The sequence below is a fragment of the Pristiophorus japonicus genome, unplaced genomic scaffold (genome assembly GCF_044704955.1).
Source record: "Pristiophorus japonicus isolate sPriJap1 unplaced genomic scaffold, sPriJap1.hap1 HAP1_SCAFFOLD_29, whole genome shotgun sequence".
NCBI lineage: Eukaryota > Metazoa > Chordata > Chondrichthyes > Pristiophoridae > Pristiophorus > Pristiophorus japonicus.
In genome coordinates, this window is record NW_027252668.1 from 8798172 (window position 1) to 8870260 (window position 72089).

Sequence of the window (72089 nt, forward strand, 5' to 3'; positions counted from 1 at the left end):
TCCTCTGCTTAAGTAGGAGCAAAGATATTGAGGGCCAGTAGTAATTACTTAAAAGTCTTATTTTTTTGGAACCCTTCTTGATGCTTCACAATTATTGTTGGCCAAATTCATCTCCTTTCAAGTTCACTTCCTGTCCACATCGGACATCAAAGCTCACGTGTAACCTCTCCCTCTCCGTTACAAACAGCATTGCATCGAAACAGTAACTGCTGTTTAAATGAGACAGGGTCTGCAGCTCAAAACTATTTAGAGGGAGACCTGATGTAAATTGTTGCTAATATTGGTTTTAGGTAATTGAACCATGCTGGAAATATGGGACAGTGCAGGATCACACGCCGAGTGGAATAAGAGAACATTCGGCACCACCATTCCGTTCCGCCAATCACTTGGCAGAGCGCTGTGCTCTCTGGCGCAGGCGCAGTGCCGCATGTGCTGTGAATCTGGGGATTTACAGTGGGCGGGGTTTCCGTGTTGTGCCTCGCGGGTGGGCGGGGCGGGGCTGTGTGTGAGAAGCGGGCAGACAAAAGATGGTTTCCGGGTTAAAGGGGCAGGGTCGGTGTGAGTGACGGTGAGGAACAGGAGGGTTGCTCGGTTTACCGGGGCGGGGCCGGTGTGTGAGTGAGGGTGGGGAACAGGAGGGTTGCCTGGGTTTCCGGGGCGGGGCCGGTGTGTGAGTGAGGGTGAGGAACAGGAGGGTTGCCTGGGTTACCTGGGCGGGGCCGGTGTGTGAGTGAGGGTGAGGAACAGGAGGGTTGCCCGAGTTACCGGGGCGGGGCCGGTGTGTGAGTGAGGGTGAGGAACAGTTGGGTTGCCCGGGTTACCGGGCCCTGCTCTCTCACTGCGGGAACGGGGCTGTGTTGAGCTCACGGGCTGACAGCAGACGGCTCACCCCAGACTGTGTGTCGCACGCGGAGGGCCCACCCGGGAATGGGACAGTGACAGGCTGGAACAGCGGGCACACTGGCGCATTTCCGCCCACACCACTCAAAAGGCGGAATCTCAGCCGGCCGGAATTGTATTGTGAGGGGAAACACAGAACTTAACAGAGCCCCGGAGCTGAGGGTTTGGGACATGTGGGAGTTAGAGTGAAACTAGCAGTGGGCCCAGACAGTGGGTAACCTGGGGGCGCAGTGGGATCAGACAGTTTGTAACCCGCGGGCCCAGTGAGATCAAACAGTGTGTAACCCGGGGGCCCAGTGAGATCAGGCAGTGTGTAACCGGTAGGGCCCAGTGAGATCAGAGAGTGTGTAACCCGGGGGCCCAGTGAGATCAGACAGTGTGTAACCCGGGGGCCCAGTGAGATCAGACAGTGTGTAACCCGGGGGCCCAGTGAGATCAGACAGTGTGTAACCGGTAGGGCCCAGTGAGATCAGAGAGTGTGTAACCCGGGGGCCCAGTGAGATCAGACAGTGTGTAACCCGTGGGCCCAGTGAGATCAGACAGTGTGTAACCCGGGGCCCAGTGAGATCAGACAATGTGTAACCCTTAGAGCCCAGTGAGATCAGACAGTGTGGAACCCGGGGGCCCAGTGAGATCAGACAGTGTGTAACCCGGGGGCCCAGTGAGATCAGACAGTGTGTAATTCGTAGGTTCCAGTGAGATCAGACAGTGTGTAACCCGGGGGTGGACCCAGTGAGATCAGACAGTGTGTAACCCGGGGGCCCAGTGAGATCAGACAGTGTGTAACCTGGGGGCCCAGTGAGATCAGACAGTGTGTAACTCGTAGGGTCCAGTGAGATCAGACAGTGTGTAATCCGGGGGCCCAGTGAGATCAGACATTGTGTAACCTGGGCGCCCAGTGAGATCAGATAGTGTGTAACCAGGAGGTGGGCCCAGTGAGATCAGATAGTGTGTAACCCAGGGGTGGGCCCAGTGAGAACAGACAGTGTTTAACCGGGGGAGGATGGGCCCAGTGAGATCAGGCAGTGTGTAACCCGGAGTCCAGTGAGAACAGACAGCGTGTAACCCAGGGGCCTAGTGAGATCAGACAGTGTGTAAACCGAGGAGGATGGGCCCAGTGAGATCAGACAGTGTGTAACCTGTGGTCCAGTGAGATTAGACAGTGTGTAAACCGGGGCGGATGGGCCCAAGGAGATCAGACAGTGTTTAACCCGAGAGGATGGGCGCAGTGAGATCAGACAGTGTGTAACCCGGGGCGGATGAGCCCAAGGAGATCAGACAGTGTTTAACCCGAGAGGATGGGCCAAGTGAGATCAGACAGTGTGTAACGTGAAGAGGAGGGCTCCAGTGAAATCAGACAGTGTGAAATGCGACGGCCCAGTGAGGTCAGACAGTGTGTAACCCGTGAGCAGAGTGGGATCAGACGATGTGTAACCCGGGGAGGATGGGTCCAGTAAGATCAGACAGTATGTAACCCGGGGAGGATGAGCCCAGTGAGATCAGACAGTGTGTAACCTGATAAGGAGGGTCCCAGTGAGATCAGACAGTGTGTAATGTGGCGGCCCAGTGAGATCAGACAGTGTATAACTCGCGGGGCTCAGTGAGACGAGACAATGTTTAACGCGGGTCCCAGTGGGATCAGATGGTGTGTAACCTGGGGAGGATGGTCCGAGTGAGCTCAGACAGTGTTTAATCCGGGGAGGATGGGCCTAGTGAGATCAGATGATCTGTAACCCGGGGAGGATGGGCCTAGTGAGATCAGACAGTGTGTAACCCGGGGAGGATGTGACCAGTGAGATCAGACAGTGTTTAACCCGGGGAAGATGGACCCAGTGAGATCAAATGGTGTGTAACCCGGGGAGGATGGGCCCAGTGAGATCAGACAGTGTGTAACCCGGGGGCCCAGTGAGTTCAGACAGTATGTAACCCGCGGGGCCCAGTGAGACGAGACAGTGTTTCACGCGGGTCCCAGTGGGATCAGACAGTGTATAACCCGGGGATGATGGTCACAGTGAGATCAGATGGTGTGTAACCTGGGGAGGATGCGCCGAGTGAGATCAGACAGTGTATAACCCGGGGAGGATGGGCCGAGTGAGATCAGACAGTGTTTAACCCGGGGAGGATGTGCCTAGTGAGATCAGACAGTGTTTAACCCGGGGAAGATGGACCCAGTGAGATCAGATGGTGTGTAACCCGGGGAGGATGGGCCCAGTGAGATCAGACAGTGTGTAACCTGTGGTCCAGTGAGATTAGACGTGTGTAAACCGGGGCGGATGGGCCCAAGGAGATCAGACAGTGTTTAACCCGAGAGGATGGGCGCAGTGAGATCAGACAGTGTGTAACCCGGGGCGGATGGGCCCAAGGAGATCAGACAGTGTTTAACCCGAGAGGATGGGCCAAGTGAGATCAGACAGTGTGTAACCTGAAGAGGAGGGCTCCAGTGAGATCAGACAGTGTGAAATACGACAGCCCAGTGAGATCAGACAGTGTGTAACCCGTGAGCCCAGTGGGATCAGACGATGTGTAACCCGGGGAGGATGGGTCCAGTAAGATCAGACAGTATGTAACCCGGGGAGGATGAGCCCAGTGAGATCAGACAGTGTGTAACCTGATAAGGAGGGTCCCAGTGAGATCAGACAGTGTGTAATGCGGCGGCCCAGTGAGATCAGACAGTGTGTAACTCGCAGGGCTCAGTGAGACGAGACAATGTTTAACGCGGGTCCCAGTGGGATCAGATGGTGTGTAACCTGGGGAGGATGGGCCGAGTGAGATCAGACAGTGTTTAACCCGGGGAGGATGGGCCTAGTGAGATCAGATAATCTGTAACCCGGGGAGGATGGGCCTAGTGAGATCAGACAGTGTGTAACCCGGGGAGGATGTGACCAGTGAGATCAGACAGTGTTTAACCCGGGGAAGATGGACCCAGTGAGACCAAATGGTGTGTAACCCGGGGAGGATGGGCCCAGTGAGATCAGACAGTGTGTAACCCGGGGGCCCAGTGAGTTCAGACAGTATGTAACCCGCGGGGCCCAGTGAGACGAGACAGTGTTTCACGCGGGTCCCAGTGGGATCAGACAGTGTATAACCCGGGGATGATGGTCACAGTGAGATCAGATGGTGTGTAACCTGGGGAGGATGCGCCGAGTGAGATCAGACAGTGTATAAACCGGGGAGGATGGGCCGAGTGAGATCAGACAGTGTTTAACCCGGGGAGGATAGGCCTAATGAGTTCAGACAGTGTTTAACCCGGGGAAGATGGACCCAGTGAGATCAGATGGTGTGTAACCCGGGGAGGATGGGCCCAGTGAGATCAGACAATGAGTAACTCGGGGAGGATGTACCCAGTGAGATCAGACAGTGTTTAACCCGGGGAAGATGGACCCAGTGAGATCAGATGGTGTCTAACCCGGGGAGGATGGGCCCAGTGAGATCAGACAGTGTGTAACCCGGGGGCCCAGTGAGGTCAGACAGTATGTAACGCGCGGGGCCCAGTGAGACGAGACAGTGTTTAACGCGGGGGCCCAGTGGGATCAGGCAATGTCCAACCCGGGGATGATGGTCACAGTGAGATCAGATGGTGTGTAACCTGGGGAGGATGGGCCCACTGAGATCAGACAGTGTGTAACCCGGGGAGGATGGGCCTAGTGAGATCAGACAATATGTAACCCGGGGAGGATGGGTCCAGTGAGATCAGATGGTGTTTAACCCGGGGAGGATGGACCTGGTAAGATCAGACAGTGTATAGCCCGGGGAGGATGGGCCCAGTGAGATCAGACTGTGTTTAACCCGGGGAAGATGGACCCAGTGAGATCAGATGGTGTCTAACCCGGGGAGGATGGGCCCAGTGAGATCAGACAGTGTGTAACCCGGGGGCCCAGTGAGGTCAGACAGTATGTAACGCGCGGGGCCCAGTGAGACGAGACAGTGTTTAACGCGGGGGCCCAGTGGGATCAGGCAATGTCTAACCCGGGGATGATGGTTACAGTGAGATCAGATGGTGTGTAACCTGGGGAGGATGGGCCCACTGAGATCAGACAGTGTGTAACCCGGGGAGGATGGGCCTAGTGAGATCAGACAGTATGTAACCCGGGGAGGATGGGTCCAGTGAGATCAGATGGTGTTTAACCCGGGGAGGATGGACCTGGTAAGATCAGACAGTGTATAGCCCGGGGAGGATGGGCCCAGTGAGATCAGACTGTGTGTAACCCGGGGAGGATGGGCCCATGAGATCAGGCTGTGTGTAACCTTGCAAGGATGGACCCAGTGATCTGCCTTTCTGCCTTGATACCTTCTTTTCGATACTAGAATACAGAGGACGCCAGCTATGGCCATGTCACTGCAATTGAATTAATATTTGTTCCTTGGCTGTGTGTGATGCTGGAAAAGCGGTTTTAGTGTCCATTTGTGGGTGCTCTGAGAAGATGCTGTGTCCACTCATTGAACTTCTGCACTTCTTGTGATGAAAGTGCTCCACAATAGTGTTATGTAGGTAATCCTAGCACAATAAGCAGTGATAGTAAGGAACAGGCAAACACGTCCAAATACGATTAGTGTGTGACTTGGCGATGACAGTGTTCCCAAGAGCTTTCTTCGCACTGGTAAATTCACGGGAGAGGGAAATGCTGATGAAGGAAGCTGTGCGCACAGAGCTGGGAATATCTGCTAAATGGGGTGGTTTGCAACAGTGTGGCAAAAGGAATGTGTTGAGAGGGGGGATTGAGTGCACAAAGGGAAGGAGATACTAAATGCTTTCAACCAAAGGGCAACAATAAATATTTCATCAGAGTAATTAATTGGATCTGAAGGAATAACTTAAGCAAAATGAGCGAAGAGCGGAAACCCATTGCCTGCAATTACTGTGCCATGTGGGAACTTCAGGCTGCTTCATGTGTCCTTTATAACCACCTGTGTCGGACGTGTCTCCATTTGTTCGAACTCAGGTCTTCAGAGTAGGGAGGCTCAGAATTTCCTGGAGCCCACGTTCCAGGAGGTTTTCACCGCGCAGCTTCAGAGGGTTCGGTAGAATAGAGTGTGTGGCCATCTGGCAGGGGAGGAAGAGGCAAGCACTGCAGGATTCTGCTTTCTGTGCTGAATATCAGTGAGGGTCAGAACATCCTGGGGGAGTGTAGTCTGGAGCACATCCACAGCACTGTGGGGCAAATGATTTCACAGGGCGGCGGGGCGCACAGCAACGTGTAGAAATGCAGTGGTCATAGTGGATTCGATATTCCGGGGGATGGACAGGTGTTTCTGCAACTGCTGACCTGAGTCCCACAAGGTGTGTTACCTCTCTGGTCACAGGGTGAAGGACATCACTGAGAGGGTGCAGCACATATTGAGGAGGGAAAGCGGAACAGCCAGAAGTCGTGGTTCCAACATGGACCAATGACACAGGAAGGAAAAGATTTGAGGTCCTGCAGTCAGTTTCAGGAGCTAGGGAAAAGGTTAAACAATAGGCAGTAATATCTGTATTACTCCCAGTGTCATGTGCTGGTGAGTATAAGAATAGCAGGATAAAACATGAACAGGTTAGGCCATTTAGCCTCTCGAGCTTATTCCGCCATTCAATGTTAATCTGTGACCTAACTCCCTATATCCGCCTTTGCACCATATCCCTTAACCCCTTTAGTGAACGGAATTTAATCAATCTCATATTTAAAATGGACGAATGGCTAAGCATCAACTGGTGTTTGTCAAAGAGAATTCCAAACTTCTACCACCGTTTTGGTGCAGAGGTCTTTCCTAACTTTGTTCCTGAGAGGTCTGACTTCACGATTTAGGCCGTGTCCTCCAGTCTTAGATTCCCCAACCAGAAGAAATAATTTCTCTCTATCTATCTTTCAGTTCCCCTTAATATCTTAAACTCAAATCACCCCCCAATCTTCTAAACTCCAGGGAATACAAACCAAGTTTGTGTAACCTCGCCTCGTAAATTAACTTTGGAATCTATATTTCATGCTAATAACCTACTCTGTGCTCCCTCCAAGGCCACAATATCCTTCCAAAGGTGTGATGGCCAGAACTGAACAAAGTAGTCCAGGTTAATGCATGGCTGGAGACATAGTACAGGAGGGAGGGCTTCATATACCAGGCGTATTGGGACCAGTTCTGTGGCAGGAGGGACCTGTACAAGATGGACAAGTTGCACCTCAGCAGAGCCGGGACCAATGTCCTCTCTTAAAGGTTAACTCGTACTGCAGGTTGAAACTAATTTGGTAGATGGTTGGACACCAGCATGAAACATAACTAAGGGGAAACAAGGTGCACAGAGGACTTGGAGAGGCAACATGCACTAGTGTAAAGAATAGTTAGAAATAGGTGGGATCACACAGTGGGGGAAATCCGAAGTAGTCAAAATCGGTTTGGAGTGCATGTACATAAATGGTGAATAAGGTTGATCAGCTGCAGGCATAAGTCCCTGTATGGGACAGTTATATAACGGCAATAACAGAGATCTGGCTAAATAGAACGGGAGAATTGGGAACACAATATTCCTGGCTACAATTTATTCAGGAAAGATCAAATAAAGTGGGGTGGGACAGTGGCAGCATTGATCATTGAAGCTATTCTGGCACTCGAGGGATGATAGAGTTGAGGGGGAAAAGACAGAATGTAATTAATTAGAGTTAAGCAACACTAGAGTTCTACTGTGTCACTGTGTAAGCCACAACATAGTGGGCAGAAGATAGAGGAACACATGTGCAGGTCAGTTACAGACAGATGGAAGAACTACAGGATAATGAGAATGGGGAACTTCAATTATCCTAATATAGACTGGGACAGTAACAGTGTAAAGGACAGAGTGGGAGGAATTCCGGAAATGTGTACAGGAGAACCTTTTCATCACTGTTTCCAGCCGAACGAGGAAATAAGCAGTGCTGGTTTCTCTCCGATCTCCCCTCATGGCCTTTCTGAGCTCATCCTGTCCATGAGAATCACTTTGTGCTCCCTTCCCCCTATTCCCACAAAACTGCTGACCACCCAACTTCCTTTTCTGAGTCCCATGTTAGCTGACATTGTTTACGGTTCTCTCTCTCCTCAGGTACTGTCCCTCTCTCTATAAAATCTGCCGTCATCACCCCTCTCCTCAAAAAACAATCCTCGACCCCTCTGTCCTTGCAAACTACCACCCCTAACCTCCCTTTTCTCTCCAGAGTCCTTGAACTGTTGTCTCAAAATCTGTGCCCATCTTTCCCGAAATTCCATGTTTGTATCCCTCCAATCCGGTTTCCATGCCTGCCACAGTCTCGAAACGGCTCTCATCAAAGTCACAAATAACATCTTTTGTGACTGTGACAAATGCAAACTATCCCTCCTCGTTATTCTTGATTTGTCTGCAGCCTTTGGCACGGTTGACCACTCCATCCTCCTCCAACGCCTCTCCACCGTCGTCCAGCTGATTGGGACTACACTCGCCTACTTCCATTCTTATCTATCTAAACGTAGCCAGAGAATCACCTGCAAAAGTTTCAATTCACGCTCCCGCATCGTTGCCTCTGGTGTCCTCCAAGGATCTATCCTTGCCTTCCAACTATTTCACATCTACATGTTGCCCCTTGGCGACATCATCGGAAAACACAGCATCAGTTTCCAAATGTATGCTGATTACACCCAGCTCTACCTCACTACCACTTTTCTTGACCCCTCCACGGTCGCTAAGTTTTCAGACTGCTTGTCCAACATCCAGTTCTGGATGAACAGAAATTTTCTCCATTGAATATTGGGAACACCAACGCCATTGTTTTCAGTCCCCGCCACTGACTCCATCTCTATCCCCAACTTCAGTCTGATGCTGAACCAGACTCTTCGCAACCTTGTTATGTTTGACCCTAAAATCAGCTTTCGACCATATATCCACAGCATAACTAAGACTGCCTATTTTCACTTCTGTAACATTAACTGTCTCCATCCTTGCGCTGCTGAAGCCCCCATCCATGCCTTTGCTACCTGTAGACTTCACTATTCCAATGCATTCCTGGCTGGCCTCCTACATTCTACCCTTTGTAAACTAGAGGTGATCCAAAACTTGGCTGCCGATGTCCTAACTCGCACCAAGTCCCGCTCACCCATCTCTCCTCAGCTCGCTGACCGACATTTTCTCCCGGTTGAGCAATGCCACGATGTCAAAATTCTGATCCATGTTTTCAAATCCCTCTATGATTTCGCCCCGCCTATTTCTATTCTCCCCCCCTCCACCCTCCCCACTCCAACCCCCAGATGTCTGCGCTCTTCTAATTCTGCCCTCTTGAGCATCCCTGATTATAATGACACAACCATCAGTGGCCGTGCCTTCTGTTGCCTAGGCCTTAAAATCTGGAATTTCCTGCCGAAACAACTCTGCCTCTCTTTCCTCCTTCAAGATGCTGCTCAAAACCTACCTCTTTGACCAAGCTGTTTGTCCCCTGCCCTGATTTCTTCCTTTTTGGCTCAGTGTCAATTGTCTTGTATCTTAATACTCCTGTGGTGTATCTTGGGACAGTTCACTATGTGAAAGTTGCTATATAAATACAAGTTGTTGTTGGATATGTTTCTGAGGATTGAAGTACTCCAAGTGGAGCATGTTTCAGTGAGAGCATTCGTGGAACAGTGATCATAATATCAGGCACGGAAGAGTAATGGAAAAGGACATGGTACAATCAAGTGTAAAAATATTAAACTGGAGTAGGGCTAACCTCAGTAAGGGATCAGGCCCAGGTGGCTTGAAAGCATAAATTGGTCGGCAAAATTGAACAACTGAACAAGAGGAGATGGTTTGGGTACAGACTAGACACATTCCCATGAGGGCGAAAGGAAGGGCATCTGATGCGAGAGCTCCCTGGATGACTAAAGATCCAGAGGTTAAAATGAGACAAGAAATGGAGGCACAGACAATTGTAATGTTCATAATCCAATAGAGAACCAAGCTGAATATAGAAAGTACAGAGGAGATCTTTGAGGGAATAAGAGGGCCACAGAGAGAGTAAGAGAATAGATTTGCAGCGAACAAAAAGTGAACTCAAAATTCTGTTGTTAATACATAATAGTAAAAGGCTAGTCCTAGGAAGGGTGGAGCCGATTGGGGACTAAAATGGAGAACTTGTGGAGGTAGAGAGCATGGCTGAGCTACTAAATGAATACTTTGCATCTGTCTTCACTGGAAAAGAGGATGCTGCCAATGTAGCAGTAAAGGAGGAGACAGTAGCGAGATATAGGATAAAGAGGAGGTAGTTAAAAGGTTGGCAGTCCTCAAAAAAGAACAGTCACCCAGACCGGATGGGATGAATCCTAAGTTTATGGGGTAAGTGAGGGTGGAAATTGCGGAGGCTTTGGCTTCAATCTTCCAATCTGACTTGGATATGGGGTGGTGGCAGAGGACTGGAGGATTGTAAATGTTAAAAAGGGGAGAGTGACAAACCCGGCAAGTACAGGCCAGTTACCCTAATGCCAGTGCTGGGAAACTTTGGGACAAAATTAATTGGCATTTGGAAAAGTATGGGCTAATTAGTAAGTCAGTGGATTTGTGGAAGGCAAATCATGTTTGACTAACTTGAGTAAGTTCTTTGAAGTAATGTAGAGAGTAGATGAGGGTTGTGCGGTTGATGCTGTGTACATGGATTTTCAAAAGGCTTTAGACAATGCACCACATTATAGACTTGTGAGCAAAATTAAAGCCCTTGGATTAAAGGGACAGATGGATAGAACATTGGTTAAGGGACAGAAGGCAGAAAGTAATGGGGAACGGCTGTTTTTTCACACTAAAGGGAAGTATACATTGGTGTTCCCCAAAGGTCAGTATTGAGACCGCCCTTTTTGATGTATATTAATGACCTAGACTTGGGTATACTGGGCATAATTTGACAGTTTGCAGATGAAACAAAACAGTGAGGAATACGGTACCAGACTTGAGGAGGACATAGACAGACTGGTGAAATGGGCAGACGCAGAGAAGTGTGAAGTGATGCATTTTGGCAGGTAGAATGAGAACAGGCAATGTGCACTAAATGGCCCAATTTAAAGCGCGGATGCAGGAACTGAGATATCTGGGTGTGTATGTACGCACATCATTTACGGTGGCAGGAGAATTTGAGAAACCTCTTAAAAAATGTGTGTGGCGTCTTTGGCTTTATTAATAGAGTAAAAAATCAAGAAGGTTATTTCAAATCTTTACAAACACAGGTTAGGCCTCAGCTGGTGAGTTGTGTTCAATTCCGGGTACCACACTTTAGGAAGGATGTCCAGGCCTTGGAGAGGGTGCGGAAGATAATTACTGGAAATGTACCTGTGATGAGGGACTTCGCATTCTGCTATCACCTGGAATTAAATGTTTTGCAGATAAATTAATAGAGATGGAGAATCCATCAAACAAACAAAGTCAGATTCAAGAACCTGCTCCTAGGGAAGGTGATCAGGCGGCAGAAACCGGTAAGTGTGAAGCGGAGAGTTATTAAACATAACAAATAGGAGCAGGAGTATGCCCTGTTTTTGACAGAAATGTTAATGGGGCAGAGATTGCTTTGTGTGTAGAATGGGCACCGCCCTTTGGACACGTACAAAATCAGGTGGCCGCAAGCAAAGCCTCAATGCGCCGATCCTTTTAACTTAAATAAAATAAGCGGGTTGTCAGCACCACTTGTGCTGTGCGTTGCCCCCTCGCAGAATGATGGCTGTCAATGTCCCCATTGCTGGCGCCAAATCATGGCAACCTGCAGCTCAAAGTGGAGGAGCGCTTTGGCTGTAGGCAACTGTAAGTGAGGTTTGTGGCCAATGGTCAGCACAGCAGACCCTTCAAAGGCCGCCAGTTTCCAGACACTGATTCGTGGTTTTACAGGAGGTGGTCTCCAGGAATAGGGATGACTTCTGTCTTTCAGGTGGCGATAAATATACCCAGGCCACCCGTGAGTGGGGAGAGGTGGCAGAACGCGTCAGTGCCAGAAATATATATCCATAACATGACTACAATGCAGGAAGTTCAGTACCCTCACACAGAATATTAAAATAAACCGACTGACTCATTTATATAATTACTCTCACGCCTTGCATTACCTGTTGCCCCAGCACACTCAGCCCTTCCCTCAATTACCAGAACTCTCCCTCATTCACTGCAAATCCCTATCTGTATATCCAGACGTCCATTGGCAGCATCACCTTCTGGATACAGGGAATACATTTTATACAATTTCTGCTGAATCAGAAAATTAATATTATAACCCAGCTGGTTTTATGGAAACAAATAATTCAGCAGATTTCCTATTGTAATGGTTTAATAACATTCGTCTTATATCGATGACGCCTGTTTCATTTCATTTCTAATGGAGAATATTGTTCCGATTTTGTTTAGTATTCCAGCACTGGGAGTGTTGTAATGAACATTCGCCGATGTCTGCTTGCCATTCTCGCCTGTTTCATCAAACGCAGGGAGAATACTTTCCAGTCCACCTGTCAAAGGATCAACAAAACCATCAAGATTAATTTGTAATGAACTCACACTCTTATTGCTAAAGCTAATTTTCTGTAAGCGTCACACTTACTGCTGCCCTCGTCCCTTGTCGCACATCAAATTTCACACTGCAGATATTAAACTTGAGGTTGAGGTGTGGGGCTGGGTCAATAGGGTATCGGTGTGGGGCTGGGTCAGTGGCATATCAGTGTGGGGCTGGGTCAGTGGCCTATCAGTGTGGGGCTGGGTCAGTGGGGTATCAGTGTGGGGCCGGGTCAGTGGGGTGTTGGTGTGGAACTGGGTCAGTTGGGTTTCGGTGTGGGGGTGGGTCAATGTGGTATCGGTGTGGGACTGGGTCAGTGGCGTGCCGGTGTGGGGCTGGGTCAGTAAGGTATCGGTGTGGGGCCGGGTCATTGGGGTATTGGTGTGGGGCCGGGTCAGTGGGGTATCGGTGTGGGGCTGGGTCAGTGGGGTATTGGTGTGGGGCTGGGTCTGTGGGGCATCGGTGTGGGGCTGGGTCAGTGGCGCACCGGTGTGGGGCTGGGTCAGTGGTGTGCCAGTGTGGGGCTGGGTCAGTGGAGTATCGGTGTGGGGCTGGGTCAGTCGGGTATCGGTCTGGGCCTGGTCAATGGGGTGTGGGGCTGTGTCAGGGGGGAATCGGTGTGAGGCTGGGTCAATGGGGGTGTGGGGCTGGGTCAGTCGGGTATCGGTGTGGGGCTGGGTCAGTATCATATCGGTTTGGGGCTGGTCAGTGAGGTATCGGTGTGTGGCTGGGTCAGTGGGCTATCGCTGAGGGGCTGGGTCAGTGGGGTATCGGTTTGGGTTTGAATCAGTGGGGTATCGGTGTGGGGCTGGATCAGTGGGTTATGAGTGTGGGGCTGGGTCAGTGAGGTATCGGTGTGGGGCTGGGACAGTAGTGTATCGGTGTGGGGCTGGGTCAGTGGGGTATCGGTGTCGGGCCGGATCAGTGAGGTATCGGTGTGGGGCTGGGTCAGTGGGGTATCGGTGTGGGCCCGGGTCAGTGGGGTATCGGTGTGGGGACAGGTCAGTTGGGTATCGGTGTGGGGCTGGGTCAGTGGGGTATCAGTTTGGGGATGGGTCAGTGGGGTATCGGTGTGGGGCTGGGTCAGTGCAGTATCAGTGTGGGGACAGGTCAGTGGGTTATCGGTGTGGGGCTGGGTCAGTGGGGTATCGGTGTTGGGCTGGCTCAGTGGGGTTACACAGTGCGTAACCCGGGGGGGATGGGCAGAGTGAGATCAGAGAGTGTGTAACCGGGGGCTCAGCGAGATCAATGTGTAACCCGGGGGCCCAGTGCGATGAGACAATATGTAACCCAGGGGCCCAGTGAGATCAGACAGTGTGTATCCAGGGGGTGGGCCCAGTGAGATCAGACAGCATGTAACCCGAGTAGGATGGGCCGAGTGAAATCAGACAGTGTGTAACCCGGGGGCCCAGTGAGATCAGACATTGTGTAACCTGGGGGCCCAGTGAGATCAGACAGTGTGTAACCCGGGAACCCGGTGAGATCAGACAGTGTGTAGCGCAGGGGCCCAGTGAGATCAGACAGTGTGCAACCCGGGATCCTAGTGAGATCTGACAGTGAGTAACCCGGGTGCCCAGTGAGATCACACAATGTGTAACCCAGAGAGGATGGGCCCAGTGAGATCAGAGTGTGTTTAAACGGGGGTCCAGTAAGATCAGTGTGTAACTTGGGGGCCCAGTGAGATCAGACAGTGTGTAACCCGGGGGCCCAGTGAGATCAGACAGTGTGTAACCCGGCTGTGGGTTTGCCCTCAGTCCCAGTGACGAGTTGCTGTTGACACCAAATGCAGGGATGATTTACAATGAGACATCAAATCCAGGATAAATTACATTGTGACACCAAATTGAGGATTTACTAATATCGTGACATCAAATCCAGGGTCCACTTACACTGAGACTACAACATTACATAGAATATATGGCACAGAAATGGACCATTCCGGCTAACCAGTCCCTGCTGGCATTTGTGCTCTGCTCAGGAATTAGAGAGCCTCAGTATGAGGAGTGGTCATGCCGGAGAAAGCAGCTCTAGTTGGGGTGAAAGGTGGGTAATGAATGAAGATATGATGGAGGAATCACATGGAGACTTGTGGGGCCTGGTGACAGATTATTGTCAGAAGCCCTTTCAGGCAGGCTGATGATTAGATGTAACCAGCACAACAACTGTATCCATCTGTTACTGTCCCAAAATCCCCAAATCTAATCTCACAAATTTATTTTTCAGTGAGAAATTTAGAGATGTGAAAGAAGGGAGGAATTGAGCTTTGCACATGAAAGAAGATTCCTTGAATGAACACATTGTGAGGCTATATTGTGACTTGTCTGTGTGAGGTTAAAATCATGAAATGGAAAAGGGCACGTCCAGTGACACTTATATTGCCAATATTGCTTTCTAAGTTAATCACTATATCCTAAGCTGACTATCCTATTGACTATCCCAATCACTAATCCCAATCCTATCAAATAACCACAAACCACACCCACTAACCCCTAAACCTACATCTAAACCCAGCCCCTAACCAAGGCTAAGAACATAAGAAAAATGAGCAGAAATAGGCCATCTGGCCCCTTGAGTCCACTCCACCATTCAATAAGATCATGGCTGATATGATCTTGGCCTCAATTCCACTTCCCTGCCCTCTCTCTATAACCCTTGACTTCCCTATCTTTCAAAAAGCAGTCTATCTGCAACTTAAGTATATTCAATGATCCAGCCTCCGTTGCTCTCTGGGGCAGAGAATTTCAAAGATTCACGACCCTCAGAGAAGAAATTCCTCCTTATTTCCGTTTTAAATGGGAGACCCCTTATGCTCAGACTGTGCCACCTACTTCTAGATTCTCCCACAAGAGTAAACAGAGATCAGTGGGGAAGCAAAAGATCTGATAAAGAAAGTATTTAAACAATTATTTTGATGCAAAAGTTACTGCAAGGTATGTTAGTAACAAGTTAATGTAATCAACTAACCCATCAAAATTAGCCAAGGCAATTACAAAGATCAGAACATTTCAAGGTTGATCACATGCAGTAAGTGTGGAGATGTATTAAACGCATTCAAAAATCGTTAAACAATACAGAAAATAACAGATTTCCAGTCTTAAGCAAGATAGTTCTTTCAAGGGTTGGTTTAACAGAAGTTCAAATGAGTGTAAAGTGAGACACGCCGGTTCAGTCCATGACACCCACAAGCCGTATACACAAACTTGGGATTTGATGTGGTAAAAGGTGAACTGGGTGAGAAGTGAAACAATCTAGAATAAGAAAAGGCCCAAAATGGAAGGGAAGGGAATATTAATTAGTCTCCTTTTATTCTGGAGAAATCAAATATTCGACACATGATGTTTGAAACAATATTTATGCAGAACATTAATCTCCAGCTCAGGTATCGGGTTATTCAGAGCAGCAGCAACAAAGTCAAAGTGCCAGAATGAACATGGTTCAGTGCCCAATGGGGGCCCAGTAAATCCTGTCCCATTCACGAAAGTGGTATTTGGTATTCACCCAGCATTCCCCGCGAAGGAGAATGTGCCGGCACCAGACAACAGGGGCCCAGTGCGCATGCGCGCGACCTGGCTGTATTTGGAGCATGCGCGGTGCATGGAATGGCGGAGTGGCTGTGGTGAAATGTGCTCCGCAAAACAGCTCCGCTTCAGCGGGGCGCAAGTGAGTAATGGACCAGCGGGTAGGCGGGAAGGCTTCCTAATCAACTGGTGCCCGCCGGAAGCCCGCAATAATAACCTGAATATCAGCGACTGCAGCCTCGAGGCTTTCTCCCGGTCACAGGCCCAGGTTAACGGCGGCCAACTTTGTAGAGGAAGGCAGGGTCAGTTCTCCGCCACCTTTGTTCAGTGAGCAGCAAAGCGCATGTGCGGCCATCTTGGTAAAGTAACAGCTTAGTTATTTTATTCTCGACACCTCGGATTTCTCACCTTCTCCAAAAGGCGCTGCTCAGTGCTAAGCTTCTGGTTACATCCCAGACAATTGTAACAGGAAAGCCCCAGAGCTGTTCACTCCCAGGGTTAGAACCCCCATGTACAGTCCCAGGGTTAGAATCCCCATGTATAGTTCCAGGGTTAGAGTCCCTTCATTATGTACTACTTCATTATGAATAGTGATTGTATTAAGTTCCTCCATCACTGTAGCCCCTTCATTATACACTTCAGTATTACTCTCAGTGACCGAGTGTTTTACTGTAATTAAACTGATCTCAGATTGTTTCTGTCAGATATTAACTCCTGCACGGTCCCAGCAAACACTCCCACTCCCTCGTCCCTCCGACGTTTTTGCAGAATTGCTTTGTGAAGACGGGCTCATGGAGAGAAACACCCTGAACGGAATGATCCCAAATTGTGCATCTCCAAGGGACAAGGCTCCCAGCTTTAATCATTCTCTGTCCTTTCCCCCCAGGCCCAGTTCCTTTGCTCAGATTCTGATAAAAGTAAATTGGGAAAAGTGCGCTTTGATTTTTACAGATTGAATTATTGCAGAGAGCTGCGCATGCGCGGTTCAGCCCCACCCCCTGTGTTGATTCCCAGTGAGCAGAAGAGCACATGCGCCCTCCCCTCCCCCAGCACTGCCTGTAATCGCCTTTCACTCAGTGAGTTGAAGAAGATGGTTTAAAACAGCCGGGAATGGAGACACTGTGACTCCGGGGTAAGGCATCAAGCAGAAGCCTCCTTACAGCAGCGCAGCGCTTTGGGAGCATGTCCGCAGATGGGCTCAAAGATCGGCATTGAGTCCGGGGGAAGTTCGGGGGAGTCAGGGGCTGTGTGTAAGGGGCAGAGTGGAGCAAGAACCAGTCTCAGTGCGTGGTGTGAGTCAGGGAAGGGAGAGGCTATTTTCGGGCTGTGTGTGTCCAGGGTAAGGGAGATAGAATGGTCAGAATCTGCTATTTACAATCTGCTGCTTTCTCTCTCCAAACCAGTAGTGAACGTTCCTGGTTTAGTTCCGTCGGGGGCTGTGTGTAAGAGGCAGAGTGGAGCAGGAACTAGTTCTGGAACTTGATGTGAGTGGGGGAAGCGAGAGGCCATTCTCGGGCTGTGTATGGACAGTGTAAGGTAACAGAGAAAGTGAACCACCTCGCTTTTTCCAATCATTGCTGCTTTCTTTTCCCAAATCAGTAGTAAATGTTCCTGATTCAGTTCCAATCTCACCGTGACTGTTGTTCTTGGGCAGTGAGCAGTGGAAACACAGCCTGACAGTGAGAATGTGGGGAGTTTCACAAAGTGCATCTATTGCAGGCACCAGGAGAGGAGTGTGGGAGAAGATATTTTAAAGACGGTTTATATTGTTTCGGTGAGCTGAGTTCTCCAGAACCATGTTGCTGATGATCGAGAGCTACATTGTCACTCCCTCAGATACATCATATTCACCCCACATCCATATCTTAGAACTAATAATGTTCTCGTATTATTATTCTCAGAGGAAAATTCTTCAACCAGTCAGAACAAATGTGATCTTTCCTTCACCCAGAATACAAGGAATAGTGCAGGCAGCTCCTTCTCACATACAGTAAGTAGATTATCACTCACAGAGCGCAGAGACACTGAACTGGCCTCAATCCTATTGTCACAGACATCAGAAGCTGTCAGTCCCACAGTGATCCAAAGTGGCAGAGTTACATTGTGAATCGTACAGCCACATGGAGCAGTAGAATTAGATGCTGTTTCACCATTGAAACAGATCACACTGACAGCTACATTAAACACCCACACTCACTTGCCAGAAACTGGCAGGTAGAGAATAAAAGACAATCATCAATCAGAAAAAATGTCAAACAGGTAGAATAAACCACACTCGCATATCAGAAGCTGATGGGTACAGAGCAAAAGCCATATTCATGTTTCAGACTCTGACGGATTCAGTATTTAACCCCCCGAACATACCAGAAGATGACAGGTGCAGAATAAAACCCACATTGCCGTACCATGGACTTTCAGATACAGTATACAACACACCCCCACCTATATGAAAGTGACAGTAACAGAATAAAATCCCCACTTGCATACCAGAGACTGTCAGGTAAAGTGTAAATCCCATGTGCACATATCGGAAAACTGAAAGGCAGTAAGTAAAATTGTTACTTGCATCGCAGAAACTGATCGGGGCAGAGTAAAACCCACACACACACATCTGAAAAATACATGTAGAAGGCAAAATCTTCACTCACACATCAGAGAAATACAGGCAAAAAGTAAAATTGATTCTCACGTTCACATATCAGAGACTGGCAAATACAGATTAAACCCAACCTACCATAGCAGAAACTGAGAGGCACAGATTAAACCTCAACACACACCAAAACCTGACAGTTGCAGAAAAAACACACACTTGCATATCAGAGACTGAGTGATACAGTATAAAACCCACACTCACATATCAGAGGCTGACATCTTAAAATCCATATTCCCACAACATAAATTGACATACAGTGACATGCCCATACTCACGAACCAGTAATTGACAGGTACAGGGTAAATATCTCTCTTTCATTCCAGAAACTGACGGGTACAAAGGAAAGGCCACTCACAATTAAACAGAAACTGGCAGTTACAGAGTGAGGCCCACAATCACATATCAGAACTTGACAGGTACAGAATAAAACCCAGGCTCCCATAATAGAAATGGAGAGATATAGAGAAAGGCCCACACTCACATACCAGAGACAGATAAATACAGAGTAAAACTCAGACTCATTTACCAAAGACCGACAGATTCAGCAGAAAACTCACCTCCATAACACAAATTGACAGTTTGAAAGTAAAACCAATACTCTATCAGGAGTTGGTGGTACACAGTAAAACAATACTAACATACTGGAGAATGACGGGTATGGAGTAGAGCTCACGTTCACATAACAGAAATGGACAGATACAGTACAGAACACACTCACACACCAAGTATGGAAAGAAACATAGAAAATAGGTGCAGGAGCTGGCCATTCGGCCCTTCGAGCCTGCACCACCATTCAAAATGATCAGGCTGATCATGCAACTTCAGTACCCTACTCCTGCTTTCTCTCCCTATCCCCTGATCCCCTTAGCCGTGAGGGCCACATCTAACTCCCTCTTGAAGATATCCAACAAACTGGACTCCACAACTTTCTGTGGTAGAGAATTGCACAGGTTTACCACTCTCTGGGTGAAAAAGTTTCTCCTCATTTCAGTCCGATATGGCTTACCCCTTATCCTTAGACTGTGACCCAGATTCTGGACTTCCCCAACATCGGAACATTCTTCCTGCCTCGAACCTGTCCACTCCCGTCATTATTTTATATGTTTCTATGAGATCCCCTCTCTTTCTTCTAAATTCCAGTGAGTGTAAGCCTAGCCGATCCAGTCTTTCTTCATATGTCAGTCCTGCCATCCCAGGAATCAGTCTGGTGAACCTTCGCTGCACTCCCTCAATAGCAAGCACATCCTTGCTCAGATTAATAGACCAAGACTGCACACAATACTCAAGGTGTGGTCTCACCAAGGCCCTGTACAACAGCAGTAAGACTTCCCTGCTCCTATACTCAGACCCCCTCGCTATGAATGCCAGCATGCCAGTTGCTTTCTTTACTGCCTGCTGGACCTGCATGTCTACCTTCAGTGACTGATGCACCATGACAACCAGGTCTCTTTGCACCTCGCATTTTACTAATCTGTCACCATTCAGATAATCTGCCTTCCTGTTTTTGCCACCAAAGTGGATAACCTCACAATAATCCACATTATACTGCATCTGCCATGCAATTGCCCATTCACCTAACCTGTCCAAGTCACCCTGCAGCCTCTTAGCATCCGACTCACAGCTCACACTGCCACCCAGCTTAGTGTCATCTGCAAACTTGGAGATATTACCTTCAATTCCATCGTCTAAATCATTAATATATAATGTAAATAGTTGGGATCAATGCACTGAACCTTGCAGCACCCGACTAGTCACTGCCTGCCATTCAGAAAAAGACCCGTTTATTCCTACTCTTTGCTTCCTGTCTGCCAACCGGTTCTCTATCCACGTCAATACATTACCCCCAATACCATGTGCTTTAATTTTGCACACTGATCTCTTGTGTGGGACCTTGTCAAAAGTCGTTTGAAATTCCAAATACACCACATCCACTGTTTCTCCCTTATCCACTCCACTAGTTACATCCTCAAAAAACTCTCGAAGATTTGTCAAGCATGAATTCCCTTTCATAAATCCATGCTGACTTGGACCAATCCTGTCACTGCTTTCCAAATGATCTTCTATTACATCTTTAATAATTGATTCCAGCATTTTCCCCACCACCGATGTCAGGCAAACCGGTCTATAATTTCCTGTTTTCTCTCCCCCCTCCTTTTTTTAAAAAGTGGGGTTACATTAGCTACCCTCCAATCTATAGGTACTGATCCAGAGACCATGAAATTCCGGAAAATGACCACCAATGCATCTACTATTTCTAGGGCCACTTCTTTAACTACTCTGGGATGCAGACTATCAGACCCTGGGGATTTATCGGCCTTCGGTCCCATCAGTTTCCCTACAACCATTTCCTGACTAATAAGGATTTCCCTCAGTTCCTCCTTCCCGTTAGACCCTCGGTCCCCTAGTAATTTCGGGAGGTTATTCGTGTCTTCCTTAGTGAAGACAGAACCAAAGTATTTGTTCAATTGATCTGCCATTTCCTTGTTCCCAATTATGAATTCACCTGATTCTGACTGCAAGGGACCACGTTTGTCTTCATTAATCTTTTTCTCTTCACATATCTATAGAAGCTTTTGCAGTCAGTTTTTAATGTTCCCTGCAAGCTTATTCTCATACTCTATTTTCCCCCTCCTAATTAGACCCTTTGTCCTCCTCTGCTGAATTCTAAATTTCTCCCAGTCCTCAGGTTTGCTGCTTTTTCTGGCCAATTTATATGCCTCTTCCTTGGATTTAACACTATCCTTAATTTCCCTTGTTAGCCACGGTTGAGCCACCTTTCCGGTTTTATTTTATGCCAGACAGGGATGTACAATAGTTATAATGCATCCATGTGATCTTTAAATGTCTGCCATTGCCTATCCACCGTCAAACCTTTAAGTATCATTCGCCAGTTTATCTTAGCCAAATCACGTCTCATACCATTGAAGTTTCCTTTAAGTTCAGGACCCTAGTCTCTGAGTTAACTGTGTCGCTCTCCAGCTTAATGAAGAATTCTACCATATTATAGTCACTCTTCCCCAAGGGGCCACGCATGACCAGATTGCTAATTAATCCTGTCTCATTACACAAGACCCAGTCTAGGATGGCCTGCTCTCCAGTTGGTTCCTCGACAAATTGGTCTAGAAAATCATCCCTTATACACTCCAGGAAATCCACCTCCACAGTATTGCTACAAGTTTGGTTAACCCAATCAATATCTAGGTTAAGGTCACCCATGATAACTGCTGTACCCTTATTGCACGCGTCCCGAATTTCCTGTTTGATGCCATCCCCAACCTCGCTACTACTGTTTGGTGGTCTGTACACAACCCCAACGAACATTTTCTGACCTTTGGTGTTTCACAGCTCTACCCATATAGATTCCACATTATCCCAGCCAATGTCCTTCCTTACTATTGCATTAACCTCCTCTTTAACCATTAACACTACCCCACCTCCTTTTCCTTTCTGGCTATCCTTCCTGAATATTGAATACCCCTGGATGTTATGTTCCCAGCCTTTGATTACCCTGGAGCCATGTCTCAGTAATCCCAATTACATCATATTCGTTAACAGCTATCTGTGCAGTTACTTCGTTCACCTTATTATGAATGCTTCTCGCTTTGAGACTCAGAGCTTTCAGGTTGTGTTTTTTAAACACTCTTTGTCCTTTTAGAATAATGTTGTAATATGGCCCTTTTTGATACAGAATGAAACCCACAGGCAATTACCAGAAATTGACAGGTACAGGATAAAATCCACGCTCTCGTATCAGAAACTAACATACAGAGTAAAACCCTCATCCACATACCAGAGATGTACAGATACAGAATCAAATCCACACTCCCATACCAGACACGCACTATATATCAGAAAATAAGAACATAAGAAATAGGAGCAGGAGTAGCCATATGGCCCCTCGAGTCTGCTCCACCATTTAATATGATCATAGACTCAGGACCACTTCCCTGCCCGCTCCCCATAACCCCTTATTCCCTTATCAGTTAAGACAATGTCTATCTCTGTCTGAAATATATTCAATGTCCCAGCTTCCACAGGTCTCTGAGGCAGCGAATGCCACAGGTTTATACCCCGCTGAGAGAAGAAATTCCTCCTCACCTCAGTTTTAAATGGGTGGCCCCTTTCTAAGATTATGCCCCCAAGTTCTAGTCTCCCCGATCAGTGAAAACATCCTCTCTGATACCACCTTGTCAAGCCCCCTCATTATCTTATACATTTCGATAAATCACCTCTCATTCGTTCTTCTGAATTCAATGAGTAGAGGCCCAACCTCCTCAATCTTTTCTCATAAGTCAACCCCTCATCTCCGGAATCAACCTACTGAACCTTCTCTCAACTTCCTCCAAAGCAAGTATATCCTTTCATAAATATGGAAACCAAAACTGCATGCAGTATTCCAGGTGTGGCCTCACCAATAACCTGTGTAACTGTAGCAAGATTTCCCTGCTTTTATACTCCAGCCCCTTTGCAATAAAGGCCAAGATTCCGTTGGCCTTCCTGATCATTTGCTGTACCTGCATACTAACCTTTTGTGTTTCATGCACAAGTACCCCCACGTCCCGCTGTACTGCAGCACTTTGCAATCTTTCTCCATTTAAATAATAACTTGCTCTTTGATTTTTTTCTGCCATAATGCATGACCTCACACTTTCCCACGTTATACACCATCTGCCAAATTTTTGCCCACTCACTTAGCCTGTCTGTGTCCTTTTACAGATTAATTGTGTCCTTCTCACACATTGCTTTTCCTCCCATCTTTATATCGCCAGCAAACTTGGCTACGTATCAGTCGGTCCCTTCTTCCAAGTCGTTAATATAGATTGTAAATAGTTGGGGTCCCAGCACTGATTCCTGCGGCACCCCACTAGTTACTGATTGCCAACCCAAGAATGAACTATTCACCCCACCTCTCTGTTTTCTGTTAGTTAGCCAATCCTCTATCCATGCTAATATATTACCCCCAGCCCGTGAACTTTTATCTTGTGCAGTAAACTTTTATGTGGCACCTTGACAAATGCCTTCTGGGAGCCCAAATACACCACACCCACTTTATCCACCATGTTCATTACATGCTCAAAGAATTCCAGCAAATTTGTCAAACTTAACTTCCCCTTCATAAATCCATGCTGACTCTGCCTGACCGAATTATGCTTTTCCAAATGTCGTGCTAATGCTTCTTTAAGAATGAACTCTTCAACATTTTCCCAACCACAGTTGTTAGGCGAACTGGTCTATAGTTTCCTGCTTTTTGTCTACCTCATTTTTAAACGAGTGCGGCTCCCGGCTCCCGGGGCCCCGGGCGACACGGAGTGCGGCTCCCGGGGGCCCTGAATCAGAGCCACCGGGCCCGGCACCAGCAACCGCCGGGGGCAGCACCTCCCCCACTCCAGGAAAACAACAACTTGCATTTATACAACAGGCCCAGCAATTCCCAGCCGCTCTGTATCAGGGGGTGCGCTGGATGTGGAAGTCGCTCCCTGGCCTCCTGTGTGGGTCTGTTTGTTGCATCAGTTTGAGCTGGATGGAGAGGGGGGAGAAGCTGCTGGGTTTCACCTCCAGTACTTCTGGGCCCAGTGGGACCAACAATTTCCCATGTGGGCCTGTCGAGGGAGGTGGGTTCCCTTCCCTGAAGGACAGCAGTGACCCAGATGTGGTTTTACGACAATCTGGCAGCTTTCATGGTCACTTTTTTCTGGTGCCGGCCCCACAAATGACCAGATTCATTAAGCTCAATTTCACAACCTGCCTTTGTGTTTTTGTGGGTTCTCTCTCACACTCCCTTTTTCCTGTTTGAAATTCACTTTGCAGGATGTTAAAAGAGGAGGATTTGTAGACTGGAAGCTGAAACCAAACGTCACCAATATCTGACAGTCACTCGCTACATCGGGACTGGAATATCATCAGCTTTTGACCATGGAAGCAGAAGGCACCATTCACAGTGGGGAGAAATGGTACACGTGCTCTGTGTGTGGACAAGGCTTCAGCCAATCGTCCAAACTGGAGAGACACAAATGCAGTCACACTGGGGAGAAACCGTGTAAATGTGGGGATTGTGGGAAACGTTTCAACTACCCGTCCCAGCTAGAAACACATCGGCGAGTTCACACTGGGGAGAGGCCATTCACCTGCTCCAACTGTGGGAAGGGATTCACTCTGTTATCCAACCTGCTGATACACCAGCGAGTTCACACTGGGGAGAGACCGTTCACCTGCTCCGACTGTGGGAAGGGATTCACTACATCATCCAGCCTGCTGACACACCAGCGAGTTCACACTGGGGAGAGACTGTTCACATGCTCCAAGTGTGGGAAGGGATTCACTGCATCATCCAGCCTGCTGATACACCAGCGAGTTCACACTGGGGAGAGGCCGTTCACCTGCACCGACTGTGGAAAGGGATTCACTCAGTTATCCCACCTGCTGGCACACCAGCGAGTTCACACTGGAGAGAGGCCGTTCACCTGCTCCGACTGTGGGATGGGATTCACTACATCATCGCACCTGCTGAGGCATCAGCGAGTTCACACCGGGGAGAGGCCATTCACCTGCTCTGAGTGTGGGAAGGGATTCACTGAATCATCCAGCCTGCTGAGACACCAGCGAGGTCACACTGGGGAGAGACCGTTCACCTGTTCAGACTGTGGGAAGGGATTCACTCGGTCATCTGACCTGCTGATACACCAGCGAGTTCACACTGGGGAGAGGCCATTCACCTGCTCTGACTGTGGGAAGGGATTCACTGCATCATCCCAACTGCTGAAACACCAGCGAGTTCACACTGGGGAGAGGCCGTTCACCTGCTCTGACTGTGGGAAGGGATTCACGACATCATCCAACCTGCTGACACACCAGCGAGTTCACACTGGGGAGAGGCCATTCACGTGCTCTGAGTGTGGGAAGGGATTCTCTCTGTATGGCAACCTGCTGAGACACCAGCGAGTTCACAAGTGAACGCAGCGGTTGGATTCTGCTGTTAATCGCATTCTGGACTGCATTGTCTTCATTTTGATAGTTGGGGTTTATAACTCCTGTAACGCTGATGTTAATAACTCCTGTAACTGGAAAGGGGTTTAATATTTGGGACACAGACACATAAATTAGTGTTGCTTTCAACACATTGCTGTGGTTTTTTGTCTTTCCCACCTGAGGGTTTAGCATCACCAGACTGGAGCTGAGAAACGACAATCTGTGGGGAGGATCTTACAGGGGGAACAGAACTTCAGCCTGGAGTCAGTCCTTCAGGGCCACACTGAGATCACCTCATTCTTCTGAACTCCAATGTGTATCGGCCCAACCTACTCAACCTATCATCATAAATCAATCCCATCAACTCCGGAATCTGCAGCAGACATGAGCAAGGACCTGAGGCTTATTAAAAGGCACATATTTCATTACAGACAAGGTTACCGTGGGAGAAATGTTCAATTAGAACATGAGAACATAAGAAATAGGAGCTGGAGTAGGCCATTTGGCCCCTCGGGCCTGCTCCGCCTTTCAATAAGATCATGGCTGATCTGATCATGGACTCAGTTCCACTTCCCTGCCCACTCCCTATAAACCTTTACTCACTTATCGCTCAAACATCTCTCTATCTCCGCCTTAAATATATTCAAAGACCCAGCCTCCACAGCTCTCCTGGGCAGAGAATTCCATGGATTTACAACCCTCAGAGAAGAAATTCCTCATCTCAGTTTTAATTGGGTGGCCCCTTATTCTAAGTCTATGTCCCCTAGTTTTAGTTTCCCGTATAAGTGGAAATATCTTCTCTGCCTCCACCTTGTCAAGCCCCCTCATTATCTTATGTTTCGATAAAATCACATCTCATTATTCTCAACTCCAATGTGCTTAGGCCCAACCTACTCAAGCTATCTTCATAAGTCAACTACCTCATCTCTGGAATCAACCGCGTGAACCTTCTCTGAACTGCCTCCAATGCAAGTATATCCTTCCTTAAATACCGAGACCAAGATACAGAGTCCATTACAGGCAAAATGCCAATCAAACCAGTAGCACACTGGCACCTTAACAGTGTCTCATTGGCCTACAGGCTTTTCTTAAATAGATTTGCTGAGTGGATCTAAACTTAAACCAGGTTTGCAGGCATGATGCCCTATTCACATATTGAGGGTAGAAGAGATGCTGTGTGGTACATGCTAATTCCAGTAGCTGAAAGTGATTAACAAACTGGGTTTTGTGTTTAGTGATCCCAGGCGTGTTACTAATACCAGCAAAATTGAAGCCCATGGAATAACAGGGACAGTGGCAGCATGGATGTGAAAGTGGCTAAGTGATACATACAGAGTAGTGGTGAACAGTTGTTTTTCAGACTGGAGGAAGTGGTGTTCCCCAGGGGTTGGTATTGGGGCCACTGCTTTTTTTAAAATCTATATTAATGACCGAGACTTGGGTGTACAGGGCACAATTTCCAAATCTACAGCTCACACAAAACTTGGAAGTACAGTGAACAGTGAGGAGGATGGTGATAGACTTCAGAAAGACAGACAGGCTGGTGGAATGGGCAGATGTGGCAGATTAAATTTAATGTAGAAAAGTTCAAAAGTGATACATTTTGGGAGGAAGAAAGAGGAGAGGAATTATAAACTAAAGGGTAAAATTGTAAAGGGGTGCATGAACAGAGAGACCCAGGAGCATATGTGCACCAATCACTGAAGGTGGCAGCACTGGTTGAGAAAGTGGTTACAAAAACTTACGGGATCCTAGGCTTCATGAATAGAGGTATGGAGTACAGAAGTCTGGATATTATGTTGAACCCACATAAAACTCTGCTTCGGCCTCAACTGGAGTATTGTGTCCAATTCTGGGTCATCATCATCATCATCATCATAGGCAGTCCCTCGGATCGAGGAAGACATAATTCCACTCTAAAAATGAGTGGCTTAGGTGGCTGAACAGTCCAAAACGAGAGCCACAATCCCTGTCACAGGTGGGACAGATAGTCGTTGAGGTGAGGGGTGGGTGGGACAGCTTTGCCGCACGCTCTTTCTGATGCCTGTGGTTGATTTCGGCGATGAAACTCGAGGTGCTCAGCGCCCTCCCAGATGCTCTTCCTCCACGTAGGGCGGTGTTTAGCCAGGGACTCCCAGGTGTCACTGGGGATGTTGCACTTTATCAGGGAGACTTTGCGGGTGTCCTTGTAACGTTTCCTCTGCCACACCTTTGGTTCGTTTGCTTTGAAGGAGTTCCGAGTAGAGTGTTTGCTTTGGGAGTCTCGTGTCTGGCATGCTGACAATGTGGCCTGCCCAGCGGAGCTGATCAAATGTGGTCAGTGCTTCAATGCTGGAGATGTTGGCCTGGTCGACGACGCTAACGTTGGTGTGTCTGTCCTCCCAGGGAATTTGCAGGATCTTGCGGATAAATCGTTGGTGGTATTACTCCAGCGACTTGAGGTGTCTACTGTACATAGTCCATGTCTCTGAGCTATACAGGAGGGTGGGTATTTCTACAGCCCTGTAGACCATGAGCTGGGTGCTGGGGGTGAGGTACCTACTGTACATAGTCCATGTCTCTGAGCCATACAGGAGGGTGGGTATTACTACAGCCCTGTAGACCATGAGCTGGGTGCTGGGGGTGAGATACCTACTGTATATAGTCCATGTCTCTGAGCCATACAGGAGGGTGGGTATTACTACAGCCCTGTAGACCATGAGCTGGGTGCTGGGGGTGAGATACCTACTGTACATAGTCCATGTCTCTGAGCCATACAGGAGGGTGGGTATTACTACAGCCCTGGAGACCATGAGCTGGGTGCTGGGGGTGAGATACCTACTGTACATGGTCCATGTCTCTGAGCCATACAGGAGGGTGGGTATTACTACAGCCCTGTAGACCATGAGCTTAGTCACAAATTTGAGGGCCTGGTCTTCAAACCCTCTTTTCCTCAGGCGGCCGAAGGCTCCACTGAAGGCTGTGTTGACTCTCGTCGTTAATGTCTGCTCTTGTTGATAGGAGGTTCCCGAGGTATGGGAAATGGTCCACGTTGTCCAGGGCCGCGCTGTGGATCTTGCTGACTGTGGAGGGGTGGGGGCCGGGAGTGCTGTGTGGCGGATTACAGGTTGGTGGAGGACCTTTGTCTTACGGACGTTTAGTGTAAGGCCCTAAACATCTGTAAGTACTTTGACTATGGCTTGGAGTTCAGCCTCTGTATGTGCGCAGACGCAGGTATCATCTGCGTACGGTAGCTCAACGACAGAGATTGGGGTGGTCTTGGACCTGGCCTGGAGACGACGAAGGTTGAACAGGTTCCCACTGGTTCTGTAGTTTAGTTCCTCTCCAGCGGAGAGCTTGTTGACTGAGGTGGAGAAATTCTGGTTACAGCATTTTAGTAAGTATACGAAGGCCTTTTGAGAGCGTGCAGAAAAGATTTACGAGGATGATTCCAGGAATGAAAGACTTCAGTTACGTGGATAGTCTGGAGAAATTGGGGTTGTTCTCAGAACAGAGAATATTGAGAGGAGATTTGACAGAAGTGTTCAAAATCATGAGAGGTCTGGACAGAGTAGATAGAGTGGGATTAGCAGAAGCTCTTGCAGATAGCCGACATGTGCTCGACGGGCCAAATGGCCTCCTTCCATGTTGTAACTAGTCTCTGATTCTAAGATGATAAAAAATGTGTTGTCCAGGATGCTCCATCTATCAGGCACTGGGACCCAGTTGGGAACAGAGACCCTGAAGCCCCATCCACTCTCTGTTCCTGAACCAAGATGGCCGCGCATGCACCCTGATCCCGCCATGTGCAAGATGGCCGCCAGTGACCCCGCTCACCCGGGCTGGTCACCACGGGGCCTGTGGGCTCTAATTCGGCACCTGAGATTTATTCTGTATCTAAGCCGTGCTGTACCTGCTGTACCTGCCCTGGGATTGTTCGATGGGACAGTGTAGCGGAAACGTTTTAATACATACGAAAAATGATGCACAGGTAAAGACCATCTAGTTCATCAAGCCTATCACAGCGTATACACTCCATTCCACCCGAGTCCATGTGATCTCCTGGGAGAGGCAAAAGTACTGATTAAAAACAAACTTAGGACAATTTGGGAATATAAAATCTGGGAAATTCCTCTTCAAGTACTCTAAGTGATCGAAACTAGTCCAGGAGATCACTCTGGCCTTTAAATTCCCTGCAGTACCTACCTTCTGTAAGTGTTAAATCTCCGCCACAGCCAGAAACAAATCCAGCTTTTACTTGAAGGAATTCAGTGAGTCTGCATCCACCACATGAGAGGGTAGCTTGTTCCAGAGGTCTACTGTTCTCTGGGAAAAGAACCACCTCCTGATGTCTAACATCGATCTAGCCTTCGACAACTGAAATTTGTGTCCCTGGTCCTGTCTAACCGACTTAATTGAAATAAACGGTCAGCTGGAACACTCTCTTTCACCTTCATTACCTTATAAACCGCAATCATATCGCCCTAAGTCTACACTGCTCTAAGGTAAAGAGTCCCAACTCTTTTAACCTACCTTGATAACTAAGATGCTTTAGACTTGGAATTAGTCGAGTGGCCCTTTCCAGAACCTCAATATCACCAACCATGTGAGGAGACCAAAACTGGGCACAGTATTCCAAGTGCGGCCTGACTAAGGTCTTGTACTCGGACAAAACAGTACGCCTCGCCTTATACTCAATTGTCCTATGGATACACCCAAACACCCTATTTGCTCTAACTGTCGCTGCACCGCATTGCTCGTGTACCTTTAAGGATGTATTTACTAGAATGCCCAAATCTCTTTCTATCTCCACCATCTTTAATGCCTTCCCCTGGAGGGTGTATGAATGTTTGAGCATTTGCACTGCCCACATGCATAACACTGAACTTATCTAAGTTATACTTCATTTTCCAGTCATGCGGCCTGTGTCCCAACACTTTAAGATCTGCCTGAATCAGTTCGAACACTCGCACAGATCTTGATATCATTTCAAAATTGAGCCCCCAACCCCAAAATCCAGATCATTAACAAAAATATTAAAAAGCAACGCTCCCAGCACTGATCCCTGCAGGAACCACTGGTGATTGTACTCCAAACAGATCCATATCCATCTATAACTGCTCTTTACCTACATCTTGCCATCCAGTTCTGTATCCAGCTCAATATATTTCACTAATACCAGAGGCTCCAATCTTATAGAGTAGCATCTTGTGTGGTACCTTGTCAAAAGGTTTTTGGAAATCGAAGTAGACAATGTCTACTGGGCTTCCCTCATCCACCAACTTTGTAACTTCTTCAAAAAATAAAATTAGAGTTGTGAGATAATAACTTTTTTTTTAATGAAGCCATGTTGGGTGTCCCTAATATGTCCCCCCCTATCCAATTCATGTATTGCATCCCTTATGACTTTTCAAGTTTCTTACCTATTACTGATATTAAACTGATGGACCTATAGTTACCCAGCTCTGCCTTGTCACATAGTTCTAAAAATGCGGATTTCTTTAACCTCCTTCTGATCTGTAGGAATCATTCCAGAGTGCAGTGAGCTATTAAACATATAGGCCAGGGGCTCGCACAGCACATGTCCCATCTCCCGGAGGACCCTCACAGAGCACATGTTCCATCTCCCGGAGGGGCTCACACAGCACATGTCCCATCTCCCGGAGGGGCTTAAGAAACCGAGGCAGCTAGATGGAGTTATGATATAGGCCAGCCATGAACTAATCGAATGGTGGACCACGCTCGAGAGGCTGAATGGCCTCCTTCTGTTTGACCGACGGGCTACTGAGAGGTGTACTGAACACCGAATGATACATTAGCAGTCTCCTCTTCGGCAGTGGTGGGCTGCACCAACAGAAAATCACCAAGTAACAAGAGCAGTGCTTTCAAAGTTTTTCGGTGAGCCCCTCAGAGTTACAATGAGACGGCTGGTGTGCAGAAACTCTTTATTTGGACCGAGAGAGTATTCTGCAGTTAATAACCACACGCACACATACACGGGGGAGTGATGGGTGGGGGTCAGGGCAATTGGCTCCACCTTGGACATTATAAAATGGTAGTCCACTAACAAAGACCAACAGTAACTGGAGTCAAAGCATCAATGTGTCTCCCATGCAGTTTTTTAAATCAATAAATGGAGGAACCAATCCGAGTAATTATTTAGCTGGTGAAGATTTGAAGGAATTATTTGCCATGACATACAATCGGGCAACTAAAGTCAGAGCTCCCTAGATGATGAAACAGACAGAGATTATGACGAAGCAGAAAAAGAACGTGTATGACAGATGTCAGGTTGCAAATACATCTGAGAATCAGACTGTATATAGAAAGATCAGCGAAGTGAAACAGAAAATAACAGGGGCAATGAGAAGGTATGCAAATAGAATGGTAGTCAACATAAAAGGTAATTTAAAAGTCTTCTATATGCATACTTATAGCAAAAGGGTATTAAGAAGAGGGGTGGAGCCGATTCGGGACCAACACGGAGACCTATGGTATGTTGGCCTTCATAGCAAGGGAATTTGAATATAGGAGCAGGGAGGTCTTACTGCAGTTGTGCAGGGCCTTGGTGAGGCCTCACCTGGAATATTGTGTTCAGTTTTGGTCCCCTAATCTGAGGAAGGACGTTCTTGATATTGAGGGAGTGCAGCGAAGGTTCACCAGACTGATTCTAGGGATGGCTCGACTGACATATGAGGAGAGACTGAATTGACTCGGCCTTTATTCACTTGAGTTTAGAAGGATGAGAGGGGATCTCATAGAAACGTATACGATTCTGACGGGACTGGACAGGTTAGATGCGGGAAGAATGTTCCCGATGTTGGGGAAGTCCAGCACCAGAGGACATAGGCTTAGGATAAGGAGTATGCCATTGAGGACTGAGATGAGGAGAAACTTATTTACTCAGAGAATTGTTAACATGTGGAATTCCCTGCCGCAAAGAGTTGTTGATGCCAGTTCATTGGAAACATACGGTTAAAGAGATCAAGGGGTATGGAGAGAAAGTAGGAAAGGAGTACTGAGTGAATGATCAGCCATGATCTTATTGAATGGCGGTGCAGGCTCGAAGGGCTAAATGGCCTACTCCTGCACCTATTTTCTAAGGTTCTATGTTTCAATGCATAGAGGCATAGATGATGGCATCTCTCTTCAACAAGGAAGAAGAAAATGCCATAGACATAGGGAAGGAGGGGGGTAGATGCGAGTTGTTGGATAAAAATGGATAATTAAGAGGTACTGGAATGCTGGCTGAATTTAAAGTCGATACATGAGCAGAAGTGGATGGGATGCATCCTAGGATGTTGACGGATTTGAGAGAGGAAATTGCGGAGATTCTGGTCATATTATTCCAAACCTCCATAGGTATGTGTGTGGTGCAAGAGGACTGAAGAATTGCAAATGTTACACTATTGTTCAAGAAATGGTGTACCAATAAACCCAGCAACCACAGGCCATTCAGCTTAAACTCGGTAGCGAGTAAGCTTTTAGAAACAGTAATCCAGGATAAAATTAACAATCACTTGGCCAAGTGTGGATTAATTAAGGAAAGCCACCAGAGATTTATTAATGGTAAATCATGTGTAAGCAACTTGATAGAGATTTTTGATGCGTTAACAGGGAGGGTTGGTGAGATCAATGCGATTGCCGTAATGTACATGGATTTCTAAAAGACGTTCGGCAAAGTGCCACATAATAGGTTTTCCAGCAAAGTTAAAGCCCATGGAATAAAAGGGGCAGTGGTAGCATGGATTGCAAATTGGCTATTCGACAGGAAACAGAGTCGTGGTGAACGATTGTTTTTTTGGGCTTGAGGAAGGTATACAGTGGTGTTCCCCAGAGTTCGTTACTCGGACCACTGCTTTTCTTGATATATATTAATGTTTTGAACGTGTTTATAAAGGGCAAATTATCAAAATTTGCAGATGACAGAAAATGTATAAGTATTGTGAACAGTGTGGAGGAGAGTGATAGACTTCAGGAAGACATAGACAGCCTCGTGAAGTGGGCTGAAATTTAACGCAGTAAAGTGTGAATTGATATAGTTTGGTAGGAAGAATAAGAGGAATTATAAAGCTATGTATACAATCCTAAAGTGCGTGCATGAACAGGAGGATCAGGTTTAAAAATCAATTAAAAGTGCTTATGGGATCTTGTGCTTCATAAATAGTGCTATAGAGTACACAAGTTTGGAAATTATTCTGAACCTGTTAAAAAAATGGTTTGGCCCCAACTGGAGTATTGTGTCCAAATCTTTGCACCTCTCTTTGGGAAAGATGTGAAGTTTGTGAAGGCCTTGGAGAAGATACAGAATGATTTCAAGGATGAGGACTTCAGTTACATGGATAGATTGAAGAAGCTGGGGTTGTTCTGCTTGGAGCAGAGAAGATTGAGAGGAGATTTGGTAGAGGTGTTCAAATTCATGATGGGTCTGGACAGAGAAGATCGAGAGAAACTGGCAATACAGGCAAAATGCAGAAGGCAAAGATTTAAGGTGATGGGCAAAAGATCCAAATGATTTTTTTATGCAGCGTGTAGTTAAGAACTGGAATGCGCTGCCTGAAAGCGTGGTGGAGTTAGACTCAATCTTATCTTTCCAGAAGGGAGTTGGATAAGTAACTGTGGAAAACAAATCGCAGGGCTATGGTGAAGGGACAGGAGAGTGGGACAAGCTGAGATTCGGCACGGGTATCGACAAGCCGGAAGAGCTTGTTCTGTGCTGTAAACATACAATGATTCTATGCCTTACCTGCCTTGGGAATGTTTCATGGGGACAATGTAGAAGGAGCTTTAGTCTGTATCTGAACCGTGCTGCATCTGCCATTGGAGTGTTTGATGGGATGGTGTAGAGGGAGCTTTACTCTGTATCTAACCCCGTGCTGTACGTGCCCTGGAAGTGTTTGATGGGACACTGTAGAGGGAGCTTTACTCTGTATCTAACCCGTGCTGTACATTTCCGAGGACTGTTTGATGGGACACTGTAGGGGGAGCTTTACTCTGTATGTAACCTGTGCTGTAGCCTGCTTACCCGTTATTGTACTGCACATGTACAGGATCAGACAGTAAGACACACATGGGTTTTAAAGTAGCAGAGGGGAATGAATCGTTCCAATTTAGGTGATGATTTTATTCCAGTTGTATTTCTTATTTGAAAACTAAAGAGAATTCATTTTCACGAGAGTGCAAGGTGGAATTGTAATCGTGTTGTCCAGATCATTTTCTAATGTATTGATGTAATGAGCAACATCAGCACCATCTCACGAAATCTGACAATGGTTGTGCTATGACCATACAGATACAGAAGTAGACTGTGAGTCCACACCTCCCTGTTCACTTGCTGCGTGTTCCAGCAGATTCTGTTTCTATTTCCATCCAAACATGTCTAGGGCCTCAGGTTTTGTATATTCCTTCTTTCTGTGTTTGATGACTCTGAAGTTGCTCAGTTTACATATGCAGCCCTCCCATCTGTATACTGATATCTCCCTGAGAGAAGTAAAGATTGTGGGACACCAGTTAGTGTGCAGACATATCGACTAGTTAGAGGGACTGAGAGAAAACAGTCAGTGTACAGACATCTCCCCTAGGTAGAGGGACTGAGAGACATCAGCCCGTGTTCAAACATCGCCCTGAGAGAGTAGGCAGAGACACCAGTTAGTGTACAGATATCTCGCTGAGAATGAGGGGTCTGAGAGACACCAGTCAGTGTACAGACGTCTCCCTGAGCGAATTGGAGAGACACCAGTCAGTTTACAGATATCTCCATGGGAAAGAGCGGTCTGTGAGTCATCTGTCAAGTGTACAAATATCTCCCTGAGCGCGAGGGGCTGAGAGACACCAGTCAGTGCACAGTTATCTCCGTGAGAGAGAGGGAATGAGAGACGTTAGTCGATATAAAAATATCTTCCTGAGGGAGAGAGCTCTGAGAGACAAAAGTCAGTGTATAAATATATCCCTGAGAGTGAGGGGCTGAGAGACACCAGAACGTGTACAAATATCCCCATCAGGAAGAGGCACAGAGAGACAACAGTCACTGAACATATATCTCCTTGAGGATGAGGGACAGAGAGACACCCGTCAGTGTACAAATATCAACCTGAGGAAAGTGGGACTGAGAGGTACCAGTCAGTGTACAGATACCCCCCTGAGGATGAGGGACAAAGAGACACCCGTCAGTGTAGAGATATCAACCTGAGGAAAGTAGGACTGAGAGGTACCAGTCAGTGTACCGATATCTCCCTGAGGGCGAGGGGCTAAGAGACACCATTCAGTGTGCAGATATTTCCCTGAGGGAGAGGGGACTGAGAGACGCCAGTTAGTGCACAGATATTTCCATGTGAGATGCAATTCAGTGTACACATATCTCTCAGGGGGAGGGGTGACTGAGAGAAACCATTCATTGTACAGATATCATTGTGAGGGAATGGCAGAGGGAGACGTCAGTCAGTGTAGAGACATCTCCCTTCGAGAGGGTGCTGACAGACACCAGTTCTTTTACTGATATCTCCCTGTGAGAAAATCACTGAGAGGCATCAGTCAGTGGACAGATACTTCCCCGAGAGAGAGGACTGAGAGACACCTGTCTGTTTACAGATATCTCGCTGAAGGAGAGGGACTAGAAGCCAATAGTCAGTGTACAGATTTATTCCGTATGAGAGGCTCAAAGAGTGAACATTCAGTGTACAGATATCTCGCTGAGGGAGAGGGGCTGGGAGACACCATTCATTGTTCAGAAAACTCACTGAGGATGAGAGTCTGAGAGATACCAGTCAGCGTAAATATATCTCTTTGTGAGACATCAGTGTTGTGTATCTGAGAGAGGGGACGCAGCGGCCCCAGTTAGTGTACAGATATCTCCATGTGGGACACCAGTCAGTGCAAAGAGGGTGATGGTGAGGGAGACACCACTAATTGAGCAGACATCTCCCTGAGCGATAGAGGAGTGAGAGGCACCAGTATGTGTAGATACATCTCCCCGAGAGTCAACATAAAGTAAAAAGACATCTCCCTGAGAGAGAGAGATTGAGTGACACCAGTCAGTATACAGATATCACACAGAGGGAGAGGAGGTGAGTGATAACAGAAAGTGAACCTATATCCCCCTGAAGGATCGGCACAGAGAGACAGTCAGTGTAAAGATATTTCCCTCATGGAGAGGGACTGAGAGACACCAGTCAGTGTAAAGATATTTCCTTCATGGAAAGGGACTGAGAGACACCAGTCAGTTTACTGATATCTCCCTTAAAGAGAAGCAATGAGAAATACCAGGCAGTGCACATATATCTCCCCATGACACAGTAGTCAGCGTACAGATATCTCCCTCAGAGAGGGGACTGAGTGACAGCTGTCTGAGTATAGATATCTCCCTGAGCGAGAGGTACTGAGAGACACCAGTCAGTTCACAGTTATCTCCCTTTGCGAGAGGGACTGAGAGATACCAGTCCGTGTACAGGTATCTCCCGCAGGGAGAGTTGTGGAAATTAATTTTTATCTAAGCTGATACCATGTGGTATTTGTATGCCCTTTGCAATATATATATAACAAAATGGAGTCCTGGTCCTTCCAGAACATTCTGCATAAAATCAGTCACCTTGCATAAACAGCCAAACCTGGTTTGAGATGGCTGATGGCCATCAGACAGCTAGGAGACAAGTCATGCTGAGACAAGCACTCCCCATGATGCTCTCTTATTGTCTACATGACAAGAGTTCCATGTCACCCCACCCTTTTCTTTGTACTCAAACCACCAGCCGTTATCTCTTGTAGAGACCTCATCCATTTGATGCAAACAGATAAACTGACTAGGAAACTGAACAAACCTGACACAATGCAAGACAGGTAATAGCTCATTAACACACTCTCATGGAGTAATGGCCGGCTGGCCAACTAATAGCCCTGACAAAAGGAAATATCTGGAAACCATGTCAGGACAAGGATGTAGTAATTAACTCTTTATCTGTATTCACTGACTGCGAGACAGAGCCAATACACAGGGAAAGGCCATAACTTGTGTTTTACTGCATAAATGACTCGTGAAACTGTACCATTTTGGAGGTGTTCACTTAGCCCTTGACTGAGTTTGACCTGCACCTTGCTACCAAGTAAATTAAAGAAACTTCTGCCGGAGCTGAAAGTGTCGGAGTCATTCTTTTCGGAGGTTGCGATTTCGACAGTTACTTCTTGGAGGTTCCACCAAGATGCATATTCTCTGTCCTGTGCGTAAAACGGATACAGGCATAGTGCCTCTCCAGTGAACGGCTTCAGTAGCCAAACAAGGTGAGCCTTTTGCTCACAAGAAAGTTTCTTCACTGTTGAATCGCATATGTGATTTGTTGTCCACAGGGGAGGTACTGCAATCTACAAGACTCGACATTTAAAAGCTAAAGTTATTTTTTATAATCAGTTCTTTCTCAGCTCGCAAGCAGAAGAGAACGGGCTCTGAAAAAAAATCTCGAAATAGCCCGGGGAAGGTTTCAGTAGGTAAGGTAGAAACAGTGCTAGTCGATCAAAAACGGTTAATGAAGGTTCTTATGTGATAAGATTAGAAAAAAAAAACGCTAATCGATCGAAGGTTCTTATGTGATAAGAGTTTTATTGTTTTTAATTAGGTAAAGATTCTTATGTGATAAGAGTAGGAAAAAAAAAGAGAAGCACAATCGATCAAAGGTTCTTATGTGATAAGAGTTAGTCTATGGAACCATAAGTTTTATCAGTTTTATAAGTTTTATTAGGATAAGTTAAGGTCTCGGTCTGTAGTGGCGTACAACGCAGACTGATAATTGATTATTTGTTTAGATAGAGTGTAAGGTTATGATTTGTATACTCGCGTGAATGCTGTTTGTCCTAGTTGTCCTTGTTATACTGTCGTGTGCAATATCTTTGTGCGACATTGCCATTAGAGAAACGGGAAGAGTCACTCGGGAAATTGTGATTCGGAAAAGAAACAAGGATTGATTAAGAAAAGAAACAGTAACTGATTGATTGATCAACTAAGGTGGGTTGGTTCAAAAACCCAGACTGAGCCCGAATTAAGAGCCTTTTCAGGCCACGTAACGGCCAGGAGAAGTGGACGTAGAGAACTCGGTTGGCCAAAAGGATTGTGAGATCAGAAACTGCGGAAAATCTTAATCATCCAGAATGGGGGCTGGAGCAAGTAAAGCACCACCAAAAGGGACCCCATTCCATTTCATGCTCCAGAATTGTGGTCAGTCTTCAATTGACCACCTAAGAGAATGGGTAAAATGGACTAAGGGTGTAAACAGGCCATTTCCACCCGATGGTTCATTTAATTTAGAGAGAATAACTTGTCTAGAAGAATGCCTTATAGACAGAGACCCAGGTAGAAGAGGGAAAAAAAGTGATTTGGAGATTGGAAAAGGGAAGCTGAGGAACGACACGAGAAGAGCCTTAGAGTTAGCAAGCAGTGTAGGAGAGGGAGAAAGCAGGGGGATGAACGGGTAGACCAGGTGTATCGCCCTCGACATAGCAAACATCCATCTGTTATGGTTGCTAAAGAGACAAAGATACACTCGCCAAGTGCCCCTGAGGGTTGGGAAAAAGATGAGGATGAGGAATCGGACGATGATTGGACTCCCTACAGCCATCGACCACCGCCGTATGTTCCATCCCCGGGGGGCGCTCCAGGCCAACAAGGAGGAGACGATCCTCGGGCCAGAGCACAGGGAAATGGGGTAACACCCGCTCCCAACAATGCAGGTGCGGTTGCAGGAAAAATAGATCAGTCAAAAGGGAATCAATTCCATGACGGCCCTGCAGGTGGCACACGAAGTCTTATCCATGGACAAGGGCCCGTTGTCATGGAGCCATCATCATCTGCATACCCAGTAAGACTTTTTCTCAGTCCACTCTCTGGGAGGGCTCCGGTCCCTATTTATCGACCATGGTCACCAAGTGGGTTAAGAATAATTGTGGAAGGATTGGCAGACCCTAAAACCAATATTGAAAAGGCCATAGACCAGTCAAAAGTGATCATCTTGTGCCACGAACCCAGTATTTTAGATGGTAAAATCTTACTGAAAGCATGGTTAAAGGACACGAAATTTGCCGAACTTGAGATAAAATTCAAAAATGTTAAAACCCATCGAGAGGCTCCAGATGCAGATCCCAGCGCGAAGCCAGGAGAGGGGTTCTGGGAAAGATATGGGAAGCCTTACATTTGGTGTTCCCAAGGAAAACGAATTGGTCCAAAATTATGGAAACTACACAAAGAAAGGAGGAGAATGTTGAGGATTATGAGAAAGAGTGCGAGGGATCATGAACCAATGCTCAGGCATGAAAATTGAGGAGGTAGAAGCTCCTATGACCTGTGCCGTGGTAAACGGGCTACGACCCGAACTCAGAGTTCCCTTTAGACTAGTTTGTCTCGGATGGCGACAGGAATCGCTATCTAAGGTTGTATCTATGTTAAAGGACATACAAGAGCGAAATAGAGAATCTAAAAGCAAGGTCACCATGTTTGTGGAACAAGCAGCTCCAACAACACCCATCACGGTGACACCGTCCTACGCCCCCCACCCCCGGCCCCCAGGGTAGAGGAAGAGGGCGAGGCAGAGGAGGAAATTTCAGGGGAAGAGGGAGAGAAGGGGCAGGGCGCGAACAATATGATACCTGTTTCAATTGTGGTCAGGTTGGACACAGGGCTAGAAATTGCCAGGCAAAACAGCAACAACCAAATTATGATTGGACTCAACAGGCAGGTAATAGAGCCACCCCCCCTCCCCCTCCAGGACCCAACCCGTATGCGACCCAAGTCCAGGTACATGCTAGACCTCAGACTCATTTCTTTGTTCAAGATCCATTTGGATCACAGAATCAAAAGCAATTCGGCCAACAACCAAATTGCCCGTATAATGATCAATGACGCCCAATCCCAGACCCGAGTGCTGTGAACAAACAGCTACCCGTCGTTTCGTTAAATACCATAGGAGAATCTGATAGTGACTTACGGATTAAAAAAAAAGAAAAGCTTTATTGCATGGAGAGAGACTTTTGTGAATGTCTTGTCTTTGAATGAGAGTGCGTGAATGTCTTGTCTTTGAATGAGAGTGCTTCTGTGTTTTTTTCTTGTGTCTGGAAACCTATTTAGAAAGGTTGTGGAGTTGCCTGTTTGTTTTAGCTCCACCCACTTTTTCAAACCAAGTGAAGTTTTTTAACCCTTCATAGTGTTTTCCTGTATGTGGGAAGTTTAAGATATTTTAAGTTAGAAGCGTAGGTGTAGATGTATTTGGATGAGAAGTTACGGAGCTAGGAAATGCACAAAGGATAGGTTTGTTGAGCCATGGTCCCAGTGGTTAAAAGTTGTAATGCCTTAGGAAGTTGTAATGCCCTTTTTTTAAAAAAAAAAGGAAAAGCCTTTGTGGGTCTCTCGAGGTGCAGGCTGGGGGAGTACACTTCCATTGTCCTTGGTGTAAAATCTTGGTACAAAAGCTTCTAGCTCAGTAAGAGGATTTTTTTTAGATAAAGAGTGGCAGTACAATATTTGAATTGGGATTTTGATATATTTCAGGTGATCTCCTTGATCAACATTTTGGGTGTATTGGAAAAATCTTGGGTTTGGAAGCCTTTTAATAAAATAAAACACGTACTTTACATTCTGTGATCTGTGAATCACTCTAAGCATAAATGAGAAGTCCGTGTAACACACCGATTCTTCCGGTTCAGAAGCCCAATAGTGACAAATGGTAGTTTCTCCAAGACCTACGAGCTGTGAATGAATCTACTATATTCTCACAAAGCGTAAAGAAGGATTTGGAATGAAGTATCCCGGAATGCTTTCCAGAATCTTAAACAGACCCTCACTTCAGCACCCGCCTTGAGATTACCAGATTACACTAAGCTATTCAACTTATTTATGCATCACAAGTTGGGTTTTGCACAATCTGTTTTGACTCAGTTACATGGGGACAGGCAGCGACTGATAGCATATTTCTAGACCCAGTGGCACGCGGACTACCAGGATGTCTTCCTTCGTTGGCAGCAGCTTATTATGCTATGCAACAGGCTCAGACAATAACCCTAAATCATCAGACCATTTTGTATATCCCACACTCTGTCGAGATTTTACTTACTAAATGTGCCACCCAACACCTAACCTCCGCAAGAACCACTAAATATGAAGTTGAACTGCTATCAAATCCGAACCTGAAAATTGCTCAGACCCTCCACCAACTATTAATGATGTGCTGACCTTTCAGACACAGTACGGATGAGGTGGTGACCTGGACGAAGGATCAATGTTATAAAAATGTAGAAGGAATATGGGTTCACCACGATGTCCGCGTGGTGGCCCCCAGATCCTTACTTCCATGGATTGCCAGATGTGTTCATACGTTCACACATGCAGGCAAAGGGGGATTGGCAGATTATATTTTGGCAACTTGGTATGCACCAGGTATTTCGGCAATTGCAAAACAAATTTGTGAAAATTGTGTTAGCTGTCAGACAATGAATCTGGGTAAGACGGAAAAAAGTAGAGTCTGCCTCCCACCCAAATCCAGTCGGGCCTTTTGTACATTTATAAATGGATTTTATTGAATTACCTATGTGGATGGGATTCAAGTATATATTAGTTATTGTAGATGTGTTCTCTGGATGGATTAAAGCCTTTCCATGTAAACAGGCCGATGCTACTATTGTTGCTAAGTGTTTGTTAAAGGAAATCGTACCGCGCTTCGGAAACCCTGCTAAGCTTTCTAGTGATAACGAGTCACATTTCACAGGAACTGTTATAAGAGAAATGTGTAAAGCTTTGCAGATTAATCAATGTTTTCATTGCAGTTATCATCCACAATCAGCTGGACTTGTTGAAAGGTATAATGGAATGCTTAAAAATAAGCTGGCAAAACTATGCGATGACACTGGACAGAAATGGGCAGAACTGCTGCCCTTAGCCTTGATGGTAATGCGATCTGCAACCAAAAGAACCAACAGGCCTCTCACCGCATGAGAAAATTATGGGACGTCCCCAACGACTACCTTTTATAGGACCATTTACTGCAAAACAAATGTACATCCACAAAATGGAGGAAAATATGTTGAATTATTGTATTGCACTAACCAAATGTATTTCCAGCTTTCATTCACAGGTAAAGGAAGCTCAAGTCAAGCCAGCGGAAGGGAAGTGTCATAAACTGGAGCCCGGGGAATTCGTTTACATCAAAATCTTCAAAAGAAAAAGCAGTCTACAGCCAAGATTCGAAGGACCATACCAGGTCTTGCTGGCAATTAATACTGCAATCAAGGTCAAGTAAAGACCAACATGGATCCATGCGTCCCATTGCAAACGGGCACCCGAGCAGGAGGAAGGGAAGAAGGAACCGGAAGAACAGAAAAAGGAAGACTGAATAAGGAACTGTACGGACTATGACGACTGATGGTGCTGGGCTTGACAGGGTTTTACTTTGCATTATTGATTATACCAGGGGTACAGACACGCCACCGAAGGGAACTGCAAGTAAATATATTTATGGCACTGATTCATAAGCATGCTCAAGAAAGAAACTTGGCGAATTGTTGGATATGTTCCCATATACCTGTCCACTCCAAAGGAGGTATTCCCCTGAGATTTGTCCCCTTTAACGAATCAGAAATGGTAGAATGGTTGACAGTGCAAAATAGGACAAACCTAACCAAGGTGTCAGAAACGAAGGAGCAAACAGAATGGAGGTCAGCAGGGTATAAACTTACAGCCTTCCAGGGATGATACCAGCCCAATTATAATAATAACCGTCAGCCACCCTTCCTAATATTACTCCCGGAATAGGAAATCCTGAAGGTATAATATGCCTAGTGAGTGATGAGACCAAAGGACCAGAAATGGAACGCAGCAAGTGTTCCCAAATGACAAAATGGCAAGCCACAACTAATCCCACTGATGGGAGAAAGATAGCAACAGTTGGCTGGACAATGTTCCTTAACAACGCCCCAGGTGAAGTCTGGGAAGGTGAGAGACCACTCGAGTATGGATGGCGCTCAAGGACCAGGAGCTGACGTCCTATAATTGCACCTAATTTATTTGTGGCCATAAAGCATACCTATGGTTACCAGCCAACTGGACAGGGTCCTGTTACTTAGGATATGTGGTACCCTTTATCAGATCAATAAAGACTCTAAGGGATGCTTATGGAAGTCATAGATTTAAACGGGATTTGACATGGCTAAACGGAATATTCAAGGTAACGGTGCCACCCTATGGAATAGCATCAACCGAATGGCAGTTACGGGAACTGGCTAACTTAGTCGAATCAGTAGCCAACGCAACTTCCCAATCCTTTGAAGGGGTGAATGATGAAATGGTAGCTATTCGGACAGTGGCTCTCCAAAATCGTATGGCCTTAGATTATCTCCAACCAAGGAAGGAGGGACATGCGCGTTAATAGGTGGAGAATGCTGTATCCCAGATAAATCAGAAGAAATCGGCAGTCTAGCTGAATACATTAGGAAAATAGAGTATAAACAGACAGTTGGCCAGGACGGTACCACCCTGTGGGATTGGGCATCGGGATGGTTGGGATCCCTAGGGAAATCTGTGGTACAGGGTTTGATCATATTCCTGCTGATAGTCTTCGCCCTGTATCTATTATTTGTCGTCGTTAAGTGTTGCTGTGCCAGGGTGGGAAAAACCATGTTACCTACCAAGACCACAGCTAGAGTTATGGTAGCAACAACTGGTGAAGGCTCTTGTGTGGAAAAGGAAATGGAGAGACTGTACAAGATCAGAATGGATCACGTTGTCCTTGTGTAGGACAAAATGGGGGAATGTGGAAATGTATTTTTTATTGAAGCTGATACCACACGGCATTTTTTTGCCCTTTGCAATATATATATAACAAAATGGAGTCCTGGTCCTTCCAGAACTTTCTGCATAAAAGCAGTCGGCTTGCATAAACAGCTAAACCTGGTTTGAGATGGCTGATGGCCATCAGACAGCTAGGAGACAAGTCGTGCTGAGACAAGTACCGCCCCCCCACCCCATGGTGCTCTCCTATTGTCTATACAACACTAGTTCCATGCCACCCCACCCTTTTCGAAGTACTCAAACCACCAGAGACCTCATCCATTTGATGCAAAAAGATAACTGACGAGGAAACTGAACATTCCTGAGACAATGCAAGGTAGGCAATAGCTCATTACCACACTCTCATGTAGTAATGGCCGGCTGGCCAAGTAATAACCCTGACAAAAGGAAATATCTGGAAACAATGTCAGGAAAAAGATGTCGTAATTAACTCTTTATCTGTATTCACTGACTGCGAGACAGAGCCAATACACAAGGAGAGGCCATAACTTTGGTTTTGCTGTATAAATATCTCGTGAAACTGTACCATTTCGGAGGTGTTCACTTAGCCATTGACTGAGTGTGACCTGCCCCTTGCGAGCAAGTAAATTAAAGAAACTTCAGCCGGAGCTGAAAGTGTCGGAGTCATTTTTTTCGGAAGTCGAGATTTCGACAGATCCCTGTGGGACTGGACTGCGATCCCTTTGGGACTGAACTGTGATCCCTGTGGGACAGCACTGTTATCCCTGTGGGACTGGACTGTAACCCATGTGGGACTGTGCTGAAACCCCCATGGGACTGGACTCAAACCCCTGTGGGTCTGGACTGTGAACCCTGTGGGACTGGACTATGACACCTGTCGGACTGGACTGTGACCCGTGTGGGACTGGACGGTGATCGCTGTGGGACTGGACTGTGATCTCTGTGGGACTGGACTGTGACCCCTGTGGGACAGTGCTGTGAACCTTCTGGGCCGGGACTGTGAACCCTGTGCGACTGGACTGTGATTATTGTGGGACTGGACATTGATCCCCGTGGCACAGGACTGTGATCCCTGTTGGATAGGACTGTGACCACTGTGGGACAGCACTGTGACCGAAGTGAGACTGCACTATGACCCCTGTGGGACTGGACCGTGTTATCTGTGGGACTGGACTATGACCCCTGTGGGACTGGACTGTGACCCCTGTGGGACTGGACTGTGACCCCTGTTGGACTGGACTCTGATCCCTGTGGGACTGGACTGTGATCCTTTCTGGACTGGACTGTGATCCCTGTGGTACTGGATTGTGATCCCTGTGGGACAGGACGGTGATCCCTGTGGGACTGCACTGTGACCGCTGTGGGACTGGATGGTGACCCATAGAAACATAGAAACATAGAAAATAGGTGCAGGAGTAGGCCATTCTATCCTGCACCGCCGCTCAATGAGTTCATGGTTGAACAGATAACTTCAGTAAGGACTTCATCTCACTCCCTTTTGATATATTTAGTGAATTGGCCTCAACAACTTTCTGTGGTAGAGAATTCCACTGGTTGACCACTCTCTGGGTGAAGAATTTCTCCTCATCTCGCTCCTAAATGGCTTACCCCTTATCCTTAGACTGTGACCCCTGGTTCTGGATTTCCCCAACATTGGGAACATTTTTCCTGCATCTAACCTGTCTAAACCCTTCAGAATTTTAAACGTTTCTAGAGGTCCCCTCTCATTCTTCTGAACTCCAGGGAATACAAGCCCAGTTGATCCAGTCTTTCTTGAGAGGTCAGTCCCACCATCCCGGGAATCAGTCTGGTGAACCTTCGGTGCACTCCCTCAATTGCAAGAATGTCCCTCCACAAGTTAGGAGACCAAAACTGTACACAATACTCCAGGTGCGGCCTCACCACGCCCCTGTACAACAGTAGCAACACCTCCCTGCCCCTGTACTCAAATCCACTCGCGATGAAGGCCAACATGCCATTTGCTTTCTTAACCGCCTGCTGTACCTGCATGCCAACCTTCAATGACTGATGTAGCATGATACCCAGGTCTCTTGGCAACTCCCCTTTTCCTAATCTGTCACCATTCAGATAATAGTCTGTCTCTCTGTTTTTACCACCAAAGTGGATAACCTCACATTTATCCACATTATACTTCATCTGCCATGCATTTGCCCACTCACCTAACCTATCCAAGTCGCTCTGCAGCCTCATAGCATCCTCCTCGCTGCTCACACTGCCAGCCATCTTAGTGTCATCCGCAAATTTGGAGATACTACATTTAATCCCCTCGTCTACATCATTAATGTACAGTGTAAACAGCTGGGGCTTAGCACAGAATCTTGCGGTACCCGTTAGTCACTGCCTGTCATTCTGAAAAGTACCCATTTACTCCTACTCTTTGCTTCCTGTCTACCTACCAGTTCTCAATCCACGTCAGCACACTACCCCCAATCCCATGTGCTTAACTTTGCACATTAATCTCTTGTGTGGGACCTTGTCGAAAGCCTTCTGAAAGTCCAAATATACCACAACAACTGGATTTCCCTTGTCCACTCTGCTGGAAACCTCCTCAAAAAATTCCAGAAGATTTGTCAAGCATGATTTCCCTTTCACAAATCCATGCTGATTTGGACCTATCATGTCACCTCTTTCCAAATGCGCTGCTATGACATCCTTAATAATTGATTCCATCATTTTACCCACTACTGAGGTCAGGCTGACCGGTATATAATTCCCTGTTTTCTCTCTCGCTCCTTTTTTAAAAAGTGGGGTTACATTGGCTACCCTCCACTCCATAGGAACTGATCCATATTCAATTGAATGTTGGAAAATGACTGTCAATGCATCTGCTATTTCCAAGGCCACCTCCTTAAGTACTCTGGCATGCAGTCCATCAGGCACTGGGGATTTATCGGCCTTCAATCCCATCAATTTCCCCAACACAATTTTCCGACTAATAAAGATTTCCCTCAGTTCCTCCTCCTTACTAGACCCTCTGATCCCGTTTATATCCGGAAGGTTGTTTGTGTCCTGCTTACTAAATACCGAACCAAAGTACTTGTTCAATTGGTCTGCCATTTCTTTGTTCCCCGTTATGACTTGCCCTGATTCTGACTGCAGGGGACCTACGTTTGTCTTTACTAACCTTTTTCTCTTTACATATCTATAGAAATTTCGCAATCCGTCTTAATGTTCCCTGCAAGCTTCCTTTCGTACTCTATTTTCCCTGCCCTAATCGAACCAATTGTCCTCCTCTGCTGAGTTCTAAATTTCTCCCAGTCCCCAGGTTCGCTGCTATTTCTGGCCAATTTGTATGCCACTTCCTTGGCTTTAATACTATCCCTAATTTCCCTTGATAGCCACGGTTGAGCCACCTTCCCTTTTTTATTTTTACGCCAGGCAGGAATGTACAATTGTTGTCGTTCATCCATGTGGTCTCTAAATTTCTGTCATTGCCCAACCACAGTCAACCCCTTAAGTATCATTCGCCAATCTATACTAGCCAGTTCACGCCTCATATCTTCAAAGTTACCCTTCGTTAAGTTCTGGACCATGGTCTCTGAATTAACTGTGACATTCTCCATCCTAATGCAGAATTCCACCATATTATGGTCACTCTTCCACAAGGGGCCTCGCACAACGAGATTGCTAATTAATCCTCTCTCATTACACAACACCCAGTCTAAGGTGGCCTACCCCCTAGTTGGTTCCTCCACATATTGGTCCAGAAAACCATCCCTTATGCACTCCAGGAAATCCTACTCCACCGTATTGCGTCCAGTTTGGTTAGCCCAATCTATGTACATATTAAAGTCACCCATTATAACTGCTGCACCTTTATTGCATGCACCCCTAATTTCCTGTTTGATGCCCTCCCCAACATCACTACTACTGTTTTGAGGTCTGTACATAACTCCCGCTGACGTTTTTTGCCCTTTGGTGTTCTGCAGCTCTACCCATATTTATTCCACATCATCCAAGCTAATGTCCTTCCTAACTATTGCAATAATCTCCTCTTTAACCAGCAATGCAACCCCACCTCCTTTTCCTTTTATTCTATCCTTCCTGAATGTTGAATACCCCTGGATGTTGAGTTCTCAGCCCTGATCATCCTGGAGCCACGTCTCTGTAATCCCAATCACATCATTTATTAACATCTATTTGCACAGTTAATTCATCCACCTTATTACGAATACTCCTTGCATAATACACAAAGCCTTCAGGCTTGCTTTTTTAACACCCATTGTTCTTTTAGATTTCTGCTGTACAGTGGCCCTTTTTGTTCTTTGCCTTGGCTTTCTCTGCCCTCCACTTTTCCTGATCTCCTTTCTGTCTTTTGCTTTTGTCTCCTTTTTGTTTCACTCTGTCTCCCTGCATTGGTTCCCATCCCCCTGCCATATTAGTTCAACTCCTCCCCAATAGCACGAGCAAACACTCCCCCTAGGAGCCCAGGTGCAGACCGTCCGGTTTGTACTGATCCCAACTCCCCCAGAACCGGTCCAATGCCCCAGGAATTTGAATCCCTCCCTGCTGCACCACTGCTCAAGCCACGTATTAACTGCTCTCTCCGGCGATTCCTACTCTGACTCGCACATGCCACTGGTAGCAATCCTGAGATTACTACTTTTGAGGTCCGACTTTTTAATTTAGCTCCTAGCTTCTTAAATTCGTTTCGTAGGACCGCATCCCTTTTTTTTTACCTATGTCGTTGGTACCAATGTGCACCACGACAACCGGCTGTTCTCCCTCCCTTTTTAGAATGTCCTGCACCCGCTCCGAGACATCCTTGACCCTTGCACCAGGGAGGCAACATACCATCCTGGAGTCTCGGTTGCGGACGCAGAAACGCCTATCTATTCCCCTTAGAATCGAATGCCCTATCACTATCGCTCACGCACTCTTTTTCCTGCCCTCCTGTGCAACAGAGCCAGCCACGGTGCCATGAACTTGGCTGCTGCTGCCCTCCCCTAATGAGTCATCCCCCGCAACAGTACTCAAAGCAATGTATCTGTTTTGCAGGGGGATGACCACAGTAGACCGCTGCACTACCTTCCTTGCACTTCTCTTCCTGCTGGTCTTCCATTCCCTATCTGGCTGTGGACCCTTCCCCTGCGGTAAGACCAGCTCGTTACACGTGCTACTCAAGTCATTATCAGCATCGTGGACGCTCCAGAGTGAATCCACCCTCAACTCCAATTCCGCAATGCGGTCCGTCAGGATCTGGAGGCAGATACACTTCCCGCAGCTGTAGTCGTCAGGGACACCATAACTGTCCCTGAGTTCCCACATAGTACAGGAGGAGTATATCACGTGACGAGCTCTCCTGCCATGACTTAACCCTGAGATAAACTTACATTGGCAACAACAATGTTAAAAGTTACTGACTGATATAAAAAAGAAATAAAAAGGAAAACTACTTGCCAATCAGCAGCCAATCGCTTACCCCCTTGGCTGTGACGTCACCTTTCTGTTTCTTTCTACTTCTTTTTTGCCTTCTCCCTGTAGCTGCACAAGTACGCCTCTCGCCAATCCTGGACTCACGCTGGTCCCCGGACTCCCTGCTGTGCCTTTTATAGGCCTCACCAACGCACCTATAGATGGCCTACTCCTGTTCCTAATTCTTATGTTCTGATGTTCTGAAGTGTCCCCGAGGACATTGGTTCCCATCCTGCCCAGGTGCAGACCGTCCAGTTTGTACTGGTCCCATCTCCCCCAGAACTAGTTCCAATGCCCCAGGAATTTGAATCCCTCCTTGCTGCACCACTGCTCAAGCCACATATTCATCTGAGCTATCCTCCGATTCCAACTCTGACGAGCATGGGGCATAGGTAACAATCCTGAAATTATTGCTTTTGAAGTCCTACTTTTTAATTTGGCTCCAAGCTCCCTAAATCGTTCTCGTATTACCTCATCCCATTGTTATCTATATCCTTGGTACCTATATTCACCATGGCAACTGGCTGTTCTCCCTCCCTTTTTAGAATGTCCTGCACCCACTACGAGACATCCTTGACCCTTGCACCAGGGAGGCAACATTCCATCCTGCAGTCTCGTTTGCGGCCGCAAAAATGCCTCTCTAGTCCACTTACAATTGAATCCCCTATTACTATCGCTCTCCCACTCCTTTTCCGGCCTTCTGTGCAGCAGAGCCAGGCATGGTGTCATGAACTTGGCTGCTGCTGTCTTACCCTGAAGAGTCACCCACCTCAACAGTACCCAAAGCGTCGTATCTGTTTTGCAGGTGGATAACCACAGAGGACCCCTGCACTACCTTCCTTGCACTGCTCTTCCTGTTGGTCACGCATTTACTATCTGGCTGTGTACCGTTTACCTGTGGTGAGACCAACTCACTAAATGTGCAATTCACGGCATTCTCAGCCTTGTGCATGCTCCAGAGTTCATTCACCCGCAGCTCCAGTGCCGCAATGCTTTCCGTCAGGATCTGCAGGCGGATGCACTTCCACACACAGAGTCGTCAGGGACACGGGAAGAATCCCTGAGTTCCCACATAGTACAGGAGGAGCATAACACGTGGCGGAGCTCTCCTGCCATGACTTAACCCTTGGATTAACTAGATATAATCATTGTGTCACTCATAATGTCAATACGCATCCAGATAAATTACTGAACTCACTTATGCTGTCACTACCCATCCAGGTATATCACTGATGCACTCATACTGTCACTGCCCATCCAGATACATCACGAACCTCACTCATACACTCACTACCCATCAATGTATATCACCAACCTCACTCATACTGTCATTATCCATCCAGATATATCACTGAGCTCACTCATACTGTCACTATGCATCTAAATACATCACTGACCTCAATCATACTCTCACTACCCATCCAGATAAATCAATGTCCTCAGTCATACTGTGACCATCCATCCCAATACATGACAGACATCACTCATACACTCACTACCAAGTCATTTACAACACTGACTTCACTCAGACTCTCACTGCCCATCCACATACATCACTGAACTCATTTATACTATCAGTACATATCCACATACATGACTGACCTCACTCATACTGTCACTACCAAGTCAGTTACATCACACTGACCTTTGTCATACTGTCACTACCTGTCCAGATACATCGCTGACCTCACTCAGACTCTCACTGCCCATCCAGATGCATCACTGACCTCACTCACACTGTCACTACCAAGTTAGTTACATTACTGACCTTAGTCATACTGTCACTACCTATCCAGATACATCACTGACCTCACTCACTCTCACTCCCCACCAGATACATCACTGAATTCTTTCATACTGTCAGTACATATCCCGATATATCACTGAGAATGCAACCTCACTGAGTGAGATGAAAACCGCTTGGCGTTTTCGAGTCAGGATGTTAATGATTAAATTATATGAATTGAATTATTGTCGTGACCAACATGCGGATCTGAAATATGTTCTAACTATATTCCAAAATAATAAACATTAAGACGAATACTGTATGAAGCTGTAGTATTCAACTGACTGGAATTAATATCAATAATTAGTTCCCATTGTAAGTAGTATTAATTACAGTCATTGCACAGGGGGATATTAACACGTTCTCGTCCAGCACTTTACATATAAATCAGAAGGTATATTATGTATACGCATATATTTAGAGAGGTTTGTAAATTTCGCAAGGAGGATGCTCCAAACATAGAAAGATAGAACATAGAAAATAGGTTCAGGATTAGGCCCTTCGGCCCTTTGAGCCTGCACCACATTCAATAAGTTCATGGCTCATCTTTCACCTCAGTACCCCTTTCCTGTTTGCTCTCCATACCCCTTGATCCCTTTAGCTGTAATGGCCACATCTAACTCCCTCTTGAATATATCCAATCAACTGGCATCAACAACTCTCTGCGGTAGTGGATTCCACAGGTTAACAACACTCTGAGTGAAGAGTTTTCTTCTCATCTCAGTCCTAAATGAATGACCCCTTATCCTTAGTCTATATCCCCTTGTACTGGACTGCCCCAACATCGGGAAAATTCTTCCTGCATCTAAACTGTTCAGTCCAGTCAGAATTGTATATGTTTCTATGAGATCCCCTTTCATCCTTCTAAACACAAGTGAGTACAGGCCCAGTCGATCCAGCCTGTCCTCATATGTCAGTCCTGCCATTCCGGGAATCAGTCTGTGAACCGTCGCTGCACTCGTAGCAAGAATGGCCTTCCTCAGATTAGGAGACCAAAACTGAACACAGTATTCCATGTGAGGCCTCACTAAGGCCCTGTGCAAGTGCAGTTAGACATCCCTGCTCCTATACTCAAATCCCCAAGCTGTGAAGGAAAACACATACCAGTTGCCTACTTCACCCCCTGCTTTTCCTGCATGCCAACTTTCAATGGCTGATGTACCAGGATAACCAGGTCCACCTGCAACTCCCCTTTTTATAATCTGCCACCATTGAGATAATATGCTGCCTTCGTGCTTTCGACACCAAAATATATAACCTCACATTTATCCACATTATACTGCATCTACCAGGCGTCTGCCCACTCACCTGTCCTGTCCAAATCAGCCTACAGCCTCTAATTGTCCTCCTCACAGCTAACACTGGCTCCCAACTTAGTGTCATCTGTTAAACTTGGAGATATTCCACTCAATTCCTTCATCTAAATCATTAATGTATATTGTAAACAGCTGAGGTCGCATCACTGAGCCCTGCGGCACCCCACTAGTAAGTGCCTGCATTTTTGAAAAGGACACTTTTTTCCCGACGCTCTGCTTCCTGTCTGCCAATCAGTTCTCTATCCACGTCAGTACATTACACGCAATACCATGTGCTTTAATTTTGGACACCAATCTCTTGTGGGGGACCTTGTTAAAAGCTTTTTAAATGTCCAAATACACAACATCCACTGAATCTACCTTGTCCACTCTTCGTGTTACATCCTCAAAGATTTCTAGAAGGTCTGTCAAAAATGATTTCCCGATCGTAAATCCATGCTGACTTGGACCGGTCATGTCAGTGATTTCCTAATGCGCTGCTATTTCATCTTTAATAATTGATTCCAACACTTTCCCCTCAACTGTTGCCAGGCTAACCGGGCTATAATTATTCGTTTTCTCTCGCCCTCCTTTCTTAAAATGTGGTGTTGCATTAGCTATCCTCCAGTCCATAGGAATTGGTCTAGAGTCGCTAGACTGTTGGCAAATAATCACCAATGCATCCACAATTTCCAGGGCTACTTCCTTGAGTACTCTGGGATGCAGACTATTAGGCCCCGGGGATTTATCGTCCTTCAATCCCATCACAATTTCTCACCTGTTGTAGAAAAATATTTCCGAGACTGTATAATATATATAAATCGGAGACAAAGCTTTGGGAGAAGTGTTAAAGACCCCTGTCTTTGAACCATCTTCTCAAATTGGTATCTGCAGTGAAGTTATGTTATCTTACAAATTACGTCACTTTACAACACATGCTTTAGCACTACACAGCTTTGACTATCGAAGGCTAAGCTTTTGATATAACCCATCCTGCATTGTGACAGGGCAGTATAAACAAGTGCAGGCTTTTGACACCGGTCTAAACAAACATACCCAGTACTTAACTTTCCAGTGTTCATTATCTCACTTCCCTATCTCCATTAACTCAAGGCCAGCATGCCTTAAAGTCTAACTGTTTAAAGCATAATGCATCAGTATGTCCCTTACAAAATTCATTTAAAGGGGAAAATAAAACAAATGTTTGGTCCCGTATACTAGTCCAGTATATATCCAAAAATCCGCTCCAAAACCACCTAATAAGGATATCCTTCAGTTCCTCCTTTTCACTAGACCCTCGATCCCCTAATACTTCCGGAAGCTTATTTGTGTCTTCCTTCATGAAGGCAGAAGCAATGTATTTGTTCAGTTGGTCTGTCATTTCTTTGTATCCCATTATAAATTCACCTGACTCTGACTGCAAGGGACCTACATTTGTCTTCACGCATCTTTTTCTCTTCACATATCTATAGAAGCTTTTGCAGTCATTTTTTATGTTCCCGGTAAGCTTCTTCCAGTAATCTATTTTCCCCCTTTTAATTAAACACTTTGCCCTCCTCTGCTAATTCTAAATTTCTCCCAGTCCTCAGGTTTGTTGCTTTTTCTGGCCAATTTATAGGGCTCTTCCTTGGATTTAACACTATCCTTAATTACCCTTGTTAGCCACGGTTGAGCCACCTTCCCCGTTTCATTTTTATTCCAGGCAGGGATGTACAATTGCTGAAGTTCATCCATGTGGTCTTAATTGTTTGTCATTGCCTATCCATCGTCAACCCTTTAAGTATTATTTGCCAGTGTATTCTAGCCAATTCACGCCTCAAACCATCGAAGTTACCTTTCCTTAAGTTCAGGACCCTAGTTTCTGAATTAACTGTATCACTCTCCATCCTAATAAAGAACTCTAACATGTTATGGTCTCTCTTCCCCAAGGGGCCTCGCACAACAAGATTGCGAAATAGTCCTTTCTCATTACACATCACCCAATCCAGTATGGCCAGGTTTCTGGTTGATTCCTCGACATATTGGTCCAGAAAACCATCCCGAATACACTCCAGGAAATCTTCCTCCACCGCATTGCTACCAGTTTGGTTAGCACAATCAATATGTAGATTAAAGTCAGCCATGATAACTGCTGTACCTTTATTGCATGCATTCATTATTCCTTGTTTGATGCTGTCCCCAAACTTACTACTGCTGTTAGGTGGTCTGTACACAATTCCCACGAGCGTGTTCTGCCCCTTGGTATTCCGCAGCTCCACCCATACCGATTTCACGTCATCCACGCTAATGACCATTCTTACTATTGCTTTAATTTCCTCTTTAACTAGCAATGCCACCCCGCCTCCTGTTCCTTCCTGCCCACTCACCTAACCTGTCCAAGTCACCCTGCAGCCTTTTAGCGTCCTCCTCACAGCTCACACTGCCACCCAGTTTAGTGTCATCTGCAGACTTGGAGATATTGCATTCAATTCCCTCATCCAAATCATTAATGTTTTTGTAAATAGCTGGGGTCCCAGCACTGAGCCCTGCGGTACCCCACCAGTCACTGCCTGCCATTCTGAAAAGGACCAGTTTATCCAGACTCTCTGCTTCCTGTCTGCCAACCAGTTCTCTATCCACGTCAGTAAATTACCCCCAAAACCATGTGCTTTAATTTTGCACACCAATCTCTTGTGTGGGACCTTGTCAAAAGCCTTTTGAAAGTCCAAATACACCACATCCACTGGTTCTCCCTTGTCCATACTGCCAGTTACATCCTCAAACAATTCGAGAAGATTTGTCAAGCAGGATTTCCCTTTCATAAATCCATGCTGACTTGGACCGATCCCGTCACTGCTTTCCAAATGTGCTGCTATTTCATCTTTAATAATTTATTCCAACATTTTCCCCACTACTGATGTCAGGTGAACCAGTCTATAATTAGCCTTTTTCTCTCACCCTCCTTTCTTAAAAAGTGGTGTTAGATTAGCGATCCTCCAGTCCATAGGAACCGATCTAGAGTTGATAGACTGTTGGAAAATGATCACCAATGCATCCACTATTTCAATTGGCTACTATCTTAAGTACTCTCGGATGCAGACTATCAGGCCCCGGGGATTAATCGGCCTTCAATCCCATCAATTTCCCGAACACACTTTCCCACCTAATAAGGATTTCCTTCAGTTCCTCCTTCTCACTAGACCCTCGGTCCCTACTATTCCCGGAAGGTTATTTTGTGTCTTCCTTCGTGAAGACAAAACCAAAGTATTTGTTTCACTGGTCCGCCATTTTTTTGTTCCCCATTATAAATTCACCTGAATCTGACTGCAAGGGACCTATATTTGTCTTCACTAATCTTTTTCTCTTCACATATCTTTCGATGCTTTTGCAGTCAGTTTTTATGTTCCCTGCAAGCTTCCTCAAATACTTCATTGCCCCCTCTTAATTAAACCCTTTGTCCTCCTCTGCTAAATTATAAAATTCTCCCTGTCCTTAGGTTTATTGCTTTTTCTGGCCAATTTATATGCCTCTTCCTTGGATTTGACACCGTTCTTAATTTCCCTTGTCAGCCACGGTTCAGCCACCTTCCCCGTTTTATTGTTACTCCAGTCAGGGATGTACAATTGTTGACATTTAATGATTCTATCATTGTCATGTGATCTTTAAAAGTTTGCCATTGCCTTTCCACCTATTTCAGTACCTACTGGAAAGTTTGCGTAAGTTGGCACTGCAGTCTGATAGCACTAGCGTGTACCGAGAGCAGATTTTCAGAGATATTTTGGGGAATTTCGGTAATAAATTGTAATCACGCCATTTCAGCGACTGTTCATCCAATTTAACTAGGTCGGTCCCTGAACAATGGTGCAAGTCAGTTCATAAGTAACATTCACTTTGACAGTATGTCATAATGCTCAGTTTACACTCAAGATGTTCCATGATCCATGGTGCAAGTCAGATCACAACTAACATTATCTGTTACAGTGCGACTTTACAATCATACTATTTTAGCAAATATGATATGTTCAGAAACTGATCTTTGGGTGAATTGGAATATCCTGATTGGCCCTTCTCGATATCTGTACTTAAATCAATTCAGTTATTGAATAAGCATGACCGGGAATTATATCTGATGCTGCTGTGTGCAAGCGACTGGCACGAATATGGTGATCTAATCTGAAAGACTCACTGCAATTTGCAACACCAACAACATAAATTAACGCTTCACACGGAAGATGCGGTAAGATTTGATAGTTATTTGGATACATCAATGACATAATTTCAACAGTTACAGACCATCCAATGTTTATCATTGCTATAAAGCGTACTCTCAAAATGCGTCCAGTTACATCGCTGACTGCACTCATACAGTCACTACCCAACCACATACATCACTCATCTCACTCATAATGTCACTACCCATCCAGGTAAATTCTGACCTCAGTCAAACCGTCACTACACGTACAGATACATCACTGACCTCACTGATACTTTCATTACCCATCCAGGTACATCACTGACCTCATTCATACAGTCAATAGCCATCCAGGTACATCACTATCTCACTCATACTGTCACTAGCCATCCAGATACATCACTGACCTCAATCATACTGTCACTACCCATCCAGGTACATCACTGACCTCACTCATATTGTCCTTACCCATCCAGATACATATCTGACCTCACTCATAATGTCACTACCCATCCAGATACATCGCTGACCTCACTCATACGTCTCTACCCATCCAGATACATCTATAACCACACTCATACTCTCATTAACCGTCAAGATACATCAGTGCTCTCAATGATACTATCACTACGCATTCAGATACATCACTGACCTCACTCATACTGTCACTACCCATCCTGTTACATCACTGACCTCACTCATACGATCACTACCCATCCACATATATCACTGCCCTCACTCATACTATCACAACCATCCAGATCTAGCACAGCCCTCACTCATAATGTCACTACCCATCCAGATACATCACTGACATCACTCATACTCTCACTACCAATTAAGATACATCAATAACCTCACTCAAACTGCCACTACTCTTCCTGGAAGATCACTAATCTCACTGGTATTTCATTGTCCATCCACACACATCAGGACCTCACAAAAGCTTTCACTGCCCATTTATATGCATCACTGATGTCACTCATCTTGTCTCTACCCAGCCAGGTACGTCACTGATCTCACTCATACTGTCACTACCCTTCCAGGTACATCACTGAACTCATTCATACATTCACTACCCAACCAGGTACATCACTGACCTCACTCATGCTGTCAATACCGTTCCAAATGTGTCACTTACCACACTCATACTGTCACACTCATCCAGATACATCACTGACCTCACTCATACTGTGATTACCCATCCAGGTACATCACATGACCTCACTCATACTCTCACTACCCATCTAGGTACATCACTGACCTCACTCATATTGTCACTACCCTTCCAGATACATCACTAATCTCACTCATACTGTCACTACCTGTCCATATACATCACATGACCTCATTCATACTGTCATGACCCATCCGGATACATCACTGACCTCACTCATAATTTCATTTCCAATCCGGATACATCATTAACCTCACTGATACCGTCACTACCCATCCAAATACCTCACAGACATCAGTCATATTGTCATTACCAAATCAGTTACATCACTGACCTCACTCATACTGTCACTACCTATCAAGATACATCGCTGACCTCACTCAGATTCTCACTGCTGTCGAAATCTCGACTCAGATTATACGACTCGACACCTTCACTTCCGGCAGATATTCTTTTATTTTCACCTTGCAGCACGGGAAGAGTCTCACTCTGTCAAAGGCTATGTGCAGACCCCCAAAATGTTACTGTTTCACAAAGTATTTATCGAGTAAAAAACAAGTTATGGTTCCATCCTGTGTTTTGGCTCTGCCTTTGCAGTCAGTGAATACAGATACAGAGTTAATGATTACCATATCCTTGTCTTGACATCGTTTCCAAATGTCTCATTTGTCAGGGTTTTTAGTGGGCCAGTAAGCCATTACTCGATTCGTGTGGGATAATGTGCCATTTACAGGCCTGGCGTTGTGTCAGGATTGTTCAGTTTCCTGGTCAATTATTTTGGGCCCATGATTTCCATAGTGGTTGATTGGCTAATTATCTTTTTGCATAACACGGATGAGTTCTGTACAAGAGATAATGGTGTTAGTTTGAGTATCTCTTAGCGGTTGTATTGGTAATACCAGGGGAGCACCATGGGTGGTACTTATCTCAGCAAGACAGTTTAATATTGTCTGGTAGCAATTAATCAGTCCCTAGCAGTTCGAGTCAGACTGTCTGTTGCAGAAGTTTCTGGAAGGAGCAGGACTCCATTTTGTTTTATGACAGAAAAAGTTACAAAAACAATGTAATTCAGCTTATAAAAATACATTTCCACATTCCCCCCTTTTGTCATTCACAAGGACAACTTAATCCATTCTGATCTTGCACAGTATCACTCTTTCCATTTCCATACAAGAATCTTCAGTCGCTGTTGCGACCATAACCCTCGCAGTGGTCTCGGTAGGAATATGATCACACGCTGTACAAAGATCTCCCTAGGGATCCCAACCATCCCAATGCCCAATCCCACAGGCTGGTACCATCCTGGCCAAATAGTCTGTTTGTACTCTATTACATTTTTCACAATATATTCAGCTGGAGTGCCCATTTCTTCTGACTTATCCGGGATATTCTTACAGCATTCTACACCTATTAACGCGCATGTCCCTCCTTCTTTGGCTCGGCGCTAATCTAAGGCCATATGATTTTGGAGAGCCACTGTTCGAATGGCTATCATTTCATCATTCACCCCTTCGAAGGTTTGGAAAGTTGCATTGGCCCCTGATTCTCCTAAATTAGCCAGTTCCAGTAATTGACATTCGTTCGATGCTATTCCATAGGGTGGTATCATTACCTTGGATATTACATTAAGCCATCTTAAATCCCGTTTAAGTCGATGACTTACAGAGGCATCCCTTAGAGTCTTTGTTGCTTAATAAAGGGTACGACATATCCTAAGTATCGGGACCCTATCCAGTTGGCTGGTAACCATGGGTAGGCTTTATGGCCACAAATAAAGTACATGCAATTATAAGACGTCAGGTTATAGTCCCTTCGTGCCATCCATACTCGAGTCGTCTCCCCGTCCCACCCTTCACCTGAGGTCTTATTATGGACCATCGTCCAGTTAACGGTTGCTATCTTGCTCCCGTCAGGGAGATTTGTTATGGCTGGCCACTTAGTCATTTGGGAATACTTGCTGCGTCCCATTTCTAGTCCTTTAGTCTCATTACTCACTAGGCATATTATATCTTCAGAATTTCCTTTTCCGGGAGTAATACTTAGGAAGGGAGGCATTCTCATTTGGCTATTACTATCCCTGGAAGGTTGTAAGTTTATACCCTGCTGACCTCCATTCTGTTAGATCCTTCGTTTCTGACACCTTATTTAGTTTTGTCCTATTTTGTACGATCAACTATTCTACCATTTCTGTTTCATTAAAGGGGACGGATATTCGGGGAATACCTCGTTCGGAGTGGACAGGTAGATGGGAGCATATCCAACAACTAGACAAGTTTCTTTCTTGAGCATACTTATGACTCAGCGCCATAAATATGTTTACCTACAGTTCCCTTTGTTTGCTTGTCTGTACCCTGGGTACTATCAATAATGCAAAGCAAAACCCTATCAAGCATAGCACCATCAGTCCCATAGTCCATACAGTTCCTTATGACGTCTTCGGTTTTCTGTTTCTCTGGTTCCTTCTTCCCATCCTCCTGGTCAGGTGCCCTTTTGCAATGGGATGCATGGATCCATGTTGGTCTTTCCTTTACCTTGATTGCAGTATTGGTCGCCAGCAAGACCTGGTATGGTCCTTCAAATCTTGGTTGTAGACAGCTTTTTCTTTTAAAGATTTTGATGTAAACGAATTATCCGGGCTCCAGGTTATGACACTTCCCAACCGCTGGTTCGACTTGAACTTCTTTTATCTGCGAATGAAAGCTGGAAATACATTTGGTTATTGCAATATAATAATTCAACATATTTTCTTCCATTTTGTGGATGTCCATTCCTTTTGCAGTAAATGGTGCTGTAAAAGGTAGTCGTTGGGGACGTCCCATAACTTTCTCATGCGATGACAGGCTTGTTGTTCTGTTGGTTACAGATCGCATTATCATCAAGGCTAAGGGCAGCAGTTCTGTCCATTTTAGTCCAGTGTCATTGCATAATTTTGGCAGCTTATTTTTAAGCATTCCATTGTACCTTTCAATAAGTACTGCTGATTGTGGGTGATAACTGCAATGAAAACGTTGGTTAATCTGTAAAGATTTACACATTTCTTTTATAACAGTTCCCGTGAAATGTGACCCATTATCACTAGAAAGCTTAGCAAGGATTCCGAAGGTCGATACGATTTCTTTTAACAAAAATTTAGCAACAGTAGTGGCAATGGCCTTTTTACATGGAAAGGCTTCAATCCATCTAGAGAATACATCTACAATAATTACTATATACCTGAATCCCATCCACATAGGTAATTCAATAAAATCCATTTGTAAATGTACAAAAAGCCCCATTGGATTTGGGTGGGAGGCAGATTCTACATTTTCAGTCTTACCCGGATTCATTGTCTGACATGTAAAACAATTTGTTTTGCAATTGCCGAAATGCCTAATGCATACCAAGTTGCCTAAATATAATCTGCCATCCCCCCTTTGCCCGCATGTGTGAATATACGAACACATTGGGCAATCCATGGAAGTAATGACTAGGACGCCACCACGCGGCCATCATGGTAAAACCCATATTCCTTCTGGATTTTTATAACATTGATCCTTCGTCCAGGTCAACACCTCCTCCATATTAACCTGTGTCTGAAAGTTCAGCACATCATTAAAAGATGACGGATCTGAGCAATTATTTTTCCTCAGAGGAAACAGTGACACCTGCATCCCCCCTTTTGACAAAGCTGCTGACTTAGCTGCATTATCAGCTCTAGCGTTTCCATGTTCTACCTCATTCGACTGGCCTGTATTTGCTTGGCATTTGATGATGGCAAGGTATCAGGGGCATTGAATGCTCGCAGAAGATTTTCTACTTGTTTTGCATTCTTGATAGTGGTTCCTGAAGAAGTCAGGTAACCGCGAATTTTCCAAAGTTGTCCATAGTCATGTATTACCCCAAAAGCATACCTGGAGTTGGTGTAGATATTAACTGTTTGTCCTTTAGCCAGAATAAATGTTCCAGTTAACGCAAACAATTCTGCTTGTTGCGCTGCAAAGGAGTTTTGAAGAGAAGCTGTTTCGACAATATTAAACTGAGTTACAATTGCGTAAGCCGCTATAGGTTGGCCCCTATCATTTCCTAAGGCTGATCCGTCAACATATTGCACTTGATCAGGGTTACACATTAGTACATCCGTTAAATTAATACGTGGTTTAGTCACTAATTCGTTTATCATTTCACATGAATGGGGTTCGCCATCTCCTTTCGTGGGGAGTAGAGTGGCTGGATTTAAGGTTCTACATCTTTTAGTGATAAGGTTGGGATTTGATAACAGTTTAACTTCATATTTAGTGGTTCTTGCAGAAGTTAAGTGTTGGGTGGCTCATTTAGTAAGTAAAATCTCGACAGATTGTGGAATATACAAAATGGTTTGATGAATTAGAGTTATTGTCTGAGCCTGTTGTACAGCGTAATAAGCTGCTGCCAATGAAGGAAGACATCCTATGTAAAGTCCTTAATCAATAACACAAAACCCATACGAGGCACATTCGACGGACAAGTTCACTCTATGACCTGAACCTTTATTCACAGGACCAAGTAGTGCTGAACCTGCATGGGACCTCCCTTTATATTCCTGGATGACGAGGTAAGGAGTGTCTCCCACAAGTTCACACCCGGTAGTCAAGTGTGAACTTCTTAAATATATACAGTATTGCAGTGGTGTAACATTGAGGTTATATACATGACATAGCCTCCCCCCCAAAGTCTTATTGGGATCATAGGTTCAGTCTTTCAGGTGTTCTACGCTCCCTCGTGAAGCGCTGCAGTTGGGGCTCTGGTTGTTGAACCTTGGCTTGGGTGTCTGTCACCTGTGGTGATTCCGGCCTGTCTGGGCTGACCGCAGGGACTGTGCATGCTGCTGAATGAACTTGTTGCTCGTTTACTCGTGGTGGTGTGAGCACTTCTCATGACCTTCCTTAGGTTCCTCAGCGTCCATGCTGAACCTTTTTTTTTTAATTGGTGCAGATGCTTACGGCATAATTACCATTGTGATGTTTAACCACGATGACCCTATTCCCCGCTTTGTCTATTACAGTACCCTCAAGCCATTCGGGCCCCAAGGCGTGATTGAGGACAAATACGGGTCATTTATTTTGATACATCTCCTCCTTGAATATCGGTCATGGTTCTCGTTTTTGGACTGGCGCTTGCCCTCAACTATGTTGGTTAGGACTTGGTGAATGAGGGACAACCGAGTTTTGATTGTTCATTTCCTAAGTAGCTCCGTGAGCGAGTGCAGCCAGGATCTATAAGCCAGCAGGAGGCGCATTAGGAGGCATTGAAGGGAGGTTCCTTGAATCCTGAGCATGCCCTGTTTAATGATTTGGAGCGCACGTTCCGCCTGGCCATTGGTGGCCGGCTTGAATTGTGCTGTCCTGAGATGGTTGATGCCATTGCCCGACATGAACTCCCGAAATTCGTAACTTATGAAACATGGGTATTTATCGCTAACAAGGATGTCCGACAAGCCGTGGTTTGCAAAGACCGGACGTAGACTCTCCACAGTGGTGGATGTCGTGCACGAATTCAAAACGATGCACTCGATCCATTTCGAGTACGCATCTACCACAATGAGAAACATTTTTCCCATGAATGGACCCGCGTAGTCTACATGAATACATGACCATGGCCTGGTGGTCTAGGGCCACGGGCTGAGTGGGGCCTCCCTGGGGGCATTGCCCAACTGGGCACACGTCGTGCACCTGCGAACACAGTGTTCCAGGTCTGAATCAATTCCCGACCACCAAACATGTGACCAGGCAATGGCCTTAATCAGCACGATGCCTAGGTACTCGCTGTGGAGTTCCCTCATGAATGCCTCCCTGCCCCCCCAGTGGCATGACTACCTGGCTGCCCCATAGTAGTCAGTCGGCTTGGAAGGAGAGCTCATCGATCCGTCTGTGAAACGACCTGACCTCCTCAGGGCATGCTCCGTGTGCAGGCGCCCAATCCCCAATCAGGACACATTTCTTCATCTAAGATAGGAGGGGAACTCTGTTTGTCCAGATTTTGATCTGGCCGGCTGTCATGGGAGAGCCTGCGCTGTCAAAGGCCTCAATGGACATGACCATCTCAGCGCTTTGCTCTGCTGCCCCCTCGGTGGTGGCCATTGGGAGCCTGCTGAGCACGTCAGCACGACTTTCAGTGCTGGACTGGTGCTGGATGGAGTAGTCATACGCAGCCAGTGTGATAGCCCATCACTGTATGCGGGTTGACCTATTGGCATTGATAGCCTTGCTGTCTGACAACATGGATGTTAACGGCTTGTGGTCCGTTTCTAATTCGAAGCTCCTGCCAAAAAGGTATTGATGCATTTTATTTACACCATAGACACAGGCGAGTGCCTCATTCTAAACCATCCCATATCCCCGTTCTGCTTGAGAGAGCGACCTGGAGGCATTGGCCACAGGTTGTAGTTGGCCCTCAGCATTACACTGCTGCAACACGCACCAGCCCCATAGGACGGTGCATCGCATGTCAGAATCAATTTCTTACAGGGGTCGTACAGTGTTAGCAACTTCTTTTAACAAAGTAGTTTCTGCGCCTGATTGAAAGCCCGTTCCTGACAGTCCCCCAAAACCAATCGTAATCCTTACGCTGGAGCACGTGTAGCGGCTCCAACAACGTGCTTCAATTAGGCAGAAAGTTCCCGAAATAGATCGAGAATCCCAGAAAAAAACGCAACTCCGATGTGTTGCCGGACCTGGGTGCTCGTCGAGTCGCCTCTGTTTTGGATTTGGTCGGCCGAATCCCATCTGCAGCAACCCTCCTGCCCAGAAACTCAACTGCAGGAGCTAAGAACACACATTTCGACTTCTTGAGTCGCAGGCCGATCCCGTCCAGTCGGCATAGCACCCCCTCCAGGTTGTGGAGATGTTCCTCGGTGTCTCGACCCATGATGAGGATGCTGTCCTGAAATACGATTGTTCCAGGAATGGATTTCAGCAGGTTTTCCATGTTTCTTTGAAAAATCGCGGCCGCTGATCGAATGCCAAATGGGCACCTGTTGTAAACGAACAATCCCTTGTGTGTGGTGATGGTGGTCAGTAGTTTCGATTCGTTGGCCTGTCCTTGGGTCATGTAGGCTGAAGTGAGGTCCAATTTGGCAAACAGCTCTTTGGAGCGGGTATTGTTATTGTAGGGACACCCGATTGATAGTGGCCTTGTTGTTGCCACAGATCCTGACAGAGCCATATGTTTTTTGGACGGGAACGATGGGGCTCGCCTAATCACTGAATTCAACGGGTGAGATGAGGCCTTCTCTCAGCAACCGGTTCAATTCGCTCTCAATTTTCTCCCGCATCACTCTGGCTTTGTGGTGCACTGCTCTGGCGTCCGGGGTGATCCGTATCACTACTTTGATACATTTCAACGTCCAGAGGCCATGTTGGAATAGTGACTCAATCTGTTGTAGGATTTGTGTCCACGAACTTCGCTGCACAGAGGACATTCTGTGCACATCCTCACCCACCCCCTCCCATTTCCAGTTCATCTCAGCTAACCAGCTCTTCCCCAACAGTGCGGGACCATTGCCCTGAACAATCCAGAGCAGCAGCCGGTTCACTGGTCCATTGTGTATGACCACCAACATTGCACTGCCTAGCACCGGAATTATTTATTTGGTATACATCCATAGTTGTGTCTCAATGCGTTCTAGTTTGGGTCTACTGGCTTTGAGTGGCCACAGATTTCCGAATTGTTGAAGGCTCATGAGTGACTGACTTATCCCCGTGTCCAGCTCCATGCATAGAGCGATGCCATTTAATAAAACCCTTATCTTCATTGGCAGCGTTTTGGTATATGAGCTGTGAATGTTTGCCACATGAACCCACTGAAATTCAGCGTCCATTGATTTGCCCCAAGAGCCATCCTATCTCACAGACCCCTCTTCTGGTACATCCGCCTCGTAAATTAGCCTGGTTGCAGGCTTCCTGCACATTCGAGCTAAATGACCACTGAGGTTACAATTTCTGCAGACAAACTGTTGAAACCTTCAAATCCTAGCAGAATCTTTGCCCTGCACATCTCCAGCATGAGCCGAGATTCCCATTGTTGTGAACAAAGGAGCTATGACCAGGCATTCCTCGCTGATTGTCCCTTTGACTGCTTTTGAGTACCCTATTGGTGGGTGTCAATGGCCCCAAACCGGGCCGCATTGTCCACTGTGATGGCGTAAATGTCTGTTCAGCCTGCCATTGTCTCTGTTGAAAACATTCTCTGGGGTCTATTGCTGCCTGGGGAGTGCCGAACTGCCACTGCCTGCCTGCGGGGCTCTGAGTCGCGTTTATGAATTTCACTGCCTGCTCCCGCGCCGCGTTGGAGGCAGAATTGCACACCTATATTATATTGCTTTCCTCCCCCTCTGCCATGAAAGTCTGAGCCATCAACGCCGTTGCTTCTAAATTCAAGCTTGGTCTCAATTAGCTTTCGCAAAATCTCCATATGACCGATTCCATCAATAAAAAAATCTCTTAACATCTCCCCCCTGCAGGCGTCTGTGAACTTACAGAGGCTGGCCAAACGACGGAGGTCCGCAACGAAGTCCGGTATGCTCTGTCCTTCGTGACATCGGTGGGTAGAGAATCTGTGTCGGGCCATGTGTATACTGCTTGCCGGTTTGAGGTTCTCACAGATTAGTTTGTTGAGCTCTTCAAACGTTTTGTCCACCGGATTTTCGGGTGCTAGTAGGTCGTTCATGAGCGTGTAAGTCTTAGGTCCACAGCTGGTCAGCAGATGTGCACTTCGCTTGCCAGCCGCTGCATCTCCCAGCCACTCTTTCATAGACATAGAAACAGAGAAACATAGAAAATAGGTGCAGGAGTAGGCCATTCGGCCCTTCTAGCCTGCACCGCCATTCAATGAGTTCATGGCTGAACATTCAACTTCAGTACCCCATTCCTGCTTTCGCGCCATACCCCTTGATCCCCCTAGTAGTAAGGACCTCATCTAACTCCTTTTTGAATATATTTAGTGAATTGGCCTCAACAACTTTCTGTGGTAGAGAATTCCACAGGTTCACCACTCTCTGGGTGAAGAAGTTCCTCCACATCTCGCATCATGACTATGCTTTGCTGGAGTCTCTCAGTAAAATCGTCCCAGTCCTCACCAAAAAAGTCCTGTTCCTCTGTGCTATCCCTGGCCATTCCCCTGGGTCGTTGGTTCCAGTTTCTCGTCGCTAATGTAATGTTCTTAGTCAATGGCATATAAGCCACACGAGGCACGTTCTATGTACAAGGTCACTCTCTGACCTGAACCGTTATTCAAAGGACCAAGAAGTGATGACCTGCGTAGGACCTCCCTTTATATACCTGAATGACCAGGTAAGGAGTATCCCCAAATGTTCACCCCCTGTGTTCAAGGTGTGCATTGTTGAGTATACACTGTATTGCAGTGGTGTTACATGGACGCTACATACATGAGAGGGACAGTGCGTTCATTGCCCAGTGAGTGGGAACAATGTGTGGTGACAGCGTGTTCATTGCCCAGTGAGTGGAAACAGTGTGTGGAAATAGTGCGGGCTCCCATTGCCTAGTGAGTGGGCAACAAAGTGTGGCAACAGTGCCGGCTCCCACAGCCCAGTGAGTGGGAACAACGTGTGGGGATATTGCGGGCTCCCATTGCCCAGTGTTTGGGGAACAATGTGTGGGGACAGTGCGGTCATTGTCCAGTGAGTGTGAACAATGTGTGGGGACAGTGCGGTCATTGCCCAGTGAATGTGAACAATATGTGGGGACAGTGCGGGCTCCTATTGCCCAATGTGTGTAAACAATGTGTGGGATCAGTGCAGCCATTGCCCAGTGAGTGTGAACACTGTGTGGGATCAGTGCAGCCATTGCCCAGTGAGTGTGAACAATGTGTGGGGAAAGTGCGGTAATTGCCCAGTGAGTGTGAACAATGTGTGGGAACAGTGCGGTCATTGCCCAGTGATTGTCAACAATGTGTGGGGGCAGTGCGGTCATTGCCCAGTTAATGTGAGCAATGTGTAAGGACACTGCGGGCTCCCATTATCCAATAATTAATGAGACATGTGTGGGGACAGTGCGGCTCCTATTTCAGAATATGGACACGCAGTATCTAAACCATTCCCAGGCGGATATTGGGCCCTTTCATTAAACAGTTAAAATTAATTTCCAATCACATGTTAGAGCTTGGACTCTCAGTCTCCCACATGAATGTAAAGATAGCCTATGACACTTGGGCTGGTGGTAATTTTCCAGTCCGCAGTCAGCAGCAGCAAGAGAAATGGTAACTAAATGAGAACAAGTTGCAAGAATGAATTGTGGGCTGATGCAGGTGGCTCAACCGTGGCTATCAAAGGGAAATCAGGGATCATATTAAAGCCAAGGAAGTGGCATACAAATTGGCCAGAAATAGCAGTGAACCCGGGGACTGGGAGAAATTTAGAACTAAGCAGAGGAGGAAAAAGGGTTTGATTAGGGCAGGGAAAATAGATTGCGAGAGGAAGCTTGCAGTGAACATTAAGACGGACTGCAAAAGCTTCTATTGATATATAAAGAGAAAAATGTTAGTAAAGACAAAGGTAGGTCCTCTGCAGTCAGAATCAGGGGAAGTCATACCGGGGAACAAAAAAATGGCAGACCAATTCAACAAGTACTTTGGTTCGGTATTGACTAAGGAGGACACAAACAACCTTCTGGATATAAAAGGGGTCAGAGGGTCTAGTAAGGAGGAGGAAGTGAGGGACATCCTTATTCGTCGGCAAATTGTGTTGGGGAAATTGATGGGTTTAAGGCCGATAAATCCCCGGGGCCTGATGGACTGCATCCCAGAGTACTTATGGATGTGGTCTTGGAAATAGCGGATGCATTGACAGTCATTTTCCTATATTCTATCGGCTCTGGATCAGTTCCAATCGAGTGGAGGGTAGCCAATGTAACCCCACTTTTTAAAAAAGGATGGAGAGAGAAAATATGGAATTATTGACCGGTCAGCCTGACATCGGTAGTGGGTAAAATGATGGAATCAATTATTAAGGATGTCATAGCAACGCATTTGGAAAGAGGTGACATGATAGGTCCAAGTCAAGATGGATTTGTGAAAGGGAAATCATGCTTGACAAAACTTCTCGAATTTGTCTGGATGTTTCAAGTAGAGTGGACACGAGAACCAGTTGATGTGGTGTATTTGGACTTTCAGAAGGCTTTCGACAAGGTCCCACCCAAGAGATTAATGTGCAAAGTTAAAGCACATGGAATTTGGGGTAGTGTTTTGACGTGGATTGAGAACTGGTTGACAGACATGAAGCAAAGAGTAGGAGTAAACGTGTTCTTTTCAGAATGGGAGTCAGTGACCAGTGGGCTACTGCAAAGTTCTGTGCTGGGGCCCCAGCTGTTTACATTGTACATTAATGATTTAGATGAGGGGATTAAATGTAGTATCTCCAAATTTGCGGATGACACAAAGTTGGGTGGCAGTGTGAGCTGCGAGAAGGATGCAATGAGGCTGCAGAGTGACTCGGATAGGTTAGGTGAGTGCGCAAATGCATGGCAGATGAAGTATAATGTGGATAAATGTGAGGTTATCCACTTTGGTGGTAAAAACAGAGAGACAGACTAATATCTGAATAATGACAGATTAGGAAAAGGGGAGGTGCAATGAGACCTGGGTGTCATGGTACATCAGTCATTGAAGGTTGGCATGCAGGTGCAGCAGGCGGTTAAGAAAGTAAGTGGCATGTTGGCCTTCATAGCGAGAGGATTTGAGTACAGGGGCAGGGATGTGTTACTACAGTTGTACAGGGCCTTGGTGAGGTCACACCTGGAGTATTGTGTACAGTTTTGGTCTCCTAACTTGAGGAATGGCATTCGTGTATTGAGGGAGTGCAGAGAAGTTTCAGCAGACAGATTCACGGGACGCAGGACAGAAATATCAAGGAAGACTGGATCAACTGGGCTTGTATTCACTGGAGCTCCGAAGAATGAGAGGGGATCTCATAGAAACGTTTATAATTCTGACAGGTTTAGACAGGTTCGATGCAGGAAGCATGTTCCCAATGTTGGGGAAGTCCAGAACCAGGGGTCACAGTCTAAGGATAAGTGGTAAGCCATTTATGACCGAGAGGAGGAGAAACTTATTCACCAAGAGAGTCGCGAACCTGTGGAATTCTCTACCATAGAAAGTTGTTGATCCAATTCACTTAATATATTCAGAAAGGAGTTAAATGTAGTCCTTACTACTAGGGGGGTCCAGGAGTAGGGCGAGAAAGCAGGAATGGGGTACTGAAGTTGCATGTTCAGCCATGAACTCATTGAATGGCGGTGCAGGGTAGAAGGGCCGAATGGCCTACTGCTGCACCTATTTTCTATGTTTCTATGTTTCCTGATACACTCTTTCTTTTACATTGGATGCGATATTAGAGTGCGTGACTACGTATCTGGGAGGGCTGGCCGTGTCTGACACGGGGGCGAAGAAAACACCACAGAATATAACTTACAATTCATGCTGGCTTTTATTATTTTCAGCATTGAAATAATTTAACAAAGAAACTCAGTTGGTATTTTACCCCATTCTTCAAATCCTCCCTGAATTTACTCTGTGTCCCTGCATAAATAAATGGGTTGATGCAGGAACTCAAAAACTGAAGCATTAAACTACTTTCCTCCAGAATAAAATTTGATTCCTTGAAATTGGAACCTGAGAAATAACTAACCTTCGCAATCCGTACATAAAGGAAAGTTATCAGAAACAATAAATATAACAGGATGAAACTGCCCGAGACACAGAAGAGTAAGACGATGGACTTTCTCCGGTTCTCCATCTCTGGGTCGCTCTGATTCTCTTCACTGCACTGGCACCGGAGCCTCCTGCGGATCCTAATGGCAACTAGAATGTATCTAATAGTCAGAGCATCGAGCAGCAAAATCAGAACGAACGGAGCCATGGAGTTAAAATGCGGCGAATCTAGTCATATGCAGCCCATGTAGGTGAGGTATAAAATGCCGATTTTACCCTGCAGAACCAGGGTATGTTGTTAATTATGTTCAAAGGTTCGTATATAAAATACACTACGGTAGTTTGCAAGTAGCTCAGGGCACAGACAGTTCCTTTAACTATCGCCGCTGTTTTCTCGGTGCAATATTTTGTCTTCAACTTCTGGCAAGAAATGCCCACAAATCGATCAAAGGTAAAAGCGATCGTTAACCAGACAGAATTGTCTATGGATGCATAAATTATGGCAGAACGGACATGACAGACTGGAGTGATGGACAGGAAACTGTACATGAAATAAATACCAGCAATCCGGTTTAATATCACAGCAATGATAATGACCAGGAGATCCGCCACCGCCATGGACACCAGGTACCGAGTGATACATCTGGAGAGACCGCACCTTCCTCGGGACAGAATTACAATCACTGCCAAGTTAGCTGTAAGGGAGGTGGAGGGCGAGAGAGAGTGAATGTATGTGAGAGGACAACAGGAAACTTATTGGTCCGTCTCCCAGCAAAATCAACCGTTTGACAGGATTGTATGTGAAATTTACAACTTTGACACGTGATCTTGATTTAATAATCACCCAGATTAAAATTAAGACAAGCCAATGATATCCGAGAGGCGGGAGTTCCTGGCGTTGGTGAGGCCTATAAAAGCTCAGCGGCAGCAGTCCGGGAGGCGGGAGTTCCTGGCGTTAGAGAGGCCGAAAAAGGCTCAGCGGCAGCGAGAGGCGGCAGTAGTCCGGGAGGCTGGAGTTCCTGGCGTTGGTGAGGCATATAAAGGCTCGGCGGCGGCAGTCCGAGAGGCGGGAGTTCTTGGCGTTGGTGAGGCCTATAAAGGCCCAGCGGCAGCGAGAGGCGGCGGCAGTGCGAGAGGCGGGAGTTCCTGGCGTTGGTGAGGCCTATTAACGCCCAGCGGCAGCGAGAGGAGGCGGCAGTCCGTAAGGCGTACCTGTGCAACTGCAGCGGGGAGAGAAGGGAAAAAAGAAGTAGACAGAAATGAAAAGGTGACGTCACAGCCACAGGGGTATGTGATTGG

At 46.3% G+C, this 72089-nt stretch overlaps 1 protein-coding gene and 1 pseudogene across 8 annotated transcripts; one reads left to right on the top strand and one right to left on the bottom strand.

The window, feature by feature from the left end:
• Positions 1–15893: 15893 nt before the first annotated feature.
• On the top strand, positions 15894–25615 carry LOC139248312 (zinc finger protein 432-like). 8 transcript variants are annotated; one of them, XM_070872100.1, is made up of 3 exons: positions 15894–16179; positions 17779–17867; positions 24339–25615. In XM_070872100.1, the coding sequence occupies exon 3, from the start codon at positions 24444–24446 to the stop codon at positions 25479–25481; it is 1038 nt and encodes a 345-aa protein (XP_070728201.1). In that variant the 5' UTR covers positions 15894–16179; positions 17779–17867; positions 24339–24443; the 3' UTR covers positions 25482–25615. The 8 variants fall into 8 exon arrangements, with proteins under 8 accessions (XP_070728201.1, XP_070728200.1, XP_070728204.1 ...); XM_070872099.1 differs by having other exon boundaries at positions 15894–16019; XM_070872102.1 differs by lacking the exon at positions 15894–16179 and adding an exon at positions 16219–16236.
• A 44960-nt stretch (positions 25616–70575) lies between these two features.
• LOC139248174 (probable G-protein coupled receptor 139) overlaps positions 70576–72089 on the bottom strand; it is a 7942-nt pseudogene continuing 6428 nt past the window's right edge.

What these genes read in the sequence shown, in the direction of transcription:
- LOC139248312 (XM_070872100.1), top strand. Translation starts at nt 24,444, where the DNA reads ATGGAAGCAGAAGGCACCATTCACAGTGGGGAGAAATGGTACACGTGC.